Source organism: Pristiophorus japonicus, unplaced genomic scaffold (genome assembly GCF_044704955.1).
Source record: "Pristiophorus japonicus isolate sPriJap1 unplaced genomic scaffold, sPriJap1.hap1 HAP1_SCAFFOLD_332, whole genome shotgun sequence".
NCBI lineage: Eukaryota > Metazoa > Chordata > Chondrichthyes > Pristiophoridae > Pristiophorus > Pristiophorus japonicus.
The window spans coordinates 287,892-359,980 of record NW_027253128.1 but is presented as its reverse complement, the minus strand read 5'-3'; the positions used below and the strand labels follow the sequence as shown (position 1 = coordinate 359,980).

The 72,089-nt window shown below is 45.6% G+C and overlaps 4 non-coding genes across 4 annotated transcripts; 3 read left to right on the top strand and 1 right to left on the bottom strand.

Moving 5' to 3' along the window:
- Positions 1-7,948: 7,948 nt before the first annotated feature.
- Positions 7,949-8,020, bottom strand: trnaw-cca (transfer RNA tryptophan (anticodon CCA)). The gene has a single exon. It is a non-coding gene; the product is annotated as a tRNA-Trp (tRNA).
- A 6,256-nt stretch (positions 8,021-14,276) lies between these two features.
- Positions 14,277-14,349, top strand: trnav-uac (transfer RNA valine (anticodon UAC)). The gene has a single exon. It is a non-coding gene; the product is annotated as a tRNA-Val (tRNA).
- A 7,581-nt stretch (positions 14,350-21,930) lies between these two features.
- Positions 21,931-22,004, top strand: trnan-guu (transfer RNA asparagine (anticodon GUU)). The gene has a single exon. It is a non-coding gene; the product is annotated as a tRNA-Asn (tRNA).
- A 15,331-nt stretch (positions 22,005-37,335) lies between these two features.
- Positions 37,336-37,408, top strand: trnav-cac (transfer RNA valine (anticodon CAC)). Its single transcript has one exon. It is a non-coding gene; the product is annotated as a tRNA-Val (tRNA).
- The last annotated feature ends 34,681 nt before the right edge of the window (positions 37,409-72,089 follow it).

Below are 72,089 nucleotides of genomic sequence, written 5' to 3'. Positions count from 1 at the left end.
TTTGTTCTAAATTAGAGTCAGCAATGAGTAAGGATCCATTTTTCCACAGCACCTCAAACAAATACAGCATGTCAAATCAATTAATGAAACACCTCGAACTAATAAAATAACGTGCAATTTTCCCTCATATTATAAATCTTAAATGTACGGTTTCATTCTGGGTAATCTGCGATATACGCCTTCAAAGGCAATGGGAAAACATCGCCAGGGTGCAAAATAATTTGTTCTGGGCTCTGCATGTTTGTAATGTAGACAAATTTGCAGCTGATTCAAAGATATGGTGGGAAAGCAAGTTGTGAGGAGGACGCAAACAATCTGCAAAGCGATATAGATAGTGTCAGTGAGTGAGCAAAAAATTGGCAGCTGCATTATAATGTGGGAAATATGAGGTTATCCACTTTGGTCGGTAAAAAAAAAAATGGCTAATAATTACTTAAATGGGGAGAGATTACAAAATGCTGTCGAGCAGAGGGATCTGGGAGTCCTTTTACAGAAGAACATAAGAAATAGGAGCAGGAGTAGGCCATACGGCCCCTCGAGCCTGCTCCGTCATTCAATAAGATCATGGCTTATCCGATCATGGACTCAGCTCCACTTCACTGCCAGCTCCCCATAACCCCTTATCCCCTTATCATTTAAAAAGCTGTCAATTTCTCTCTTAAATTTATTCAATGTCCCAGCTTCCACAGCTCACTGAGGCAGGGAATTCCACAGTTTTACAACCCTCTGAGAGAAGAAATTTCTCCTCATCTCAGTTTTAAATGGGTGGCCCCTTATTCTAAGATCATGCTCTCTAGTTCTAGTCTCCCCATCAGTGGAAACATCCTCTCTGCATCCACCTTCTCAAGCCCCCTCATAATCTTACACGTTTCGATAAGATCACCTCTCATTCTTCTGAATTCCAATGAGTAGAGGCCCAACCTACTCAACCTTTCCTCATAAGTCAACCCCCTCATCTCCAGAATCAAACTAGTGAACCTTCTCTGAACTGCCTCCAAAGCAAGTATAGCCTTTCGTAAATATGGAAAACAAAACTGCATGCAGTATTCCAGGTGTGGCTTCACCAATACGTTATACAGCTGTCGCAGGACTTCCCTGCTTTTATACTCCATCCCCTTTGCAATAAAGGCCAAGATACCATTGGCCTTCCTGATCACAAAAAGTTAGCATGCAGATACAGCAAGTAATTAGGAAGGCAAATGGTTGAACAGGTTGGGATCTACCTATTGAAGATTAGCAGAGTGAGAGATGATATCTTTGAAAGGTGTAAGATTCTGAGGGGGCTAGACAGGGTAGATGCAGAGAGGATGTTTCCTCTCGTGGGGGAATCTAGAACTAGGGGACATAGTTTCAGAATAAGGGGTTGCCCATTTAAAATGGGGATGAGGAGGAATTTCTTCCCTCAGAGGGGCGTGAATCTTTGTATTTCTACCCCTGAGAGCTGTGAAGGCTCGGTCATTGAATATATTTAAGGTGGAGTTAGACAGATTTTTGAACGATATGGGAGTCAAGGGTTCGGAGGAGATGGTAGGGAAGTGGAGCTGAGGCCAAGATCAGATTAGCCATGATCTCACGGAATGGTGGAACAGGCTCGAGGGGCTAAATGGCCTCCTCCTGTTCCTCTGTCCCTCTGGGTAAGGTCTGGGAAACACACGGTGGTGATCTGTGGAAACTTCAACTAAATGGTGTTGTTTTAAAGGGGATGCAGAAACAGAGTGACCGAGAGATTTACACACAGCAATATTTGAAGGTGGGTAGACAAGTTGATATGGTTACTAAAAAAGAATACAGGGCCCTTGGCTTTATAACGTGAAATAGATTACACCGGTGAGGAACTTGCACCAAAGCTTTATAAATCCCTGCTTAGGCCTCAGTTGGATCCTGTTTATAGTTCTGGGCACCACAATTTAGGAAGGAAATCGAGGATTTGGAGAGAACATAAGAAATATATAAGAAACATTTTCTGTTGTTATTGAAAACACAAACACAGGTATTCATTGAAATCCAATCTGTAGGTGGCCACACACAGATTGAAGAGAGCCAGGGAGACCGACAGGATCAGGAAACATCGGGAAATGGACAAGAGATATTGACAAGGACTAAAACCGCTTTGAGACCAGACAATTGCAGGAACCCATGTGGTTAATGAAAGGGCTTTGGGTGGTTGATTTCCTGACACACTTGTAATGTGAGGAAAGATGTGCCCAAATCACCCCCACATGGACCTCAACTCTTTCAGAAGCAAGAGAGTGTGTAACCTGGGTCTATAACATAAAGTAATGGGGTCCTTAACGATTAAAGCCCATTATTAATTCTCTCACACACTTCAATTATGTTTATGAAATGAATTGATGGAAACTTCAAGAACTGAGCTTTAATGAGTTAAGGAACTTTAATCATTGATGAAGTTTTATCCCCTATCTGATTTTACACACACTGTATTTTAGGAGAGTGAGTTAAAATGCCCATCGCTCATGATACAAGGAACCTGGGGCTACTTTTAAAAAATGTATTCCACAGAAAAATATTCTCCAAAACAATGTTTCTGTCCGTGCTCAAACCGAGGATATTTCACATGTGTGGCGAACGTGATAACCGTTACACGACGGAAACCTCTGCTTACACCTCGAAAAAAAGCATCCTGCAGCGCTGCCTCACTTCCCAGCAGCAGATCAAAGCCGCAAACAAACCAATCGATTATTCCCACTTCCCCACCTCCACAGATACTGCCCGACCTGCTGAGTGTTTCCAGCATTTTCTGGGGTTGATGTGCGTCGCTTTCAATCTTTGAAATTTCACCAAGCAAAGAAACGGTCAATCGAACTGACCCTGTAAGCACTTTGTTCCCGTTTATTCACAGGAATATCTGCAGTCGGGAGCAGAAAAGGAATTAAAACCGAATACCGTCTTCGGGACAATCAGAATACTTCGTCACAGACAAGGCACCGGAAGGCTGGAAGGTAGATCACACCGGTTGTGGGAGAGCTGGTTGGCGGTGACATGGAAGTGTCTGCAGTGTGCGGGACCAGACTGCTTCCATACATCCACACTGAATGTCCACCCTTTATTTGGGAAAAGTACAACTGAGAGTGGACAAGTTCCATCCCGGTAGGAGCAATCTGAAGGTTTAACTGACTGACACCCTGGTTTTGAATGTCGTGCAGTGTGCACTTGCGTCAGTCTCTGTGACGCAATGGTTTAGCGCGTAGGGCTATTAACCTAAAAGTTGGTGGTTCGAGCCCACCCAGAAGCGAAGTTTTTAACTGTGTTTTCCCTGAGGATTCGGTGCTGTACGGTTCCAGTTTGTCATTGCGCGTTTTGACTGCACAAACATATTCCGCAAACATTACCAGCTGTGCTGTTATCCAGTGAGTTCCCACTCCAATATTTTTATGAGCATTCAGTTCAAGTGTAGAGTTTGAGTGTATACAGAACTGTACAGTGATATCAGAAAATTTTACAAGGTTGTGGGAAATTGTGTTTTGTTAATATTGAACCACGAATATGAATCAATCCATTTTTTCCAATATTTAATTGAGCAAGTTTTCAAAATGTTTCCACCCAATTTTGAACCAGGAACTTTTCGCGTGTGAGGCAAATGTGACAACCACTACACTACGGAAACACTGCATTTGAAGTAATGTTAGGAACATAACCAGAGCTTTAACCTACACAGCTGGACTATACTTCAGGAGCTGGTTTTACGAGAATAGAATGACGGTGCTATATTTAGGAAGGCTGTGAGTGTGGTAGGAATTGATCCAGTGTTTCCCAGACTTTACACATAGGAACAGGAGCTGGCTATTTAGCAGCGAGTGGTTAGGATCTGGAATGTACTGAAGGCAGACTCAATCTTATCTTTCAAACAGGAATGTTTGTGAAAGGAATTTTTTGCACAGAGGAATGCAGCATTTAATCTTCTGCCTTAACACTTCTTTCTGGGTGTCGGGGTCACATTTCCTTTCGATGTTATTCTTCCAGAATGTATATTTCATTTGCTGTTTCACAATAACCAGACCCTTGCTCTAAAGTCAGTCGCACTGTTTCCCCAGTCTCCTGTTGATGTTACCAGCAATGAACATTTTGAATCAGATCCCTAAAGCACAGTGTGTAAAATGGGACATGTTTTAACAATTAACGTGGGGCTCACATCCCTGAATCCAAGATTAAGATTCTCATGCTCGACCGATTGACCTCGCCGGGCTTCTGCCAAATGCACCTTTTTGTCGCTGATTGCAGCCAGGCGCCTGTTGGCTCCGCCCCTGATGTTTAAACTTGCTGTCGAGGAACTGACAGGATCCTCTTGAATGGTGGACCAGGCTCGAGGGGCCGAAAGGCCTACTCCGGCTCCGAGTCCTTACATGTTTATGATCTTATAACCTTTCACAGGAGAACAAACTCGCCCCTGAGCATGCATGAGGAGAAAGCTCCAGAAAATATTCCCACCCGGTGAGCTTTCGCTTGTAAGTGTAAAGTCCTGACCCTGCAGTACAGACTCAGACGAGGCACATGCTGAAGTCAAGGTCACTCTGGACCTGCACCTTTATTTCACAGCTCTCAAGTGCCACACTTGCCTGAGACCTGCCTTTAAATACCTGTGTGGAACAGGTATGCAGTGTCTCCTGCAAGTGCACCCCTGGTGGTAACGTATGCTTGTGGTTACAGGTCATATCTAGTTACAGTCATGTATAGCATGGTAAGATACAGTTATATACAGTAGTGTGAGATACATGACATTACCCTCCCCCTAGGTCTTATTGTCTTTATAGATTCAGACTCTCAAGTGGTCTACGCTCTCGCGTGGAGCGTCTTAGTTGTGGTTCAGTTGTTTGCCTTGGTGCCTGTTTTTCTTTCAGTGTGATTGCTGGTATCTCGCCTGGGCTGTCTGTTGAGACTGCCCTTTCCTCAGGTTGTTCCCTCTGTCTGTCCACCAGGTGTGGCGTGAGTTCCATACTGCAGTCTGCCTCTCGTCCTGCAGTATTGTTGGTGAATCTACTTTTTACTTGGTCTACATGCCTCCGACAGGTTTGGCGATTGTCCATTTGTACAACCAGTAGCCTGTTTCATTCCTTGCCTGTTACTGTCCCTGTACGTCATTTGGGACCCCTGCCATAGTTTAGCACAAGCACTTTGTCCCCTATCTCATTCCACCTACCCCTCAAATTTAGGTCATGGTACTCAGTTCGCTTCCGGCGATAGCCTCAACAATTCCATGCATGTCTCGGAGGATTAACGAGAGCCTGGTCTTTAAGGTTCATTTCATCAATAATTGCGCGGGGGGAACCCCAGTCAACGAATGTGGACGAGATCTGTATGCCTGCAGCAGTCGCGACAGGCGGCTCTGCAGAGTGGGACCTTGGATTCTGAGCATGCCTTGTTTAATGATCTGCACTGCTTGCTCCGCCTGGCCATTGGAGGCCGGCTTTAACGGTGCCGTCTTAACGTGATTTATGCCGTGGTCAACTATAAATTCTTGAAATTCTGCGCAAGTGAAGCACGGACCCTTATCACTGACCAATATGTCAGGAATTCCGTGCATTGCAAACATGGTTCTCAGGCTCTCCACAGTGGTGGAGATAGTGCTCGAGTTTAAAATGGTGAACTCTATCCATTTTGAAAATGCATTAACGTCTACGAGGAACATTTTGCCCATGAATGGGCCCGCATAGTCTACATGCACCCGCGACCACGGTTTTTGTGAGCCAGGGCCAGGGGCTTAGGGGGGCCTCCCTGGGGGCATTACTGAGTTGGGCACAAATGGTCCACCGACGGATGCAGAGCTCCAAGTCTGCGTCAATGCTCGGCCACCAGACGTGGGATCTGGCTATGGCCTTCATTAGGACGATCCCAGGGTGCTCGCGGTGGAGCTCCCGGACAAACGCCTCTCAGCCTCGCAAGGGCATAACTACTCGGCTCCCCACATCAGGCAGTCTGCCTGTAGTGATAGTTCATGCCTGCGCCTATGGAAAGGTTTGATCTCCTCGAGGCAGGCTTCGCGGGTCTCTGCCCTGTCACCAGTTAAAACGCATCTTTCGTCCAGGCTCTGATTTGGTGCGACATCATGGGCGAACCTGTGCATTCAAAGGCACTGATTGCCATTACCACCTCACAGTCCTGTTCGTCCGAACCTTCTGTGGTCGCCAGGGGTAGCCTGCTAAGCGCATCGACACAGTTGTCTGTGCCTGGTCTGTGCCTTATTTAGTAGTCGTAAGACAGTAGCATGAGTGCCCACTGCTGAATGCGTGCCGAGGCTTTGGCGTTTATTGCCTTGCACTCAGATAGCATGGACGTGAGGGGTTTGTGGTTGGTTTCTAACCCGAACTTGGCCACGAAAAGGTATTGGTGCATCTTTTTGACATCGTACACGCACGCGAGCTCCTCATTCTCAACCATACCGTACCCGCACGCCGCCCGCGAAAGTGACCTGGAGGCATAAGCAATAGGTTGCAATTTACCCGCATCATTGACATGCTGTAAAACGCACCCGACCCCGTACGCTGACGCATCACATGTAAGAACTAACTTTTTACCTGGGTCAAAAAAGGCTAAAACACTGTTGGAACATAGAAGATTGAGTTCTTTATTGAAGGCGCGTTCTTGGGCGTCCCCCCAAAACCAATCGCACCCCTTTCTGAGTAGCATGTGGAGAGGCTCCAGCAGCGTGCTCAAGTTCTGCATAAAGTTCCCAAAGTAATTGAATAGCCCGAGAAAGGCAGGCAGTTCCGAGATATTCCAGGGCCTGGGTGCCAGACGAATTGCTTCGGTTTTTGATTCTGTTGGGCCGATTCCATCAGCGGCAATCCTTCTGCCCAAAAATTCAACCTCAGGCGCGAGAAACAGACACTTGGATTTCTTAACTCTTAGGCCTACTCGATCCAATCGACTTAGTACTTCCTGCAAATTGCGGAGATGGGAGTCGGTGTCCCTGCCCGTGATGAGTATGTCATCTTGAAACACAACCGTCCCCAGGATGGACTTGAGCAGACTCTCCATGTTGCGCTGGAATATAGCAGCTGCCGACCTGATGCCGAATGGGCATCGATTGTACATAAAAAGGCCTCGATGTGTGTTGATGGTGGTGAGTAGCTGAGACTTTTCGGTCAGTTCTTGCGTCATATACGCAGATGTAAGATCTAGTTTCGAGAAAAGTTTTCCTCCAGCCAACGTGGCAAATAGGTCCTCTGCTCTGGGAAGCGGATATTGGTCCTGTAGGGAGACTCTGTTTATGGTAGACTTGTAATCCCCACAGATTTGTACGGATCCATCAGGCTTTATGACGGGGATGATGGGACTTGACCAGTCGCTAAATTCCACGGATGAGATAATGCCTTCCCGCAGGTCCAGTTCGTGTTCAATCTTTTCCCTCATCACATAAGGCACAGCTCTAGCCTTGTGATGGACCTGTCTGGCATCCTGTGTGATGTCGATTTTAACTTTAGCCCCTTTGAATGTACCCACACCTGGCTGAAAGAGATGTTCAAAACGACTTAGAATTGCAGAGTAGTGTGAGATACATGACAGTAAGGTGAACGTGTGAACGGCCACACTGCGGAAACATCTCCACCTTCAGCACCAGGTCAGACGGAGATGCTGAGCGAGCAGGTGAACTGCAGGATCCCACTTTTTAGGAGCTGATCGTTGTGCCAAGCAAATGAGTTTTGCTTAATGACTAAAAATAAAAGGTGCTAGAAGTGGCATTCAAACCACACTTTCAGATCAGACTGAACACAACAGCTTAGACCGCTCGGCTGTCCTGACTATCCAGTGTGGTGTATGGCCACCTGCAGGTTGATTTTGAACTTTTGTGTCTTGTCACAAGAAATAAAAGAGGGCAACAGGCGTTTCTATGCCAGACACCGGGGAAACAGTGAGACAGACCTTGGAGCAAGGGTCTGGTTATTGCCAAACAGCAAAGAAAATATTAATTCCGGATTACCAAAACGAGCAGTGACCTCAACGTGATTTGAACACACAACCTTCTGATCTGGACTCAGACGCGCTACCGTTGCGCCACAAGGTCTACACAGGGAGTTTGAGATGTTCGTCTATATGAAGATTCCGCAATACAAGGGGCTTTAAAATCCCTGCCCATTCCCACCAGGTATCAGAAGAAGCGCTCACCTGCCAGTCACCGTATGTTTTTTGTCTAACTTTTGTGTTGTTTTCACGGGAAAGCATCATTAATTAACCCGTCATCTTCTTTTGTACAATGAAAGAAATGCTGACTGAGGGACAGTCGATACTTCAATCATTTGTTCTGTGCTTTGCATGTTAAGTGTTCAACCATATCCCATTTTACACACTGTGTTTTAGGAGTCTGGTTCAAAATCCTCATCACTGGCGACACCAGGAATCTGGTGCAACTTTTGTCAAATTTAACAGCACCGGTTATTCCGACACGCCAAAGTTCCCTGGTGGATCCATTTTCTCTCGCTAAAAGTTATCTATTTATTGGTGAAATAAAGAGCAATTAAGGAATAAGGGAGCCCTTTTGCGAGGAGAATAAATAGCAAATAAAAACAGCAATTGCTGGAAATCTCAGCAGATCAGTTAGCATTTGCCAGGAGACAAGACTCGCCTCCGATTGTTCCCCGATAGGAAATTTCAACACAATGTTCTCGCCCGGTGTCAAACCGGTGACCTTGCATGTGTAAAGCAAACGTGATAACCGCGACACGAGGGAAACCTCTGGCACAGTGACCTCAACAGACGGGAGCTAACCAGTGAGCTCCCTCTGTGCTGATCACCACTGATTTTTAATGTGGAAGCAAGTCATCCTCGACTCCGGGATTACCTAAGAAGAGAGGAGGATCAGGAATGTGTTGGCTCAACTGAAACAACTTCTGTCCCACACTGAAAGTTCCAATCCTTCTCCTCTGCTGCCCTTTACAGAAATATCACGTGTTCACTTCCACATCCTCACAGTGGGGCCACAGAGGCTCCTACCATCTCCCAGCGATCAGCGAGCTCGCCCAGTTTGTAAAATTAAACTCGGGACATGTGTCCAGCAAAGGGCAGGAGAAGCGGGAGAGTGTGTAAGCTCATTCTGTAACAGATAGTAGTGGGGTTATTAACGGCGATTACAACAATCATTAATCCTCTCACACACCTCAATTATGTTTCTGCGATGAACTGATTGTGAATGGAAAGGGTTAATGCTCGGGATCTTAACCACTCAACCAGGGAACAGCTTTGATAATTTGTATCAATATAAAAATATATATTTCGATATGAACCTGTATGTCAACGGCAAGCTGTCTAGACCTCATGGCACAACGGTCGTGAATCTAACTTTGAGTGAGAGAAATTGTTCCACAGTGACACCCATTTCATCTTTTATTCCCTTTTAAACACTAGAAACTGAGACAGGGGGAAAAATAGAGAAATAAAAGCACAGTGATACAGACAAGAGGAAGAGAGAAGGGGAAATACTGTCCCCACCCAGAACTAATGCAGAAACCCCTCTGCTGGACTCGGGGTGGCCACCCACAGTCTGGATACACTAACGTCCCAACAGCTCATTGACTGTCGGAGTGGGATCGTGTGGCGCTTCAGAAGACAGGTCGAAAAAGCAAAGTCACTGATTCAGTCTCACGTGCTTCTCTAATCAAGACGAGCCACACACAAAAACTTGCTTTTATAATGGCTATACATTACCGTTATGATTGTCAAGCAGTTGGTTGATTGATCTAAAGGTGTGACTTTAGATGAGTGGAAGTTAAATGAAATTTGTGAGAAGTCCTGGGTTCCAATCCTGGACGAGTCCATTATTTTGCCGGCGAGTTTTGAAATTGCAAATAAATTTTGCAAAGGAAGACTTGCATTTCTGCAGTGCCTTTCAGGAACTCATGACGCCCCAAAGCGCTTTACAGCCGTTGAGTTATGTTTGAAGTGTTGTAGTGTGGGGAAAGATGTGCCAAAATCACCCCACACGAACCTCAACTCTTTACAAAGGAGTTTGGTGCAAATAATCAGGTGCCTCAGGGACTTGGACATTCTTTGAATGAGTTCTGCTTGTACCTGCATTGAAGCTTGAAACAGCAACTGGGCTTCCATCTCACGTGAGCAGCGTGTAGCGGTTAGCGAGTAGGTGACGAGGTTTGGGGTTGATGTGCGTCACTTTCAATCTTTGAAATTTCACCAAGCAAAGAAATGGTGAATCCAACTGTCCCTGCAAGCATTTAGTTCCCGTTTAATCACAGGAATATCCGCAGTCAGGAGCTGAAAAGGAATTAAAACCTAATACCGGCTTCGGGACAATCAGAATACTTTGTCACAGACAAGGCACCGGAAGGCTGGAAGGTAGATCACACCGGTTGTGGGAGAGCTGGTTGGCGGTGACATGGAAGTGTCTGCAGTGTGTGGGACCAGACTGCTTCCACGCATCCACAATGAATGTCCCACCCTTTATTTGGGAAAAGTGCAACTGAGAGTGGACAAGTTCCATCCCGGTTGGAGCAATCTGAAGCTTTAACTGACGGACGCCCTGGTTTGGGATGTCTTGCAGTATACACTTGTGTCAGTCTCTGTGGCGCAATGGGTTAGCGTGTTCGGTTATTAACCAAAAAGTTGGTGGTTTAAGCCCTCTCAGGGACTTCAACTGTTTTCCCCGAGAATACTGTGCCGCACAGTTCCAGGTTGTCATTGTGTGCTTCGGTGTCACGAATATATTCTGCAAACATTGCCAGCTGTGCTGTTATCCAGTGAGTTCCCACTCCAATACTTACATGAGCATTCAGTTCAAGTGTCGAGTTTGAGTGTATACAGAACTGAACATAGATATCAGAAAATTTAACAAGGCTGTGGGACATTGTGTTTTGTTAATATTGAAACATTAATATGAATAAATCCATTTTTTCTAATATTTAATTAAACGGGTTTTCAAAATGTTTCCGCCCAGTTTCGAACCAAAGATCATTCGCGGGTGAAGAAAATGTGACAACCACTACACCACGGAAACACTGCAATTGAAGTGATGTTAGGAACATAACCAGAGCTTTCACCGACACAGCTGGCCGACACTTCAGGAGCTAGTTTTACGAGAATAGAGTGATGGTGCTATATTTAGGAAGTCTGTGAGTGTGGCAGGAATTGATCTCGTGTTTCCCAGACTTTACACATAGGAACAGGAGATGACCATTTAGCAGCAAGTTGTTAGGATCTGGAATGCACGGCTTGAAAGGGTGGTTGAGGCAGACTCAATCTTATCTTTCAAACGGGAGTTGGATAAGTGTCTGAAGGAAAAACAATTGCAAGGCTACGTTAAAAGGGCGGGGGAGTGGGACTCGCTGAGAGTCGGCACTGGCTCGATGGGCCGAATGGCCTTCCGTGCTGTAACCATTCCATGATTCTATAAGTTAGCGGCACATTTCATAGTGTGGGTGGAAGCAGAACATTGCAAAGGGACATGGACTGAGTCGGCAAAACTAGAGGCATCTGATTCAGGAGATTCTGGTGAAGCAGAAATTCGGGAGTTTAATGACTTTGAAACGAAGATTTTTGTTTTGTGCAGCTTCGGTCAGAGAAATGTTTGTGAAAGTAATTTTTTGCAGAAAGGGATGCAGCATTTCATCTTCTGTCTTAACACTTCTTTCTGGGTGTCGGGTCTCATTTCCTTTCGATGTTATTCTTCCAGAATGTATATTTTCTTTGGTGTTTCACAATAACCAGACCCTTGCTCTAAAGTCAGTCTCACTGTTTCCCCAGTCTCCTGTTGATGTTACCAGCAATGAACATTTTGAACCAGACCCCAAAAGCAGTGTGTAAAATGGTTTATGGTTTAAGAGTTAACTTGCAGAGCATGGGTAAATTATCCAATTATGGAATCTCCTTCAGTTAGAATTTCTTTATTTGTGCAAAAGAAGATAATCGGTTAATTAACGATGTATTCCCGTGAAAGCAACATAAATTGTAGTTAAAAAGTAATCAACAAACTTGGTGTTCGAACCCGAGAATCTGCGATTAGAAATCTCACGCTGTATCAACTGAGCTCGCTGTGCTTCTGCTAAAGCAAACGTTTTTGTCGCTGATTGCAGCCAGGCGCCTGTTGGCTCCGCCCCAGATGTTTAAACTTAATGTCGAAGAACTGCCAGGATCTTCTTGAATGGTGGACCAGGCTCGAGGGGCCGAATGGCCTACTCCAGCTCCTAATCCTGACATGTTTATGATCATATGACCTTTCACAGGAGAACAATCTCGCCCTGAGCATGCATGAGGAGAAAGTTCCAGAAAATATTCCCACCCGATGAGCTTTCACGTGTGAGGCGAACGTGTTAACCGCTGCAATGCGGAAACATCTCCACTTTCAGCACCCGGTCAGACGGAAATATTAAGCGAGCAGGTGAACTGCAGAATGCCACTTTTAAGGAGCTGGTCGTGGTGCCAATCAAATCAGTTTTGCTTAATGACTAAAAATAAGAAAAGGGATTTGAAACCGCGCTTTAAGAGCAGACTGCTAACTGAACGCAGCAACTTCGACGGCTCGGCCATCCAGACTGTAAGTTCATTTAAATTTTGAACTTTTGTGTCTTGTTACATGAAGTAAATGAAGGCATCTGTCATATCTGTGCCTGACAGCGGGGAAACAGTGAGAAAAACATTGGAGCAAGTGTCAGGTTATAGCCAAACAGCAAAGAAGTTCGCAACTTTTGAAGAACAATGATCCCGACATGATTTGAATACACAGCCTTCTGATCGGGAGTCAGACACACTACCGTTGCACCACAAGGTCTACAGTGCAAATTTTCCATGTTTGGAAACAAGAAGGTTCCTGAAACACAGTTTCATTTACCCTGCATTGGTGCAATGAAAGGGCTTTAAAATCCCCGGCCACTCCCAGCGTGGGTCAGACAGCATCAGAAGCAGTGCCCACCTGTCACTCACCCTCTCACGCCCGCTTTCATCACCTGCTGCGCGCAGACTGCAGCAAATCCAGTTCATCATCATCATAGGCAGTCCCTCAAAGAGAGGATGACTTGCTTCCTCGCCAAAAAAGGATGAGTTCACAGGTGTTTCAATATTCCAGGTCCTGAAATGTATGTTGAAGGGTGGAAGATGCCTGTGCGTGGATTTTTTTAACGTGTGATGGCCGTTGCACCCCAGCCATCACACGGGCTTGACAGAGCGAGGTATTCGTCCAGTGGCAAGGGTTAAACAAGACGACTGGAGAACAGCTCTGCTGCACGGACCCAGTGTGCACACATATCGCAGTGTGGGCTGGCCCGTGCTGCCCCTGGGCCCCTGGCCCTGAACTCATGCCTCCCCTGGGCCCCGATCACATCCCTCCACAGTCTCTCGCCGCTCCTTCGCCCCGATCTCGCCGCTCCTGCTGTATCTGCCCACGCTCCAATCACTGACCTGGACCTTGATGACATCACACTTCGCTGCCGCCGCCCTCCTGCACCAGCTCGCGCTGCTCCCTGGAGTCGTCTCCCGGGAACTCCAAGCTGCTCCCAGGGCCGCTCACTGTTCCTTTTATGTCCCCGACCTGCCGCTGGTGTTCTCCCGTTAGTGTATCCAGGCTGCGGGTGGCCACTCCGAGCGCAGCAGAGGGGTTTCTGCATTAGTTCTGGGTGGGGACAGTATCTTTCCCCTTCTCTCTTCCTCTTGTCTCGATCCCTGTGCTTTTATTTCTCTATTTATTCCCCCTGTCTCAGTTTCTAGCGTTTAAAAGGGAACAAAAGATGAAATGGGTTTCATTGTGCAACAACTTACTTCACTCAAAGTTAGATGCACTGCTGTTCGCCATGAGGTCAAAGTAGCTAGCCGTTGATATTCAGGTTCTTATATAAATATATATAAATATATCAACATCTATCATAACTGTTCCCTGGTGGTCGAGGGGTTAAGATCTGCCGCACTGACGTGGTAACGATACTCGATCAATTCATCGCATAAAAATAATTGAGGTCTGTGAGACGATTAATAATTGCTGTAAGCACCATGAATACCAATACTTTCTGCGATAGCCCGAGCTTACAGACGATCTGGCTTCTCCTGCCCTTTGCCGGGCACGTGTTCCGGGTTTAATTTTACAAAATGGGTGAGTTCACTGATCGCGGGGAGACGGTAGGCGCCTCTGTGGCCCCACTGTGAGGATGTGGAAGTGAACACGGTGGCTGGGTGATCCGTGACATTTCTGTAAAGGGCAGTGGAGGAGAAGGATTGAGAACTTGCAGTGTGGAACTGAAGTTGTTTCAGGTGAGCCTCCTCATTCCCGATCAGCACAGAGGGAGCTCACTGGTCAGCTCCCCTCTGTTGGGGCTGTTGTACCAGTGGTTTCTGTAGTGTAGTGGTTATCATGTTTGCTTTACACGCAAAAAGTCCCTGGTTCGATCCCAGGCAGAAACATTTTGTTTAAACTTGCCAAATGGGAACAATCGGAGGCGAGTTTCGTCTCCTGGCAAATGCTGCCTGATTTGCTGAGATTTGCAGAATTTGCTGTTTTTATTTGCTATTTATTCTCCTGGCAAAAGGGCTCCCTTATTCCTGAATTGCTCTTTATTTAACCAATAAATAGATAACTTTCAGTGAGAGAAAATGGATCCACCGGGACCTTTTGCGTGTGAGGCCAACATGATATCCGCTACACTGCAGCCCATCAAAGGGCGAGAAACCACTGGATATAAAGGATGAGCTCACAAATATCAGGGGCAGTGCAGTCTGGTCAACGTCAAACCCTCCCTTCTTATTCAGCAGAGGCATGAACGGGAGTCAGACGCCACAAAGTCGCCATTAAAGACAAAAATTCAAATAACACTTCCAAATCTTTTCACTGTAAAATTCTTTCACGTTATTTGAAATCCTACGATGTTGAATCTGAAAATGAGCACCGTGGGATTTTATCTTCACAACTGATTCTATTATCTGTGCATGGTCGGATTAACCGGTGCTGTTAAATTTGACAAAAGTTGCCCCAGATTCCCGGTGTCATCAGCAATGAAGATTTTGAAACAATCCCCGACAAAAATTGTGTAAAATGGGATCTGGTTTAACAGTTAACATGCAAAACACAGAAGAAATGATTGAAGTATCGACTGTCCCTCAGTCAGCATTTCTTTCATTGTGCAAAAGATGACATTGGGTTAAGTAATGATGCTTTCCCGTGAAATAAAAACAAAAGCTCTACAAAAAAACGGACGGTGACTGGCAAGTGAGCGCTGCTTCTGACTCCGAGTGGGAATGGGCGGGGATTTTAAAGCCCTTATCTTGAGGAACGTTCATATCGATAAACATCTCATATTCGTTGTGTAGAGCTCGTGGTGCAATGGTAACGCATCTCACTCGAGATGAGGACACTGCTATCGAAATCATGTCAGGGTTCCTGACCTTTGGGATAATTCCGGAATCAATATTTTCTTCACTGTGTCTTAATAACCAGACCCTTGCTCCAAGGTCTGTCTCACTGATTCCCCGGTGTCAGGCAGAGATACGCCTGCTGCCCTCATTTATTTCATGTGACAGGACACAAAAGTTCAAAATCAACCTGCAAGGGGCCAAACACAGCCGCACTTAGTCAGGATGGCTGAGCAGTCGAAGGTGCTGTGTTTGGATTGCAATTGCATATGGAGGAGTGGGTTCAAATCCAATGTCTGACACTTTCTGCTTTTAATCATTGAGCGAAACTCATTGTTTGGCACCTCGACCAACTCTTTAAAAGTGGCATTCAGCAATTCACCTGCTCGCTTAACATTTCCGTCTGACTTGGTGCTGAAAGTGGAGATGTTTCCGCAGTGTAGCGGTTAACACGTTCGCCTCACAAGCGAAAGCTCACCGGGCGGGAATATTTTCTGGAGCTTTCTCCTCATGCATGCTCAGGGGCGAGTTTGTTCTCCTGTGAAAAGTCATGAGATGATAAACATGTAAGGATTAGGGGCCGGAGTAGGCCATTCGGACCCTCGAGCCTGGTCCACCATTCAAGAAGATTCTGGCAGTTCCTCGACAGCAAGTTTAAACATCTGGGGCGGAGCCAACAGGCGCCTGGCTACAATCAACGACAAAAACCCGCATGTGGCAGAAGCCCCGCTCGATCAATTGGGAGAGCATGAAACTCTTAATCTTAGGGTCGCGGGTTCGAGCCCCGCGTTGGGGCTTTTTGTTAAATGTTATCCTGCATTCACCGGAAAACATCATTAATTAACCGATGATCTTCATTTGCATAATTAAAGAAATGCTTACTGAATGAGAGTCAATAATTTAATAATTTGGGACAAACAAGTGAAAGACACCTGGTGCTGGTGGGCAGTTTTGTTGCCTTTGTCATTGATGCTTGATCTGCAAGTCTCGTTATCAAATCGTGTGCTCAACCGTCAGTTACCTGTTACAAATCAGCGGAGGAGAAACTAGTTTGTTGCTGCCTTTGCCTGCACAATGAGTGCTGAGATTATCTGTGCAATATGCAGTCTGCAGGATGAATAAAAGCAACGCTTTTTGAAATGCAGGCACTGCATGTTTTGCAATCAATAAAAAGTTGCATTTTCTTTTCATTCCAAGCATTTTACATTAATGCATTGCAATGCCAACACACTTTTTACCTGGCAGGACTGAAGTACAAGCTGTGATGAACAGTATGAAACAGAAACAGCTACTTGAGAACCCATAGCCTCGACAGTATCTGTGTGAATTGCTCTGCATCGATAATTAGCAGAGCGTAAAGTGGGGAAACTGACGGTGTGGATGAGAAAAGGCCGAGCCAAAGAGTAATATTGGAGATGATCTTGTTTTTGAAAAATGTTTCAAAGAATTTGGCATCGTTGGTTCCATGGTGTAATGGTGAGCATTCTGGACATGAATCCAGCGATCTGAGTTTAAATCTCGGTGGAAACTGAATGCTTGCTAAAAATCTGGGACAAACAAGTGAGAAACACCTGGTGCTGGTGGGCAGTTTTGTTGCTTTGTCATTGATGCTTGATCTACAAGTCTCGTTGTCAAATCCTGTGCTCTGTGTTAGCACAGTCCCGCATTGCTGAACTCTTTGCTTCAGCATGCAGTCTGAAGTTTGGATTAAATAACAGGAAGATTGAAGTTTGGATGGTAAAGAGACTGTTAGACAATGTGGTGCCTTCAGCCAGTGAGATGAGTAACTGGTCATTGTCTGGATGTTAAATATTTGAGTACCTTGTTACGGTGGGAATAATGGAAACTCAGGACTAAACGATTTGATGATGTCTGTATGTTCAGTATTTGAGTGTCACCTTGTTACTATTTAATGACATCTGCAGGTTAAACAAGCAACATTAAGTCTGTCTGTTAAAAGATTCAGAAAGCAGTTAGTCAGGATTGATTAAATGGAAAGAATAAGAGTTCAAAGGCTTTTTCAGTATAAAGATGAGACTTTTATGGACTGTAGAGACACAGACAGCAGAGACACTGGACATTCGGAAGGTGTGTGTCTCAGGCAGCCACGGAAATCGAAGCAAGCTGCCTTTGTGAAGTGTTCTTAGTAACTTTCGCACTTGGTTTGTTTAGTATGAATGTTTAAATAAAAGTCCCGATCCTGCCTTTACTACAACGGAGTGTGTGCGGGTAATTCGACGTTAAAAGCAACGAAGCGAAAAGAGCAAGACAGCCGTTTACAACATTTTGGTGATCACGACGTGATTTTCAAAATTTCGTTGGCTTATTTGAAGCCCCCGACATGAAGTAGAAAGTTGGCTGAGTTGTTGGAAGAAGGGTTTCCCACACATCAGTTCGAGGGGTAAGCATTCTCTTAGTTGTCGTGATTAAAGGGATCTTCAGTTAGTAATGGGAGGCTCAGGGGATATTTCAGTTGAGCTCCAGCCATTTCTTAATGAGTGGATTGAGTCGAAAGGGCGAACTTATGGGATAAGACAGGAAACAATGACAGGAGGAGTGAGAGAGACACGGCAGTCCTTAGTGAAGAGTGTCCAGTTAAAAAAGATTAAAGTGTTTGGGTTAAAAAGTGATAAAAAGAGAAAAGCGTTAGTGTTGCAGTGTCTCATGCTGGGGATTCAAACGTTAGGAGAAGAGGCTGAGGCTCGAGATAGGGAAGTCTCAGAACTCAGAGAGCAGCTAACAGCAGTGAGTAAAGAAGTAGAGAATTGGTGATTTCAGGCACTCGGGGCAGCCAGGACTGTTGTGACACTGGATCATCATCTTGCTGATGAACAGAAGCGTAATCAAGATCTAGAGAAAGGAATATCTAAGCTGCAGCAGATGGTGGTATTCGGTTGCCCACGGAGACAGCAATCGATAAAGCTGGGTGGTATTCGGAGGATTTCCTGGGTCTGAGAGTTGAAAATGGGATTAAAGGACAGGGAGAATGGCTACGGTTCCCTTCCACAGCTCCTTTGTCTTCTCTGACTTCGGAGCCTCGAACCCTTGTGGTTCACGTGGCAAAGTTAGGATCGGAGGCGGAGTACTTAAATGCCTCTTCGGTTACTCAGGCGCTTAACACCCCACAACATTACACACGACCTTCCGGTAATGTGGAGAGTGGGGGAAACACGCTCGAGCGGACAAGGCGAGAGCAGGATCATGATTCCTCTACTCCCTGTGGAGCTCGTGAAGGGAACACGACCTTAAGTGGTTTTGGGGATACCTGGTATGAGCGAGGAGGGGTCAAGTTACAGGACATGAGAGCTATCCTTCGTGAAGTGGGACCCGCACATCTTTAGGATCTTAATAAGTTTGCCCAGTGGTGGTGTAATATTCTGGGATGGTGGCAGTCAGGGAACATATCAGAGAAACCGAGGGTTCACATGGTTCTGTGAGGTTTAGGGAATCACCGGGGAAAGGTAGTAGGTTTTGAAACAACTTCCAGGTCTCATGCTTGGTAGAATAATAGCTGCAATCTTTGTTACTCACTCAGGGCCACAGTTAATAAAGCGGCTTGCATTATTACCAGGGGAAGGACCCAGGGAAGCTGGGGAACGTATATTCCAGTTGTGTAAAAGTTTGGGAAGTAATTGGATTGATATCAGTCATTACGGGGATGGTACACATAGAGAGATCATTTTGACTCTCCTATCCCCGTCAGTAGTTCTGGAAGTAGATGCCTGGGGTGGGAATGATCGTTTTGATAAATGGTTGGCAAGGGTAGAAAGCTTGTATCAGGGAGCTGCAGGAATTTCAGTCATGGAAGTGAGACAGGGGTTACAGCGATGGAAGGCAGAAGGGCCTGAGAGGATGAATCCCGCGAGGAGTCACATAAAAGGAGCAGGACAAGGTGGTGGCCGTCAGTTGATAGAGGACAGGGATAGACTGGCTAAAGAATTAGAAAAGTGAAAAGAAAAGTTGAAGAATCAGGAAAGAGAAGCTGGAGACACAGACAGGAATGATACCTCGGTTTAGTTGCTGAGGTCGGGGGTAGATTCCGCAGGTGAGGGAGGATCCCTATAGGGATGCCGAGCCTCAACCACACATGTCGTTCCTTTAGGACCCTTACTTCAGGATAGGGGTGGCCATACCCTTATCGAGGCTTGTGTGGAAGGGCAGCGGGAAATGGACACAGGGTCAGCCGGACAAATGAAGGTGCTCCTGGAGGAAGGGGATTCCCCTCTTCAGAGACAGTTCCCCAACACCCCAGATACACGAGGAGCAGTTACCGAACAGTCAGAGATGAAAGCAGTGGGAGAAGCTTGTTCAGAAACACTTAAAGTTTCTGCAGGAATGGGCTGTCTCAGAACTGATGAGATGTTCAGTGAAAAGCTCAAATTTGGGAGTTACAAACATGATCTTTAAGGATGCGAAATAGAAGTTGGATTGTTGCAAATGTCGAGAGAGTGAATTACAGCAGTTCCGAAGGGTGAACTGAGAGAAGGACTGGGTCTCACGACTGACTATTCAGCATTTCCGTCATCCTTCTCCCACAAAGCAGAGGAAATTGTTAAAACCTGGGCAGAGGGTAATAGACTTAGTCGAAGACACCGATTGTAAGTTTACATTTCTGAATGTAAACAGCATGGAATTCAGTTGGAAACATCAAAAATTGAAAATTGACTTTTAAGTAAAAATGGCTATGGTGATCACAGACCAACGGACTTTAAAATGGCATCCTGAGAATCTGAATCTACAACAACCCTACTTTGACCCTAAGCGTGCTGCTATTTGGAAGAAGGAAATACGGAAATTGAATACAACATTTCAACAGCTACAGATTTGAATCAAGCAATCGTTGTGGACATTAACCATCAAACTGCGGAAATCGAGAATGTACACACAACTTTGGACCAGTTTGGACATGTAAGCTGGTGGGAGTCATTGTTGGGATGGAGCCCGACGGCAACAGGCGTGATGAACACAATGATACACCCTGTCCTTATGCTGGTGCTGGTTCAGCTGGTCGTGCTGGTCATTTTGATTTACTGCGGATGGCGTGATGGAAAACAAGGACTACAACTGGACAATGCTGTTGAACGAGCTCGAGCCACCATGCAAATGTATGTTACCCAGATAAGACCTGCAGAGAGGCGAGGAGAAGAAGTGGGGGAATGTGGGAGCATTGCTGAACTCTTTGCTTCAGCACGCAGTCTGAAGTTTGGATTAAAAAACAGGAAGATTGAAGTTTGGATGGAAAGAGACTGTTAGACAATGTGGTGCCTTCAGCCAGTGAGATGAGTAACTGGTCATTGTCTGTATGTTAAATATTTGATTGTACCTTTGTTACTATTTAATGACATCTGCAGGTTAAACAAGCAATATTAAGTCTGTGTGTTAAACAATTCACAAAGCCGTTTGCTGTGATTGTCTAAATGTAAAGAAATAAGAGTATAAAGATGAGACTCACACACGCAGACACCAGAGACACTGGACATTCGGAAGGTGTGTGTCTCAAGCAGCCACGGAAATCGAAGCAAGCTGCCTTTGTGAAGTGTTCTCAGTAACTTTCATACTTGGTTTGTTTGGTATGAATGTTTAAATAAAAGACCCGATCCTGCCTTTACTACAACGGAATGTGTGCGGGTAATTCGAGTTTAAAAGCAACGAAGCAAAAAGAGCAAGACAGCCGTTTACAACATTTTGTAACAGGTAACTGATGGTTGAGCACACGATTTGATAACTAGACTTGTAGATCAAGCATCAATGACAAAGGCAACAAAACTGCCCACCAGCACCAGGTGTCTTTCACTTGTTTGTCCCAAATTTTCAGCAGCTGGGACAACAAGGAATCAGGTTCCACCGAGATTTGAACTCAGATCACAGAGTGTTCACCATTACACTATAGAACCAACCATGGTAAAATATTTGAAACAATTCTCAAAAACAACAAAATCATCTCCAACAGTACACTTTGGCTCGGCCTTTTCTCATCCACACCATCAGTTTCCTCTCTTTGCTCTCTGCTAATTATCGATGCAGAACAATTCACACAGATGCATCGAGGCTATGGTTTTACAAGTAGCTGTTTCTGTTTCACACTGTTCATCACAGCTTGTACTTCAGTCTTGCCAGGTAAAAAGTGCGTTGGCATTGCAATGTATTGATATAAAATGCTTGGCATGGAAAGAAAATGCAAAGTTTTGTCCAGTTAGCGAGTAGGTGACGAGGTTTGGGGTTGATGTGCGTCGCTTTCAATCTTTGAAATTTCACCAAGCAAAGAAACGGAGAATTGAACTGTCCCTGTTAGCATTGTGTTTGCGTTTAATCACAGCAATATCCGCAGTCAGGACCTGAAAAGGAATTAATACCTAATACCGGCTTCGGGACTATCAGAATACTTCGTCACAGACAAGGCACCGGAAGGCTGGAAGGTAGATCACACCGGTTGTGGGAGAGCTGGTTGGTGGTGACATGGAAGTGTCTGCAGTGTGTGGGACCACACTGCTTCCACACATCCACAATGAATGTCTCACCCTTTACTTGGGAAAAGTACAACTGACAGTGGACAAGTTCCATCCCGGTCAGAGCAATCTGAAGCTTTAACTGACTGACACCCTGGTTTGGGATGTCTTGCAGTGTGCAATTGCGTCAGTCTCTGTGGCGCAATGGGTTAGCGTGTTCGGCTGTTAATCGAAAGGTTGGTGGTTCGAGCCCACCCAGGGACGAAGCATTTAAATGTTTTTCCCCGTGGATTCGGTGCTGCACGATTCCAGGTTGTCATTGTGCGTTTTGGCTGCGCGAATATATTCCACAAACATTGCCAGCTGTGCTGTTATCCAGTGAGTTCCCACTCCAATACTTTTATGAGCATTCAGTTTGAGTGTATACAGAACTGAACAGAGATATCAGAAAATTTAACAAGGTTGTGGGACATTGTTTTTTGTTAATATTGAACCACTATTATGAATAAATCCATTTCTTAAAATATTTGATTGAACATGTTTTCAAAATGTTTCCACGCAGTTTTGAACCAGGGACATTTCGCGTGTGAGGTGAATCTAATAACCACTACATTACGACAACACTATAGCAATGTTCGGAACATAACCAGAGCTTTAACCGACACAGCTGGCCTCTACTTCAGGACCTGGTTTTATGAGAATAGAGTGATGGTGCTATATTTAGGAAGGCTGTGAGTGTGGCAGGAATTGATCTAGTGTTTCCCAGACTTTACACATAGGAACAGGAGGTGGCCATTTAGCAGCGAGTGGTTAGGATCTGGAATGCACGGCTTGAAAGGATGGTGCAGGCAGACTCAATCTTATCTTTCAAACGGGAGCTGGATCAGTGTCTGAAGGAAAAACAATTGCAGGGCTACGGGGAAAGGGCGGGGGAGTGGGACTCGCTGAGAGTCGGCACGGGCTCAACGGGCCGAATGGCCTTCCGTGCTGTAACCATTCCATGATACTATAAGTTAGTGGCACATTTCATAGTGTGGGTGGAAGCAGAACACTGCAAAGGGACATGGATTGAGTCGGCAAAACTAGAGGCATCTGATTCAGGAGATTCGGGGGGCGCGGAAATTCGGAAGTTTAATGACTTTGAAAGGAACATTTTTGTTTTGTGCAGTTACGGTCAGAGAAATGTTTGTGAAAGGAATTTTTTGAACAGAGGAATGCAGCATTTAATCTTCTGCCTTAACACTTCTTCCTGGGTGTCGGGGTAACATTTCTTTTCGAGGTTATTCTTCTCAAAAATGAGTGAGATGTAGTCCTTCAGACTAGGGGGATCAAGGGCTATGGCGAGAAAGCAGGAATGGGGTATTGAAGTTGCATGTTCAGCCATGAACTCATTGAATGGTGGTGCAGGCTCAAAGGGCCGAATGGCCGAACCCTGCACCTATTTTCTATGTTTTCTATGTTTCTTGAATTTATATTTTCTTTGGTGTTTCACAATAACCAGACCTTTGCTCTAAAGTCTTTCTCACTGTTTGCCCAGTCTCCTGTTGATGTTACCAGCAATGAACATTTTGAACATAGAAACATAGAAACATAGAAAATAGGTGCAGGAGTAGGCCATTCGGCCCTTCTAGCCTGCACCGCCTTTCAATGAGTTCATGGCTGAACATTCAACTTCAGTACCCCATTCCTGCTTTCTCGCCATACCCCTTGATCCCCCTAGCAGTAAGGACCTCATCTAACTCCTTTTTGAATATATTTAGTGAATTGGCCTCAACAACTTTCTGTGGTAGAGAATTCCACAGGTTCACCACTCTCTGGGTGAAGAAGTTCCTCCGCATCTCGGTCCTAAATGGCTTACCCCTTATCCTTAGACTGTGACCCCTGGTTCTGGACTTCCCCAACATTGGGAACATTCTTACTGCATCTAACCTGTCTAACCCCGTCAGAATTTTATATGTTTCTATGAGGTCCCCTCTCATTCTTCTGAACTCCAGTGAATACAAGCCCAGTTGATCCAGTCTTTCTTGATAGGTCAGTCCCGCCATCCCGGGAATCAGTCTGGTGAACCTTCGCTGCACTCCCTCAATAGCAAGAATGTCCTTCCTCAGGTTAGGAGACCAAAACTGTACACAATACTCCAGGTGTGGCCTCACCAATGCCCTGTACAACTGTAGCAACACCTCCCTGCCCCTGTACTCAAATCCCCTTGCTATGAAGGCCAACATGCCATTTGCTTTCTTAACCGCCTGCTGCACCTGCATGCCAACCTTCAATGACTGATGTACCATGACACCCAGGTCTCTTTGCACCTCCCCTTTTCCTAATCTGTCACCATTCAGATAATAGTCTGTCTCTCTGTTTTTACCACCAAAGTGGATAACCTCACATTTATCCACATTATACTTCATCTGCCATGCATTTGCCCACTCACCTAACCTATCCAAGTCGCTCTGCAGCCTCACAGCATCCTCCTCGCAGCTCACCCTGCCACCCAACTTAGTGTCATCCGCAAATTTGGAGATACTACATTTAATCCCCTCATCTAAATCATTAATGTACAGTGTAAACAGCTGGGGCCCCAGCACAGAACCTTGCGGTACCCCACTAGTCACTGCCTGCCATTCTGAAAAGTACCCATTTACTCCTACTCTTTGCTTCCTGTCTGACAACCAGTTCTCAATCCATGTCAGTACACTACCCCCAATCCCATGTGCTCTAACTTTGCACATCAATCTCTTGTGTGGGACCTTGTCGAACGCCTTCTGAAAGTCCAAATATACCACATCAACTGGTTCTCCCTTATCCACTCTACTGGAAACATCCTCAAAAAATTCCAGAAGATTTGTCAAGCATGATTTCCCTTTCACAAATCCATGCTGACTTCGTCCTATCATGTCACCTCTTTCCAAATGCACTGCTATGACATCCTTAATAATTGATTCCATCATTTTACCCACTACCGATGTCAGGCTGACCGGTCTATAATTCCCTGTTTTCTCTCTCCCTACTTTTTTAAAAAGTGGGGTTACATTGGCTACCCTCCACTCCATAGGAACTGATCCAGATTCAATGGAATGTTGGAAAATGACTGTCAACGCATCCACTATTTCCAAGGCCACCTCCTTAAGTACTCTGGGATGCAGTCCATCAGGCCCTGGGGATTTATCGGTCTTCAATCCCATCAATTTCCCCAACACAATTTCCCGGCTAATAAGGATTTCCCTCAGTTCCTCCTCCTTACTAGACCCCCCGACCCCTTTTATAACCGGAAGGTTGTTTGTGTCCTCCTTCGTGAATACCGAACCAACACTGAGCAAATTGGGACATGCTTTAACAGTTAACGTGGGGCTCGAACCCCCAAAAGCGAGATTAAGATTCTCATGTTGGACCGATTGATCTCACGGGGCTTCTACCAAATAGACGTTTTTGTCACTGATTGCAGCCAGGCGCCTGTTGGCTCCACCCCAGATGTTTAAACTTGCTGTCGAGGAACTGTCAGGATCTTCTTGAATGGTGGACCAGGCTCGAGGGGCCGAATGGCCTACTCCGTCCCCTAATCCTTACATGTTTATGACCTTATGACCTTTCACAGGAGAACAAACTCGCCCCTGAGCATGCATGAGGAGAAAGCTCCAGAAAATATTCCCACCCGGTGAGCTTTCGCATGTGAGGCGAATGTGTTAACCGCTACACTGCGGAAACATCTCCACTTTCAGCACCCGGTCAGACGGAAATGTTAAGCGAGCAAGTGAACTGCTGAATCTCACTTTGAAGGAGTTGATCATGGTGTCAAACAATGAGTTTAACTTAATGATTAAAAATAAGAAATGTCAGATTAAAACACAGACCTCGAGAGAAGACTGCAACCTGAACACAGCACCTGAGACCGCTCGGCCATCCTGACTATTTAATGCTGTATGTGGCCATCTGCAGGTTGATTTTGAACTTTTGTATCCTGAAACATGTAATAAATGAGGGCAGCAGGCGTATCTCTGTCTGACACCGGGGAAACAGTGAGACAAACCTTGGAGCAAGGGTCTGGTTATTGCCAAACAGCAAAGAATATATTAATTCTGGAAGAACAATATCTAAAAGTACAGTAACCCTGATGTGATTTAAACACGCTACCTTCGGAACTGAAATCAGTCACGCTACAATTGCGCCACGAGGTCTACATCATAAGACTCAGATGTTCGTCTATATGAAGGTGTCACAATAAAAGGAGCTTTAAAATCTCCGCCCATTCCCACAGGTGTCAGAAGCAGCGCTCACCTCCCAGTCACTGTATGGTTTTTTCTAAAACTTTTGTGTTGCTTTCACGGGAAAGCATCATTAATTAAACCCTCACCTTCTTTTGCACAATGAAAGAAATGCTAACTGAGGGACAGTCGATATTTCAATCATTTGTCCTGTGCTTTGGGGAGCGGGCAGGGAAGTGGACCTGAGTCCATAATCGGATCAGCCATGATCGTATTAAATGGCGGAGCAGGCTCGAGGGGCGTATGGCCGACTCCTGCTCCTACTTCTTATGTTTTTTTTTTATTCTGCATGTTGACCCATTTTACACACTGTTTTCTAGGATCTGGTTCAAAATCTTCATTGCCGATGACATCAGGAATCTGGGGCAACTTTTGTCAAATTTAACAGCACCGGTTATTCTGACCATGCACAGAAAATAGAATCAGAAGTGAAGATAAAAGCCCATGGTGCTCATTTTCAGATTCAACGCAGTAGGATTTCAAATAAAGTTTAAGAATTTTACAGTGAAAAGATTTGGAAGAGTTATTGCATTTGTGTCTTTAATTAAACTTTGTGGCGTCTGACTCCCGTTCATGCCTCTGCTGAATAAGAAAGGAGGGTTTGACGTTGACCAGACTGCACTGCCCCTGATATTTGTGAGCTCATCCTTTATATTCAGTGGTTTCTCGCCCTTTGATGGGCTGCAGTGTGGCGGATATCACGTTGGTCTCACACGCGAAATGTCCCCGGTGGATCCGTTTTCTCTCACTGAAAGTTATCTATGTATTGAAGTGAAATAAAGAGCACTTGAGGAATAAGGGAACACTTTTGCCAGGAGAATAAATAGCAAATAAAAACAGCAAATGCTGGAAATCTCAGCAGGTCAGGCACTATTTGACAGGAGACGAAACTCGCCTCTGATTGTTCCTTTATAGCAAGTTTAAACATAATGCTCCTTCCCGGCATCGAACCTCATACCTTTAATGTGTAATCCAAACGTGATAAGCACACGTGATAACCACTACACTACAGAAATCTCTGGCACAGCTGGCACAACAGAGGGGAGCTGACCAGTGAGCTCCCTCTGTGCTGATCGGGAATGTGTTGGCTCACCTGAAACAACTTCTGTCCCACACTGAAAGTTCTCAATCCTTCTCCTCCGCTGCCCTTTACAGAAATGTCACGGATCACCCAGCCACCGTGTTCACTTCCACATCCTCACAGTGGGGCCACAGAGGCTCCTACCGTCTCCCCGCGATCAGCGAACTCGCCCAGATTACAAAATTAAACCCGGAACACGTGCCTGGCAAAGGGCAGGAGAAGCCAGATCGTCTGTAAGATCGGTCTATCACAGAAAGAATTGGTATTCATGGTGATTACAGCAATTATTGATCGTCTCACAGAACTCAATTATTTTTATGCGATGAATTGATCGACAATTGAAACCAGGTTAGTGCGCCGGATCTTAACACCTCAACCACCAGGGAACAGTTATGATACATGTAGATATATTTATATATATTTATATATGAACCTGAATATCAACGGCTAGCTACCTAGACCTCATGGTGCAACGGTAGTGCGTCTAACTTTGAGTGAGAGAAATTGCTCCACAGTGACACTCATTTCATCTTTTGTTCCCTTTTAAACACTAGAAACTGAGACAGGGGGAATAAATAGAGAAATAAAAGCACAGGGATAAAGACAAGAGGAAGAGAGAAGGGGAAAGATACTGTCCCCACCCAGAACTAATGCAGAAACCCTTCTGCTGCAGTCGGGGTGGCCACCCGCAGCCTGGATACACTAACGGGAGAACACCAGCGGCAGGTCGGGGCCATAAAAGGAACGGCGAGCGGCCCTGGGAGCAGCTTGGAGGTCCCGGGAGACGACTCCAGGGAGCAGCGCGAGCTGGTGCAGGAGGGCGGCGGCAGCGAAGAGTGACGTCATCAAGGTGCAGGTCTGTGATTGGAGCGTGGGCAGATACAGCAGGAGCAGTGAGACCGGGGCGAAGGAGCGGCGAGAGACTGTGGAGGGATGTGATCAGGGCCCAGGGGAGGCATGAGTTCGGAGCCAGTGGCCCAGGGGCAGCACGGGCCAGCCCACACTGCGATATGTGTGTGCACTAGGTCCGTGCAGCAGAACTGGTCTCCAATCGACCTGCTTAACCCTTGCCACTGGACCAAGACCTCGCTCTGTCAAGCCCGTTTGATGGCTGGGGTGCAACGGCCATCACAACTAAAAACAATCCACGCACAGGCATCTTGCACCCTTCGGGTTGTAGTTCGGATCTTTCATTGAAACACCTGTGAACACATCCTTTTTCGGCGTGGAAGCAAGTCATCCTCGTTTCAAGGGACCAACTATGATGATGATGATGATGGATACATTAACGTCCCAACAGCTCATTGACTGCAGGAGTGGACCGTGCGGCGCTTCAGAAAACATGTCGAAAAGGCAAAGTCACTGATTCCATCTCATGTGCTCCTCCGATCAAGAATAACAACACACACTAAAAATGTTTCAATAATGGTTACATTTTATCTCCGTGCAGCCTCTACAGTAAAAAGACACCACAATGGTAGTGCGAATACATTCTTCCCATCAAAGTTCTATTTGTGCTACTTTGTTGTGGCAAATCTTGATTGCAGTCACCAAGATATCCCTTGAGATATAGGGTAAAACTCATGCTTTTCCTTTGGCAATGCTTTTAATAATCTGAGAAGATTTGACTGGAGGTTTATTAACAAATAGCACTTCGTAAGGCCTTTATCTCCATATTTGCTAAGCAGTTGGCTCGTTGGTCTAGTTGTATGATTCTCACTTTGGGGTTGTTATTTGAAATTTGCGAGAGATCCCGGGCGAGCCCTTTTTTTGCCGTGAATTTTGAATTTGCATCGAACTATTGCAAAGAAGCACTTGCATTTCTGCAGCGTCTGTCAGGAGCTCATAACGCCCCAAAGCGCTTTACAGCCGTTGAGTTACCTTTGAAATGTTGTCACGTGAGTAAAGATGTGCCCAAATCACCCCACACGCACCTCAACTCTTTGTGAAGGAGTTCATAGAATCATAGAAGTTTACAGCACGGGAGGAGGAAAATTCGCCCCATCGTGTCCACGCCGGCCAACAAGAGGCTATCCAGCCTAATCCCACTTTCCAGCTCTAGGTCCATAACACTGCAGTTTACAGCACTTCAGGTCACATCCAAGCACTTGTTAAATGTGGTGAGCGTTTCTGCCTCTACCACCCTTTCAGGCAGTGAGTTCCAGATCCCCACAACACTCTGCGTGCAGAAATAAATAGGTGCAGGCAAAGGCCATTCGGCCCTTCGAGCCGCACCACCACGGAGAATGAAACAGTTAATTCAGAGACCATGGTCCAGAACTTAAAGAAGGGTAACTTTGAAGGTATGAGGCATGAATTGGCTAGGATAGATTGGCGAATGATACTTAAGGGGTTGACAGTGGATGGGCTATGGCAGACATTTAAAGACCGCATGGATGAACTGCAACAATTGTACATCCCTGTCTGGTGTAAAAATAATAAAAAGGGAAGGTGGCTCAACCGTGGCTATCAACGGAAATCAGGGATAGTATTAAAGCCAAGGAAGTGGCATACAAATTGGCCAGAAATAGCAGCGAACCCGGAGACTGGGAGACATTTGGAACTTAGCAAAGGAGGACAAAGGGTTTGATTAGGGCAGGGAAAATAGAGTATGAGAGGAAGCTTGCAGGGAACATTAAAATGGACTGCAAAAGCTTCTATAGATATGTAAAGAAAAAAAGGTTAGTAAAGACAAACGTAGGTCCCCTGCAGTCAGAATCAGGGGAAGTCATAACTGGGAACATAGAAATGGCAGACCAATTGAACAAGTACTTTGGTTCGGTATTCACTCAGGAGGACACAAACAATCTTCCGGATATAAAAGCAGTCAGAGGTTCTAGTAAGAAGGAGGAACTGAGGGAAATCCTTATTAGTCGGGAAATTGTGTTGGGGAAACTGATGGGATTGAAGGCCGATATATCCCCAGGCCTGATGGTCTGCATCCCAGAGTACTTAAGGAGGTGGCCTTGGAAATAGCGGATGCATTGACAGTCATTTTCCAACACTCCATAGATTCTGGATCAGTTCCTATGGAGTGGAGGATAGCCAACGTAACCCCACTTTTTAAAAAAGAAGGGAGAGAGAAAGCAGGGAATTATAGACCGGTCAGCCCGACATCAGTAGTGGTGAAATTGATGGAATGAATTATTAAGGATGTCATAGCAGCGCATTTGGAAAGAGGTGACATGATAGGTCCAAGTCAGCATGGATTTGTGAAAGGGAAATCATGCTTGACAAATCTTCTGGAATTTGTTGAGGATGTTTCCATTAGAGTGGACAAGGGAGAACCAGTTGATGTGGTGTATTTGGACTTTCAGAAGGCTTTCGACAAGGTCCTACACAAGAGATTAGTGTGCAAAGTTAATGCACATGGGATTGGGGGTAGTGTGCTGACGTAGATTGAAAATTAGTTGGCAGACAGGGAGCAAAGAGTAGGAGTAAATGGGCACTTTTCAGAATGGCAGGCAGTGACTAGTGGGGTACCGCAAGGGCCCTAGCTGTTTACATTGTACATTAATGATTTAGACGAGGGGACTAAATGGGGTACTGTCTCCAAATTTGCAGATGACACTAAGTTAGGTGGCAGTGTGAGCTGCGAAGAGGATGCTATGAGGCTGCAGAGTGACTTGGATAGGTTAGGTGAGTGGGAAAATGCATGGCAGATGAAGTATAATGTGGATAGATGTGATGTTATCCACTTCGGTTGAAAAACCGAGAGACAGACTATTATCTGAATGGTGACAGATTAGGAAAAGGGGAGGTGAACGAGACCTGGGTGTCATGGTACATCAGTCATTGAAGGTTGGCATGCAGGTACAGCAGGCGGTTAAGAAAGCAAATGGCATGTTGGCCATCATAGCGAGGGGATTTGAGTATAGGGGCAGGGAGGTGTTACTACAGTTGTCCAGGGCCTTGGTGAGGCCACACCTGGAGAATTGTGTACAGTTTTGGTCTCCTAACTTGAGGAAGGACGTTCTTGCTATTGAGGGAGTGCAGCGAAGGTTCACCAGACTGATTCCCGGGATGGTGGGACTGACATATCAAGAAAGACTGGATTCACTGGAGTTTAGACAAATGAGAGGGGCTCTCATAGAAATGTTTAAAATTCTGGCGGGTTTGGACAGGTTAGATGCAGGAAGAATGTTCCCAATGTTGGGGAAGTCCAGAACCAGGAGTTACAGTATAAGGATAAGGGGTAAGCCATTTAGGACCGTGATGAGGAGAAACTTCTTCACCCAGAGAGTGGTGAACCTGTGGAATTCTCTACCACAGGAAGTTGTTGAGACCAATTCACTCAATATAGTCAAAAAGGAGTTAGACGTAGCCCTTACTACTCGGGGGATAAAGGGGTATGGCGAGAAAGCAGGAATGGGGTACTGAAGTTGCATGTTCAACCATAAACTCATTGAATGGTGTGCAGGCTCGAAGGGCCGAATGGCCTACTCTTGCACCTATTTTCTATGTTTCTACATTCCAATCAGATCGTGGCTGATCATTCACCTCAGTACCCCTTTCCTACTTTCTCTTCATACCCCTTGAGCACTTTAGTCATAAAGGCCACAGCTAATTCCATCTGGAATATATCAAATGAACTGGCATCAACAACTCTCTGCGGCAGAGAATTCCACAGGTTAACAACTCTCTGAGTGAAGAAGTTTCTCCTCATCTCGGTCCTAAATGGCTTACCCCTTATCCCTTATACTCTGACCCCTGGTTCTGGACTTCCCCAACATCGGGCACATTCTTCCTCCCTCTAACCTGTCCAGTCCCATCAGAATTTTATATGTTACTTTGAGATCCCCTCTCATTCTTCTAAACTCCGGTGAATACAGGCCCAGTCAATCCAGTCTCTCCTCATATGTCAATCCTGCCATCCAGAAAATCAGTCTCGTGAACCTTCGCTGCACTCTCTCAGTAGCAAGAACATCCTTCCTCAGATTAGGAGACCAAAACTGAACACAATATTCCAGGTGAGGCCTCACCAAGGCCCTGTACAACTGCAGTCAGACCTTCCTGCTCCAATACTCAAATCCCCCAGCTATGAAGGCCAACATGCCATTTGCCTTCTTCACCGCCTGCTGTACCTGCATGCCAAATTTCAATGACTGATGCACCATGACACCCAGGTCTCGTTGCACCTTCCCTTTTCCTAATCTGCCGCCATTCAGATAATAATCTGCCTTCACGTTTTTGCCACCAAAGTGGATAACATCACATTTATCCAAATTATAGTGCATCTGCCATGTATTTGCCCACTCACCTAACCTTTCTAAGTCACTCTTCAGCAGCTTAGCATCCTCTTCACAGCTCATACTGTCACGCAGCTTAGAGTCACCTGCAAACTTGGAGATATAACACTCAATTCCTTCATCAAAATCATTGATGTATATTGTAAATAGCTGAGATCCCAGCACTGAGCCCTGCAGCACCCTACTAGTCACTTCCTGTCATTCTGAGAAGGACCCATTTATCCCGACTCTCTGCTACCTGTCTGCCAACCAGTTCTCTATCCATGTCAATACATTACCCCCAATACCATGTGCTTTAATTTTGCACACTAATCTCTTGTGGGACCTTGTCAAAGGCCTTTTGAAAGTCCAAATACATTACATCCACTGGTTTTCCCTTTTCCACTCTCCGAGTTCCATCCTCAAAAAATTCTAGAAGATTGTCAAGCATGATTTCCCTTTCCTAAATCCATGCTCACTTGGACTGATTTTGTCACTGCTTTCCAAATGCTTTGCTATTTCATCCATAATAATTGATTCCAGAATTTTCCCCACTTCTAATATCAGCTAACCGGTCGATAATTACCCGTTTTCTCTCTTCCTTCTTTTTAAAAAAGTGGTGTTATATTAGCTACCCTCCAGTCCATAGGAACTGATCCAGAGTCGATAGACTGTTCGAAAATGATCACCAATGCATCCACTATTTCGAGGGTTACTTCCTTAACTACTCTGGGATGCAGACTATCTGGCACTGGGATTTATCAGCCTTCAATCCCAACAATTTCCTGAACACAATTTCCTGACGAATAAAGATTTCCTTCAGTTCCTCCTTCTCGCTGGACCCTCGGTCTCTGAGTACATTAGGAAGGTTATTTGTGTCTTCCTTCGTGAAGACAGAACCAAAGTATCTGTTTAACTGGTCCGCCATTTCTTTGTTCCCCATTATAAATTCACCTGATTCTGACTGCAAGTGACCGACGTTTGTCTTCACTAATCTTTTTCTCTTCACATATCGACAGAAGCTTTCGCAGTCAGTTTTTATGTTCCCAGCAAGCTTCCTCTCATACTCCATTTTCCCACTCCTTATTAAACCCTTTGTTCTCCTCTACTGAATTCTAAATTTCTTCCAGTCCTCAGGTTTGCTGCTTTTTCTGGCAAATTTATAGGTCTCTTCCTTGCATTTAACACTATCCCTAATTTCCCTTATTAGCCACGGTTGAGCCACCTTCCCCGTTTTATTTTTTCTCCAGACAGTGATGTACAATTGTTGAAGTTCATCCATGTGATCTTTAAATGTTTGCCATTGCCTATCCAGCGTCAACCTTTTAAGTCTCATTTGCCAGTCTATTCTAGCCAATTCACATCTCATGCAATCGAAGTTACCTTTCCTTAAATTCAGGTCCCGAGTCTCTGAATTAAATGTTTCAATCTCCATCTTAATAAAGAATTCTACCATATTATGGTCACTCTTCTACAAGGGGCCTTGCACAACAAGATTGCTAATTAGTCCTTTTTCATTATACATCACCGAGTCTAGGATCGCCAGCCCTCAAGTTGGTTCCTCGACATATTGGTCTAGAAAACCATCCCTGATACACTCCAGGAAATCCTCCTCCACCGTATTTCTATCAGTTTGGTTAGCCCAATCTATATGTAGATTAAAGTCGCCCATGATAACTGCTGTATCTTTATTGCACGCAGCCATAATTTCTTGTTTGATACTGTCCCCAAACTCACGACTACTGTTTGGTGGTCTGTGCACAACTCCCACTCGTGTTTTCTGCCCTTTTGTATTCTGCAGCTCTATCCATACAGAGTCCACACCATCCAAGCTAATGTCCTTCCTTAATATTGCGTTAATTTCCTCTTTAACCAGCATCGTTCCCCGACCTCCTTTTCCTTTCTGTCTATCCTTCTTGAATGTTGAATTCCTCAGGATGTTAAGTTCCCAGCCTTGGTCACCCTGGAGCCATGTCTCTGGAATCCCAATTATAACATATTCGTGAATTGCTGCCTCTGAGTGAATTCATCCACCTTATTACGAATAATCCTCGCATTGAGGCACAGATACTTCAGGCTTGTCTTTTTAATACACTTTGTCCCTTTCGAATTTTGCTGTGATGTGGCCCTTTTTGATTTTTGCCTTGTGTTTCTCTGTCCTCCACTTTTACTTTTCTTCTTTCTATCTTTTGTTTCTGCCCCCATTTTACTTCTTCCTATCTCCCTGCATAGGTTCCCATCCCCCTGCCATATTAATTTAACCCCTCCCCAACAGCACGAGCAAACATTCCCCTAGACATTGGTTCCGGTCCTGACCAAGTGCAGACCGTCCGATTTGTACTGGTCCCACCTCCCCCAGAACCGGTTCCAATGTCCCAGGAATTTGAATCTCACACTCCTGCACTACTCATCAAACCATATATTCATCTGAGCTATCCTGCATTTCCTATTCTGACTAGCTCGTGGCACTGGTAGCAGTTCTGAGATTACTACCTTTTAATTTAATTCCTAGCTCCCTAAACTCAGCTTGGAGGACCTCATCCAGTTTTCCCCGATATCATTGGTACCCATATATACCACGACAGCTGGCTATTCACCCACCCCCTCCAGAATGCGCTGCAGCCACTCCGAGACATCCTTGACCTTTGCACCAGGGAGGCAACATACCATTCTGGAGTCTCGATTGCAGCCGCAGAAACATCTATCTATTCCCCTTACAATAGAATCCCCTTTCACTATAGTTCTCCCACTCTTTTTCCTGCCCTCCTGTGCAGCAGAGCCACCCATGGTGCCATGGACTTGGCTGCTGCTGCCTTCCCCTGATGAGTCATCTCCCCCAACAGTACACAAGGTGGTGTATCTGTTTTGCAGGGGGATGACCGCAGGGGACTCCTGCACTGTCTTCCTTCCACTGCTCTTCCTGATGTTTATCCATTCCCTCTCTGCCTGAGTAACCTTTACTTACGTGTGATCAACTCACTAACCGTGCCATTCACGACATCCTCAGCATTGCGGATGCTCCAGAGTGAATCCGTGCGCAGCTCCAGTGCCACATTGTGGCCTGTCAGGAGCTGCAGATGGATACACTTGCTGCACATGTAGTCATCCGGGACACTGGAAGCGTCCCTGACTTCCCACATAGCACAGGGGGAGCATGACATGTGTTCGAGCTCTCCTGCTATGACTTAACCATTAGACTTACTGAATTTGGCAACAATTCCAAAGTTTCCTTGCTGCTAAGAACAAGAAGAAATCAAAGAAACAGAAAACTACTCACCACTCAACCAGCCAATCACTTACCCTCTTGGCTGTGACTTCACCCTTTGATTACTTGTGACTTATTTTTTACTTTTGCCCCTGCACCAGCTGTAGCTCGCTGCTCGCTGCTCCTCCAGCCGCTGCTCCTCCGACTGCCGCCGATCCCCGGACTCCCGCTGGGCCTTTACAGGCCGCTGCTCACACCTCCTCCGGACACTGCTCCTCCCACTTTTGGAAACAAATAATTCAGTCAGGCAGAGTCTGCATAGATTTATGAAAGGGAAGTCATGTTTGACAAATTTGCTGGAATTCTTTGAGGGTGTAATGAACAGGGTGGATAAAGGGGAACCAGTGGATGTGGTGTATTTGGACTTCCAGAAGGCATTTTGACAAGATTACTGCACAAGATAAAAGTTCCCGGGGTTGGGGGTAATATATTAGCATGGAGAGAGGATTGGCTAACTAACAGAAAACAGAGAGTCGGGATAAATGGTTCATTCTCTGGTTGGCAATCAGTAACTAGTGGGGTGCTGCAGGGCTCAGTGCTGGGACCTCAATCTTTACAATCTATATTAACAACTTGGATGAAGGGACCGAATGTAATGTAGCCAAGTTTGCTGATGATACAAAGATGGGAGGAAAAGCAATGTGTGAGGAGGACACAAAAAATCTGCAAAAAGACATAGCCAGGTTAAGTGAGTGGTCAAAAATTTGGCAGATGGTGTATAATGTTGGAAAGTGCAAGGTTATGCATTTTGGCAGAACAAATTAAAGAACAAGTTATTAGTTAAAAGGAGAAAAATTGCACAGTGCTGCAGTACAGCGGGAGCTGCGCGTACTTGTGCATGAAACACAAAAGGTTAGGATGCAGGTACAGCAAGTGATCAGGAAGGCCAATGGAAACTTGGCCTTTATTGCAAAGGGGATGGAGTATAAAACAAAGAAGTCTTGCTGCAGTTATACAGGGTATTGGTGAGGCCAGACCTGGAACACTGCGTGCAGTTTTGGTTTCCATATTTAAGAAAGGATATAGATGCTTTGGAGGCACTTCAGAGAAGTTTCACTAGGTTGATTCCGGAGATGAGGGGGCTAACTTATTAGAAGAGGTTGAGTAGGTTGTGCCTCTACTCATTGGAATTCAGAAGATTGACAGGTGATCTTATGGAAACGTGTAAGATTAAGAGGGGGCTTGACAAGGTGAATGCAGAGAGAATGTTTCAGCATACTAACCTTTTGTGTTTCATGTACAAGGGCCCCCAGGTCCCTCTGCACCGCAGCATTTCGTAATCTCTCCCCATTTAAATAATTATTTGCTTTTTTATTATTGCTGCCACAGTGGATAACCTCATATTTCCCACATTATAATCCATCTGACAAATTTCTGCCCACTCACTGAGCCTATCAATATCGCTTTGCAGATTGTTTGCGTCCTCCTCACAACTTGCTTTCCCACCATATCTTTGTATCATCAGCAAACTTGGCGACATTACAAACATGCAGAGCACAGAACAAATTATTGACGTATTGACTCTCCCTCAGTTAGTATTTCTTTCATTGTGCAAAAGAAAATTATCGAATCATTAATTATGTTATCCCATGAAAGCAAAATAAAAGTTTAATGAAAATAATTGGCACATTTGAAAGGAACATTTATGTTTTGTGCCGTTTCGGTCAGAGAAATGTTTGTGAAAGGAATTTTTTCAGAAAAAGGGATTCAGCATTTCAGCTTGTTGCTGAACACTTCTCTCTGGGCACTGCACTAAGCAGCAGTTTCCGTAGTGTAGCGGTTATCACGTTCGCCTCACACACGAAAGGTCCCCGGTTCAATCCCGGGCGGAAACATTATTTTTGAAACAAAAACTGGTTTTTAATGTTCATTGCTCATGCAACAATGGCCTCCTTCTGTGCTGTAAACTTCTCTGATTCCATGAAGAACATTTAAAACAAGTCTCCAAAAATACAGACTGTGTAAAATCAGAAAGGGAATAAAACTTCCTCAATGATTAAAGTTTCACAAATTATTAAAATTAAGTTGTTGAAGTTTCGACTGACCCTCAGTGATCATGTTAGCATTTCTTTCATTCTGCTCAACAATGCTATCGGTTAATACCAGCAGATCAAAGCTGCATTTCAAACCCGGAAACAATTGATTCATTATTCACCCTTCCCAGTTCCAGTGCACAGAGGATTATTTATACTCCATCCCAGAAACTTAAGTCCAACTTCTGACATTCCTGATTTCTAATTACCAACTCATTTGTTTTGACACCACTCTGAAGTGCTTTGGGTCATCTATGTAATTTAGTTAAATTACTTCATTTTAATTAAAAACGGTGGTAGCAAAATTACTTCCCTAACTGGGAATTGAACCCTGGAAGCTGAAGGGATCGGAATGGTTTTGTGAAGCATTTGAAAATACTCTGTCAATATCTCACACTGCTAATTTAAAAACACGGTTACGATTTGTTTCAGTGTGAAAGAAGGGGATTGCAATGACAACATAAACACCAGGCAGTGACTGCATTAAGACCAATTCAAACTTTTCACAAAGTTGGTTTCAGGAAGTAACAGCTTAGCGAAAGTTGGCACTGACCAATGGGTACAAACATCGCATTATAACCGATGAGCTCACAAATATCAGGAGCAGTGCAGTCTGGTCAATGTCAAACCCCTCCTTCCTTATTCAACAGAGACATGAACGGCAGACAGACGCCACAAAGTTTAATTAAAGACCGAAGTACAAGTCACATTTAATTTCCAAATCCTTTCACCATAAAATTCCTTCACTTTATTTCAAATCTTACTGCGTTGATTCTGAAAATGAGCACCATGTGATTTGACCTTCAATACTGATTCTATTATTTGTGCACGGTAGAATTACCGCTCCAGTTGTAAGCCCAATTTGACAAAAGTTTCCCCAGATTCCTGGTGTCGTCAGCAATTAATATTTTGAACCAGACTCCTAAAATAGTGTTTTTTTACATGAGTTCACAGGATCAAGGTGTCACTGGCAAGGCCAGAATTTATTGCCCAACCTTAATTGCCCTTGAGAAGCTGGTGGTTGTTGTGTATCTGTAAAGCATGCACTCCCATGTTCCGCCACCAGGGAGCTCATCCCTTGAAGTCCCAAGGGATCCCAGCATCCCTTTGGAGCACTGTATATAAGCCGGCCCCCAAGGCCTGTTCCTCACTCTAGAGTGTCTTATTAAAGACTGAGGTCACTGTTACTTTAACCTCCCTGTGTGCAGCCTCATCTGTTTTAGGAACACATTAACTGACGACGAGAATACGAATCCAACGCAAGGATGCAGCAAACTGCGGGCATCCTGTTGAAGTTCTCGGAGGGTGAGGACTGGGAAGCCGATGTCGAACGGCTAGACCAGTACCTTGTAGCCAACGAGCTGGATGGAGAAGGAAGCGCTGCAAAAAGGAGAGCGGTCCTCCTCACAGTCTGTGGGGCACCGACCTGCAGCCTCATGAAGAATCTTCTGGCTCCGGTGAAATCCACAGAAAAGTCATATGAGGAGCTGTGTACCGTGGTTCGGGAGGATCTTAACCTGAGGGAGAGCGTGCTGATGGAGAGGTATCGGTTCTCCACGTGCCAGCGATCTGACGGTCAGGAAGTGGCGAGCTACGTCGCCGAGCTAAGGCAACTTGCAGGACAATGTGAGTTTGATGGCTGCCCGGAGAAAATGCTCAGAGACTTTTTTGTACTGGGCATTGGCCAAGAGAGCATCCTTCGAAAAATTTTGACTGTAGAGACACCGACCCTCAGTAAGGCCATTGCGACAGTACAGGTGTTTATGTCCACCAGTGATAACACCCAACAAATCTCTCAGCACACAAGTGCTAGCAATGTTCATAAATTAACTGGAACTGTTTTTGCGAGCAGAAATGTACAGGGCAGAACCCACGAGTTTGTAACTGCCAGCAGGCCTCAGGTGATCCAGATAACTCAGAGTCCCCAACAAAGAATAAATGCAAGGCAATTCACAGCTTGTTGGCGTTGTGGAGGCTTCCATTCAGCATATTCATGATGCTTCAAAGGGTATGTTTGCAAGTGCTGTGGAACAATGGAGCACCTCCAATGAGCTTGCAAACAAGCTGCAAGCTCTGCAAAACCTGCTAACCACCATGTGGCGGAGGAAGATCGGTCCATGGTGGATCAAAGCAATTTAGAGCCTTCGAGAGAGGAGGCAGATGCTGAAGTACACGTGGTGCACACATTTTCGACGAAATGTCCACCTATTATGCTGCACGTAAAATTGAATGGCTTAGCCGTAGCCATGGAACTGGACACTGGCGTCAGCCAATCCATCATGAGTAAAAAGATGTTTGAGAGACTGTGATGCAACAAGGCATTCAGTTCAGCCCTGAATCCCATCCACACGAAACTGAGAACATACACCAAAGAGCTTATCACTGTCCTGGGCAGCGCCATGGTCAAGGTCACCTACGAGGGCATGGTGCATGTACTGCCACTCTGGATTGTCCCGGGCGATGACCCCCACAGTGCTTGGAAGGAGCTGGCTGGGAAAAATCCGCTGGAACTGGGATGACATCTGAGCGATATCACATGTCGATGAGGCCTCATGTATCCAGGTTCTTAAAAAATTTCCTTCCCTTTTTGAGCCAGGATTTGGAAACTTTTCCGGGGCGAAGTTGCGGATCCACTTGGTCCCAGAGGCACGACCCATTCACCACAAGGCGCGAACAGTACCTCACATGATGAGGAAGAGAGTGGAAATTGAGCTGGACAGGCTGCAACTCGAGGGCATCATCTCCCCAGTGGAATTCAGCGAGTGGGCTAGCCCAATTTTTCCAGTACTCAAAAGTGATGGCACAGTCAGGATTTGCGGCGATTATAAAGTAACTATTAATCGTTTCTCGCTACAGGACCAATACCCGCTACCTAAGGCAGGCGACCTAATTGCGACGCTGGCAGGAGGCAAGACGTTCACCAAGCTCGACCTGACTTCGATTTACATGACTCAGGAGCTGGAGGAGTCTTCGAAGAGCCTCACCTGCATCAACACGCACAAGGTACTGTTCGTCTACAACAGATGCCCGTTTGGAATTCAGTCGGCTGCAGCGATCTTCCAGAGAAACATGGAGAGCCTACTCAAGTCCGTACCATGCACAGTGATCTTTCAGGACAACATATTGGTCATGGGTCGGAACACCGCTGAGCACCTACAAAACCTGGAGGAGGTCCTCCAGCGACTGGATCGCAAAGGGCTGTGGCTGAAGAGGTTGAAATGTGTCTTCATGGCAACAGAAGTGGAGTATTTGGGGAGATAGATCGCAGCAGATGGCATTCGGCCCACAGACGCCAAGGCAGAGGCTATCAGGAACGCGTCCAGGCCACAGAACGTCATGGAGCTGCGGCCGTTTCTGGGCCTCCTCAACTATTTTGGTCACGTCCTACCAGGGTTAAGCACCCTTTTTGAGCCCCTACATGTGTTATTGCGCAAAGTTGAGAACTGGGTCTGGGGAAAAAGACAAGTAATTGCTTTTGAGAAAGCCAGAAACATTTTATGCTCCAACAAGCTGCTTGTATTGTATAACCGGTGTTAAAGACTTGTGCGAGCAAGTGAAGCGTCGTCGTACGCATTCGGGTGTGTATTACAACAAGCTAACGTTGCGGGGAAGTTGCAACCTGTCGCCTATTATTCCAGGAGCTTGTCTAAGGCCGAGAGGGCCTACAATATGATTGAGAAAGAGGCATTAGTGTGTGTGTTGGTGGTAAAGAAAATGCATCCGTATCTGTTTGGCCTCCAATTTGAGCTGGAAACCGATCACAAGCCCCTCACATCCCTGTTCACTGAAAACAAGGGGATAAATACTAATGCCTCAGCCCGCATACAAAGGTGGGCACTCGTGCTATCAACCTCTAACTATACCATCGGCCACAGGCCAGGCACCAAGATCTGTGTGAACGCTGTCAGTCGGCTACTATTGCCCATTACAGGGGTGGAAATGGTGCTGCCTGCAAACTTATTGATGGTGGTGTAGCCCGCAGACGTGTTGATGGTCATGGAAGCATTTGGAAATTATAAATCACCTGTCACAGCCCGCCAAGATTCTCTGCTGTCCCTAATAAAAAACCGTGTACCGCATGGGAGCAGGGCCAGAATCCCCGTTGAAATGCAAGAGCTAATCAAGCCGTTCCAGCGGCGAAAGGACGAGCTGTCCATTCAGGCAGATTGCCTGTTGTTGGGTAATCGTGTAGTGCTACCAAAAAAGGGCAGGGAGACGTTCATCTCGGATCTCCACAGCACACACCCGGGTATAGTAATGATGAAAGCGATAGTCAGATCCCACGTGTGGTGGCCCGGTATCGACTCTGACTTAGAGTCCTGTGTATGGCAATGCAGCATATGTGCTCTGTTGAACAATGCGCCCAGAGAGGCACCACTAAGTTTGTGGTCCTGGCCCTCGAGACCATGGTCGAGGATCCATGTCGCCTATGCGGGCCCGTTTCTCGGTAAAATGTTCCTGGTGGTGGTGGATGCTTTTTCAAAATGGATTAAATGTGAAATAATGTCGGGAAGCACCGCCACCGCCACCATTGAAAGCCTGAGGGCCATGTTTGCCACCCACGGACTGCCTGGCCTACTGGTCATTGACAACGGTCCATGTTTCACCAGTGTCGAATTTAAATAATTCATGACCCGCAACGGGATCAAACATATCACCTCGGCCCCGTTTAAACCAGCCTCCAATGCGCAGGCAGAGCGGGCAGTATAAACCATCAAACAGAGCCTTAAACGAGTCACAGAAGGCTTACTCCAAACCCGCCTGTCGCGAGTACTGCTCAGCTACCGCACGAGACCCCACTCGTTCACAGGGGTGACCCCGGCTGAGCTACTCATGAAAAGGACACTTAAAACCAGACTCTCGCTGGTTCACCCCAACCTGCATGATCAGGTAGAGAGCAGGTGGCAGCAGCAAAATGTAAACGATGGTCGCGCCACTGTGTCACGGGAAATTGATCTGAATGACCCTGTGTATTTGCTAAACTATGGACATGGTCCCAAGTGGATCGCAGGCACGGTGATAGCTAAAGAAGGGAATCGGGTTTTGTCGTCAAACTGGACAATGGACAAATTTGCAGAAATCTGGAACAAACGAGGCTGCGGTTCACAGACTGCCCTGAACAACCCACAGCAGACACCACCTTCTTCGAGTCCACAACACACACCCAAAGGATCAACGACACCACGCCGGACCAGGAAATCGAACCCATCACGCCCAACAGCCCAGCAAGGCCAGGCTCACCCAGCAGCCCTGCAGGGCTAACAACACGCCAGCCCAGCGAGGGCACAGACAGCACACCAGAACAGACATTTGTACTGAGGCGGTCCACCAGCGAAAGAAAGGCTCCCGACCGCCTCACCTTGTAAATAGTTTGCACTTTGACTTTGCGGGGAGTGATGTTGTATATCTGTAAAGCATGCACTCCCATGTTCCGCCACTAGGGAGCTTATCCCCTGAAGTCCCAAGGGATCCCAGCATCCCTTGGGAGCACTATATATAAGCCGGTCCCTGAGGCCTGTTCCTCACACTGGAATGTCTTATTAAAAACTGAGGTCACTGTTACTTTAATCTCTCTGTGTGCAGCCTCATCTGTGTGAGGAACACAATAGTGGTGAGCACCATCTTGAACCGCTGCAGCCCGTGTGGTGAAGATGCTCCCACAGAGCTGTTAGGGAGGGAGTTCTAGGCTTTTAACCCAGTGACGATTAAGGAACGACCGATATATTTCCAAGTCAGGATGGTGTGTGACTAAATCTAACAATGGCTGGTGTCACAGGCACCAAACATTTTAAAGCAATGTCCTAAAATGCTGTGTGTAAAATGGGAAGGGATAATAATTCATGACATGCAAAGCCTGTTTAAAATGGGACTGTATAAAATTAATGTGAATATTTTTCTGCCTGACCGGGTTTTGGAAGCAGAATTAATATTAACTTTCCAAAGGGAAATATCGTTGAAAAAGAAACATTTGCAGGGTGCTGGGGAATGGGACTAATTGGAAATTTCTTTCACAGAGACAGCACAGAAAACAACATAAGAAATCGGAGCAGTAGTAGGCCATACGGCCCCTCAAGCCTGCTCCACCATTCAATAAGATCATGACTGATCTTTGATCTCAACTCCACTTTCCCGCTCGATCTCCCGATCAATTGATTCCCCGAGACTCCAAAAATCTATCTAACGCAGACTTGAATATATTCAGAGACTCAGCATCCACAGGGGCAGAGAATTCCACAGATTCATAACCCTCTGAGTGAAGAAATTCCTCCTCATCTCTGTCTTAAATGGCCGACCCCTTAACCTGAGACTGTGCCCCCTGGTTCTAGACACTCCAGCCCGGGGGAAACAAACTCTCAGCATCTACCCTGTCAATCCCCTTCAGAATATTGTGTGTTTCAATGAGATCACCTCTCATTCTTCTAAACTCCGGAGAGTATCGGCCCATTCTACACAATCTATCAACTTAAGACAGTCCTCTCATCCCAGGAATCAATCTGGTGAACCTCTGTTGTACCACCTCCCAGGCAATTATTTCCTTCCTCAAATAAGGAGACCAAAACTGTGCGCAGTACTCCAGGTGTGGTCTCACCAGGGCCCTGTACAATTGTAGCAAGACTTCCTTACTCTTGTACTGTGGGCTATATATTAGGTACTATGGGGCGAGTGTCCTGTTTTTTTGCTGATTCGACGGTTGTATAAAAAGTTATTAAAATTTGACAGTTGCTCGGCAAACATATTTGTATTTCCTTCAGTGTACTCCTTACTCTTCAAGGGCTAGATTTTCCCCAAGCAGTTTAGTCGGCGCACTGACCTCAAGCGCACCGACTTTGCTCGCTGGAAACGGCGCAGGGAAAAACTCGCCCCATCCTGGCCGCTGTGTACAGTCCCCGGAGTCCTGGTGTGGTGTCGATGATGAAGTGGGGGGCGGAGCCAAATGCCTGCGCCGAAAACACTGCCGACACCTTCGCACATGGGCAGTAGGGAGAGAAAACTTGGCACTCTGCCATTTTTAAACAGTGTCAAACCCGATGAAAAGCACAGCAGCTTCTCAGCTTCTCCGGTCGCTCGGCGGGCTCTCCCTCCGTCCCTCCCCGATAAAACTCACAGCTCCAGCAGCTGCAACTTCTCCGGTCCACAAGCTCACACTTCTCCGGTGTCTCTTCCCTCCCCTATCCCAGGGATACAGGGACCGAGTGTAATGGAGCCAAGTTTGCTGATGGTACAAAGATGGGTGGGAAAGCAAATTGTGATCCAGCAAAGAAAATCTCAATTTCGGAAGAACAATATGGAAAAGTACAGTGACCCCGACGTGATATAAACACGCAGCCTTCTGATCTGGAGTCAGACACACTACCGTTGCACCACGAGGTCTACAGTGCAGAGTGCCCATGTTTGTATACATGAAGGTTCCTGAAACACAGTTTCATTTACCCTGCATTGGTGCAATGAAAGGGCTTTAAAATCCCCGGCCACTCCCACCGTGGGTCAGACAGCATCAGAAGCAGTGCCCACCTGTCACTCACCCTCTCACGCCCGCTTTCATCACCTGCTGCCCGCGGACTGCAGCAAATCCAGTTCATCATCATCATCGGCAGTCCCTCGAAGCGAGGATGACTTGCTTCCACGCCAAAAAAGGATGAGTTCACAGGTGTTTCAATGATGGACCTAATATTCCAGGTCCCGAACTGCATGTTGAAGGGTGGAAGATACATGTGCGTGGATTTTTTTAACGTGTGGTGGCCGTTGCACCCCAGCCATCACACGGGCTTGACAGAGCGAGGTCTTGCTCCAGTGGTAAGGGTTATCCAAGACGACTGGAGACCAGCTCTGCTGCACGGACCCAGTGCCCCCACATATCGCAGTGTGGGCTGGCCCGTGCTGCCCCTGGGCCCCTGGCCCTGAACTCACGCCGCCCCTGGGCCCCGATCACATCCCTCCACCGTCTCTCGCTGCTCCTGCTGCACCTGCCCACGCTCCAATCACCGACCTGGACTTTGATGACATCACTCTTCGCTGCCGTCGCCCTCCTGCACCAGCTCGCGCGGTACCTTGCCGTGGTACACCACCACGCTGCTCCCAGGCCGCCGCTCACCGCTCCTTTTATGGCCCCGACCTGCCGCTGGTGTTCTCACGCAGGTCGGGGCCTCCACACTGCTCCCAGCAAATCCAGTTACACCCCGTGTCACCGCACAATTCTCAGCTGTGATTGTAAGCTGACTATATTTAAAGCTATCGCAGAGGCTGCAAGCAGTGTTCCCTGGTAGTCTAGTGGTTAGGATTTGGTGCTCTCAGTGCCGCGCTCTGGGTTTGTTTCCTGGTCAGAGAAAGCATTTTTACAGAGCAAATTGACAAAAATAATTCAAGTCTGTGAGAGACTGAATAATTGTTTGAATCATCATTAATCCAGCCACATGCGTTGTACACTGAAGGAAATACAAATATATTTGCTGAGCGACTGTCGAATTTTAATAACTTTTCATACAACCGGAGAATCAGAGGAAAAACAGGATATTCGGCCCATAGTACCAAATATATAGCCCATAGTACAAGAGTAAGGAAGTCTTGCTTCAATTGAACAGTGCCCTGGTGAGACCACACCTGGAATACTGCGCACAATTTTGGTCTCCTTCTTTGAGGAAGGAAATAATTGCCTGGGAGGTGGTGCAACAGAGGTTCACCAGATTGATTCCTGGGATGAGAGGACTGTCTTATGGTGAGAAATTGTGTAGAATGGGCCGATACTCTCCAGAGTTTAGAAGAATGAGAGGCGATCCCATTGAAACACACAATATTCTGCAAGGGATTGACAGGGTAAATGTTACGAAGCCTGGCTTGCCCAGTCGGTAGAGCATGAGACTGTTACTTGCAGGGTCGTGGGATAGAGCCCCAACATTGGGCGATGATTTTCCTTCAACTTTTATGTTGCTTTCAGAGGAAAACATCATTAATGAACCCATGATCTTCTTTTGCACAATGATAAAAATGCGAACTGAGGGAGAGTTGATAATTTAATCAAATAATGAAAGCAGCGCCTCAGACCGCTCGGCCGTCCTTACTGTTAGATGCTCCAGTTACAAGTTATTACTCTGGAAAGTTTCAGACCGGGCACTTGTTCAGGGCTGCTGGAAGGCCCAGTGACCGGGATAACCTCTCCCCCGGGATTTTCCTGAGACTTTGCTCGGTGCACAGGGAGGTTTGGTCCAGGTCTGAGGTAGCTTGCATCTCAGGGATGGATAATAACTCTCTGAGCTCTGGAACTGGGGAAAAGCGAATAATTAATGAGTTGTTTGTGGTTTCAAATGCAGCTTTGATCTGCTGGTGTTAACCGATTGTGTTGTTTCAGAGAATGAATGAAATGCTGACAGGGACAGTCAAAACTTCAATAACTGAACTTTAATAATTCATGAAACTTTAATCTTTGATGAAGTTTTATCCCCTATCTGATTTTACACAATCTGTATTTGAGGAGACTGGTTTTAAATGTTCATTGCTCATGCAACAAGGTATCCAAAACAGCTTTTATTCAATTATATTGCAGACAAGTTTTTGCTTGAGAAATAATGTTTCTGCCCAGGCTTGAACCAGGAATTTTTCACATGTGAGGCAAATGTGATTACCACGACACGACAGAAACTGCTGCTTAGCTCAGCGCCCAGAGAGGAGTGTTCAGCAACAAGCTGAAATGCTCAATCCCTCTCTCTGCAAAAAGTTCCTTTCACAAACATTTCTCTGACCAGAACTGCACCAAACAACAATGTTCTCCTTTCAAAGTCATTAAACTCCCCAATTTCCGCGTCTGCAATTTTAAGGACAAGGACTGAAATCGCTTTGCGATCAGAAAATTGCAGGAAACTCCTGTGGTTAATGACAGGGCTTTTGATAGTTGATTTCCATACACACCTTGTGTTATGTATTTAACCATTGGCCACCTGTATCACACCACCACCAGAGGGCCATCCTGTTGGAGTCCCAAGGGATCCCAGTATCCCTTGGGAGCACGGTATATAAGTGGCCACCCATGAGGTAACTATACACTGGAGTCTTACTACAGGAGCTAAGGTCACACTTACTCATTGTTCACAGTATTCAGTTTCATCCTTTATTATCAGCGTATCAATTGGCGACGAGACAATGAACAAGCACGCAAAAATGCAAAGAACAGTTGGTATCCTGGAGAAGTTCTCAGAAGTGGATGATTGCGAAGCCTTCGTGGAGAGACTGGACCAATACTTCGTGGCCAACGAGCTGGAAGGGGACGAGAATGCTGCCAAATGAAGGGCGATCCTCCTTACCGTCTGTGGGGCAACAACCTATGGCCTCATGAAGAATCTTCTAGCTCTGGTGACACCAACAACTAAATCCTATGAAAAATTGTGTACGCTGGTCTGCGAGCATCTAAATTCTAAAGAAAGCGTTCTGATGACGAGGTATCGGTTCGACACGTGCCAACGGTCGGAGGGCCAGGAAGTGGCGAGCTATGTCGTCGAATTAAGGCAACTCGCAGGACATTGCGAATTTGACGGATTCCAAAACGAATGTTGAGAGACTTTTTGTGCTTGGCATTGGCCATGAGGTAATCCTTCGCAAGCTATTGACTGTTGAAACTCAGAATCTGAGCAAAGCCATAACGATAGGTCAGACAATTTCCACCAGTTCCTTTAAACCCAATAACATAATTTATTTCTAGTGGACTGGATGGATGAACATGATCCATGTAAAAAATTGTTATTACATGAAATGAATGTTTCTAAAAGTATTGGAGTGGGAACTCACTGAATAGCAGCACAGCTGGCAATGTTTGCGGAATATATTCGTGCAGCCAAAACACACAATGCCAACCTGGAACTGTGCGGCACCGAATCCTCGGGGAAAAAACAGTTAAATGCATCGTCTCTTGGTGGGATCTAAACACCAACCTTTCGATTAATAGCCAAACGCACTAACCCATTGCGCCACAGAGACTAACTTAAATGTAAATTCCAACACATCCCAAACCAGGGAGTCAGACAGTTAAAGCTGCAGATTGCTCCGACCGGTATGCAACTTGTCCACTCTCAGTTGTACTTTTTACCCAAATAAATGGAGGGACATTCATTGTGGATGCGTGGAAGCAGTCTGGTCCCGCACACTGCAGACACTTCCATGTCACCGCCAACCAGATCTCCCACAACCGGTGTGATCTACCTTCCAGCCTTCCGGTGCCTTGTCTGTGACGAAGTATTCCGATTGTCCCGAAGCCGGTCTTATGTTTTAATTCCTTTTCAACTCCTGACTGCAGATATTCCTGTGATTAAACCCGAGCAAAATGCTGACAGGGACAGTTGGATTCATCATATCTTCGCTTGGTGAAATTTCAAATATTGAAAGTGATGCACATCAACCCCAAACCTCGTCACCTACTCGCTAACTGCTACACGCTGCTCCCGTGTGATGGAAGCCCAGTTGCTGTTTCAAGCTTGAATGCAGGTACAAGCAGAACTCATTCAAAGAAAGTCCAAGTCCCTGAGGCACCTGATTATTTGCACCGAACTCCTTCGCAAAGAGTTGAGGTTCATGTGGGGTGATTCGGGCACATCTTTCCCCACACTACATCACTTCAAACATAACTCAACGGTTGTAAAGCGTTTTGGGGCGTCATGAGTTCCTGAAAGGCACTGCAGAAATGTAAGTCCTTCTTTGCAAACGTTCGATGCAATTTCAAAATTCGCGACAGAATAATGGGCTCGGCCGGGATCTCTCGCAAATTTCAATTAACAAGCCAGAAACGAGAGTCATACCCCTCGACCAACGAGCTAACTTTTTGACAAATCTGGAGATCAGGTGTAACTTTTATAAAAGCATTTTTGCGTGTTGCTATTCTTGATTGGAGAAGCACATGGGACCGAATCAGTGACTTTGCTTTTTCGACCTGTCTTCTGAAGCGCCACACGCTCCCACTCCAACAGTCAATGAGCTGTTGGGACGTTACTGTATCCAGACTGTTTTTGGCCACCCCGAGCGCAGCAGAGGGGTTTCTGCATTAGTTCTGGGTGGGGACATTATTTCCCCTTCTCTCTTCCTCTTGTCTCTATCCCTCTGTTTTGTTTTCTGTATTTATTCCCCCGGCCTCATTTTATGTGTTTTAAAGGGAACAAAAGATGAAGTGGGCGACACTCTGGAACAATTTCTCTCACTAAAATGTATCTATTTAGTGAAGTGAAATAAAGAGCAATTAAAGAATAAGGGAGAAGCCACTGTCACCCTTTTGACAGGAGAATAAACTCGCCCATGGCTGTTCATCCACAGCAAGTTTAAACATAATCTTCCTGCACGGGATCCTTCCGCGTGGAAAGCAAACGTGATAACGGCTCCACTGCGGAAACCGCTCTGACCAGAAGTACAGCAGAGGGCAGCTGACCAGTGAATGCCTTCTGTGCTGATCGGGAATGTGCTGGCTCACCTTAAACAACTTCTGTCCCTCACTGACAGCTGTCAATCCTTCTCCTCCGCTGCCTTTTACACAAACATGTCACTGATCCCCACCCACCACCCCACATCCCCATCGTGTTATCTTCCATGTTAGCACAGTGGGGCCACGGAGGCACCTACTCTCTACCCGCGGTTAGTGAACTCAGTCAGTCTGTAAAATTAAAGGGGAACAAGTGTCCCGCAAAGGGAAGGGGAAGGAAGAGAGTCTGTAACCTGGGTTTAATTTGTTGTCAAAGGCTACCTGTCCTGTTGTGTATTTCCAGCAGTTTCCTACTTTCACAGGTGGAGATACCGGGGCTGGACCATGCTCCTCAAATACAATGAGGTCGGGATAAAATTTCCTCACGTATTCAGGGCAAAATAAATGGTTGAAGTTCTGCAATGGGTTAATTAATGATGTTTAAATAAATTAAACTTTTTTTTCCACATGAGTTGCATGTGACTCTTTCTTATAAGGTTTTAATTTTGATGCAAGTGCAATTTCCCTGGCCCTAAATCGACCCAGGGCCGCGGTGGTGAGAGCGCCGAATTCTAATCACTGGACCAGCAGGGAACGCTGCATTGCTGCATCACTGCATCGTAATGCTTGGTGTCATTATTGTCCTTTTCAATCCACTTGTTTCACACCGAAACACATCGTAACCTTGATCTGAATTTAACGCCACGTGATTCTTTGAAATCATCTTTAAATGATTGGGTAAAACCACTCCTTATACCACCGAAAAACAGCTTCGGTTCCAGGTCAGGGCAGTAACTTTTGTAACACCGTTTTTAATTTCAAACCTTATAAAATTGACGACATGCAGCAAATGTGAAAAAATAAGAATTCATTTAATCACCATTAATTAACCGATAGCATTTTTCAGAATGAAAGAAATAATAATATAGTTACTGAGGGACAGTGGTATCTTCAATCATTCATTTTCTCTTTGCATGTGATGAACTTTCATCTCTATCTCATTTACACGCTGTATTTTATGAGAATAGTTTAAAATTATAAGTGTTTATGACCCAGTTGTAAAACCATTGATTGTGTGTTTGTCTATTCTTGAGAGGAGGAGCACTTGAGACCGAAGTTCCAGTTCTATATTTTTACCAACAGAATCAATTTCCACCAGTTTCTTGAAACCCAATAACTTCATTTATTTCTAGTGGACTGGATGGAGGAACATGATCCATGTAAAAAATTGTTATCGTTTTACATGAACTTAAAACTCAGAAATGTATTGGAGTGGGAACTCATTGGATAACAGCACAGCTGTCAATGTTTGCGGAATATATTCGTGCAGCCAAAACACACAATGCCAACCTGGAACCTTAGGGAAAAACAGTTCAAGGCTTTGTTTCTGGGTGGGCTCAAACCACCAACCTTTCGATCAACAGCCAAACGCGCAACAGAGACTGACACATACGTTTTCTGCAAGACATCCAAAACCAGGGTGTCAGTCAGTTAAAGCTTCAGATTGCTCCGACCGGGATGGAACTTGTCCACTCTCAGTTGTACTTTTCCGAAATAAAGGGTGGGATATTCATTGTGGATGTGTGGAAGCAGTCTGGTCCCGCACACTGCAGACACTTCCATGTCACCGCCAACCAGCTCTCCCACAACCGGTGTGATCTACCTTCCAGCCTTCCGGTGCCTTGTCTGTGATTAAGTATTCTGATTGTCCCTAAGCCGGTATTAGGTTTTAATTCCTTTTCAGCTCCTGACTGCAGATATTCCTGTGATTAAACATGAACAAAATGCTTATAGAGATCTTCATATAGACGAACAACTCACATTGCATTTTTCGAGGAGGTAACCAGGAGGGTTGATGAGGGCAGTGGTATGATGCACTTTAGCAAAGTTTTTGATAAGGTCGCACTTGGCAGACTGGTTACGAATGTAAAAGACCATGGGATTCAAGGGCAAAGTGCAAGTTGGGTCCAAAATTTGTTCAGAGGCAGGAATCAAAGCATAATGGTTGATGGGTGATTTTGTGATCCAGTGGGGTTCCGCACAGGGGTTCAGTGCTGGGTCCCTTGCTTTTTGTGGTATACATCAATGACTTGGACTGAAATGTTGAGGGTATGAGTAAGAAGTTTGCAGATGACACTAAAATAGGCTGAGTGGTAGATAATGAAGAAGAAAGTGGCGGACTGCAGGAAGATATCAATGGATGTCTCAAGGCGCTTTGCAGCCAATGAAGTACTTTTTGAAGTGCGGTCACTCTTGTAGTGTGGGAGACACAGCCGCCAATTTGCACACGGCAGGCTCCTATAGGCAGCAGTGTGATGATGACCAGATCATCTGTCTCTGTGATGTTGATTGAGGGATAAATATTGACCAGGACACGAATCCTGGCCACATTTATCCTCCCACCACTTCACACTGTTCTCCGAGGGACCAGCGCGATGATACTGAAACAACAAGCGAAGTTGGTAAGCTAACAATGCAGTCCATCGGAATCCAGCCACACCACCTTATACCACGGGTAACATCTCTCCATGGATTCTGGAATCTGGATCAACAAACCATAATCCCATCTTAGAAGGAATTCCGGGAGGTGCTTCAAGCTTTATTCCATATATGTTAACAGTTTTCAGGTATTTAAACAAATACCGACATTTTTCAAAAGGGCGTCTGGGTGACGTCATCAAAACCCTGGTCGTCATTTTGGAGCGTGAGCAGGAACATCGGCAGGGCCCAGGGACAGAGGAGTGGGAAGGTCGGGGCGGATGAGCGGCGAGTGTTTGTGGCGAGATGCGGTGAATGTTTATGGTGGAGGAGCGGCGACAGATCGTGGAGGAGGTGTGACGGATGGGGGTACGGGGCCCAGAAGAGCCGAGGGCCCAGGGGCAGCACGGGCCAGCCCACACTACGATATGTGTGGGCACTGGGTCCATGCAGCAGAGCTGGTCTCCTGTGGTCTTGGTTAACCCTTGCCACTGGACCAAGACCCAGCTCTGTCAAGCCCGTGTGGTGACTGGTGTGCAACGGTCACCCCATGTTAAATAAATCCACACAAAGGCATCTTCCACCCCCTCAATTGGATTCAGGACTGGAACATCGGGTCCTTCATCGAAACACCTGTGAACTCATGGAAGCAAATCATCCTCGATCGAGGGATCACCTATGATGATGATGATCAATGTACTGGTCAGATGGGAAGAACTGTGGCAAATGGAATTCAATCCGGATATGTGTGAGGTAATGCATTTGGGGAGGTTTAACAAGGCAAGGGAATACACATTAAATGGTACGACACTGAAAAGTGTAGAGGAATAAAGGGACCTTGGAGTGCAGGTCCGCAGATCCCTGAAGGTAGCAGGCCAGGTAGTTAATGTGGTTAAGAAGGCATATGGAATACTTGTCTTTATTATTCAAGGCATGGAATACAAGAGCAAGGAGGTTATGCTTGAACTGTACAAAACACTGGCTACACCACAGATGGAGTACTGCGTGCAGTTCTGGTCACCACATTACAGGAAAGATGTGATTTCACTGGAAAGGGTGCAGAGGAGATTTACTGGAATGTTGCCTGGTCTGGAGAATTTTGGCTATGAGGAGATGCTGAGTCTGTTTTCTTTGTAACAGAGGCATCTGAGCGGTGACCTGATTGTGGTGCATAAAATTGAGGGGCCTGGATAGCATGGATCGGAAGGTCCTGTTTCCCTTGGCAGAGGGGTCAACAACCAAGGGGTGCAGAATGAAAGTAATTGGGGGAGGTTTAGAGGAGATATGAGGGGACATTTCATCACCCAGAGGGTGGTGAGGGTCTGAAACTCAATGCCTGAAAGGGTGGTAGAGGGAGGGACCCTCACCACATTTAAAAGATACGTGGATGTGCACTTAAAGTGCCGCAACATACAGAGCTCTGGACCGAGAGCTGGAAAGTGGGATTAGGCTGGATAGCTCTTGGTCGGCCGGCATGGACACGATGGGCTGAAATGGCCTCACTCTGTGCTGAAACTTTCTGATTCTATGATTCTATTAATATAGATATATATATATAATATATACCATTATCGTAATTTTTCCTTGGTGGTCGGGTGGTTAAGATCCCGAGCACTAACCCTCTTTCTATTCTAAATCAGTTTATCGCATGAAAATAATTGAGGTTTGTGAGAGGATGAATAATTGCATACCTCGGCAGCCTATTATCAGCGAGGGCAGGCATCGACGACGAGGTTCAACACTGCCTCCAGTGCGCCAGTGCAGCCTTCGGCCGCCTGAGGAAGAGAGTGTTCGAAGATCAGGCCCTCAAATCTGCCACTAAGCTCATGGTCTACAGGGCTGTAGTGATACCCGTCCTCCTGTGTGGCTCAGAGACATGGACCTTATACAGTGGGCACCTCAAGTCGCTGAAGAAATACCATCAATGCTGTTTCTGCAAAATCTTGCAAATCCCCTCGGAGGACAGACGCACCAACGTTAGCGTCCTCAATCAGGCCAACATCCCCAGCATCGAAGCACTGACCACACTCGACCAGCTCCGTTGGACGGGCCACATTGTTCGCATGCCTGACACAAGACTCCAAAAGCAAGCGCTCTACTCGGAAATCCTACACGGCAAGCGATCCCCAGGTGAGCAGAGGAAACGTTTCAAGGACCCTCAAAGCCACTTCATAAAATGCAACATCCCCAACAACAGCTGGGAGTCCCTGGATAAAGACCACCCTCAGTGGAGGAAGAGCATCTGGAGAGCGCTGAGAACCTCGAATCTCATCGTCGAGAGCTTGCAGAACACATGCACAGGCAGCGGAAGGAGCGTGTGGCAAACCAGTCCCACCCACCATTTCCTTCAACCACTGTCTGTCCCACCTGTGACAGAGACTGTAATTCCCGTATTGGACGGTTCAGTCACCTGAGAACTCACTTTTAGAGTGGAAGCAAGTCTTCCTCGATTTCGAGGGACTGCCTATGATGATGATGAATTGCTGTAATCACCGTTAATAACCCCGTTACTTCCTGTTACACACTGAGTTTACAGACTCTCTGGCTTCTCCTGCCCTTTGCGGGACACTTGTTCCGGGTGCAACTTTACAAACTGGGTGAGTTCGCTGATCGCGGGGAGACAGCAGGAGTCTCTGTGGCCCACTGTGAGGATGTGGAAGTGGACATGGTGGGTGGTAATTACGTGACATTTCTGTAAAGGGCAGCGGAGGAGAAGGATTGAGAGCTTTCAGTGTGAGCCAGAAGTTGTTTAAGGTGAGCCAACACATTCCTGATCCTTCTCTTTTCTTCTGAGGCAATCCCCTGGAGTCGAGGATGACTTGCTTCCACATCAGCATCGGTCCCGATCAGCACCGAGGGAGCTCACTGTTCAGCTCCCCTCTGTTGTGCTTCCTGTAACAGAGGTTTCTGTAGTGTAGCGGTTATCATGTTTGCTTTACATGTGAAAAGTTCCTGGTTCTATCCCAGGCGGGAACATTATGTTTAAACTTGCTGTGGATGAACAATCGGAGGCGAGTTTCGTCTCCTGGCAAAAAAGCTGATGCTGCCTGTGCGGTACCAGAACTGAACACAGTCCCCCAAGTGAGGTCGAACCAGGGCTTTGTATAGCTGCACACAACATCTGTCCCCTTGTGTTCCAGTTATACGAACATTAGAAGTAGGAGCAGGAGTTGGCCACACGGCCCCTCGAGCCAGCTCCACCATTTAATAAGATTATGGCTGATCTGATCATTGACTCAGCTCCACTCCCCAAAACCCCTTATCCCCTTATCCGTTTAAGAAATTATCGATTTCTGTCTAAAATATATTCAATGTCCCAGCTTCCACAGCTCTCTGAGGCAGCGAATTCCGTAGATTTACAACCCTCTAAAAGAAGAAATTTCTCCTCATCTCAGTTTTAAATGGGTGGTCCCTTATTCTAAGATGATGCCCACAAGTTGTCGTCTCCCCGACCAGTGGAAACATCCTCTCTGCATCCACCTTGTCAAGCCACCTCATAATCCTATACATTTCGATAAGATCACCACCCATTCTTCTGAATTCCAATGAATAGAGGCCCAATCTAAACAACCTTTCCTCATAAGTCAACCACCTCATCTCCAGAATCAACCGAGTGAACCTTCTCTGAACTGCCTCCAGAGCAAGTGTATCCTTTCGTAACTATGGAAAACAAAACTGCATGCAGTATTCCAGGTGCTGCCTCACCAATACTCTGAAAAACAGTAACAAGATTTCCCTGCTTTTATACTCAATCCCCTTTGCAATAAAGGCCAAGATTCCATTGACCTTCCTGATCACTTGCTGGTGATCGAGTTCGCTGGATATAAAGGCCAGCTTAACATTAGTCTTATTTGATTATTTTGTGTACCTGCCCATGACATTTACATAAAACCATGTTGATTCTGTCGAATCATATTATAATTTTCGAAGTGCCCTGACACCACTTCTTAACAATGGATTATAGCATTTTCCCGATGACTGATGTCAGACTAACTGTCCTGTAGTTCCAGGTTTTCTCTCTCCCTCCTTTCTTGAATAGCGATGTTACATTTTCTACCTTCCGATCCGCTGGGACTGTTGTAGAATCTGGATATCGTGGTGCAACGGTTACGGGTCTAACTCCCGATCAGGAGGCTGCGTGTTCAAATCAGTTAATTTAGCAATTGTTCTTCCGGAATTGATATTGTGTTTGCTGTTTCACAATAACCAGACCCTTGCTCTAAATCCAGTCTCACTGTTACCCCAGGCTCACGTTCAGGTTACAATGAACATTCTGAATCAGATGCCTGAAGTGCAGTGTGTAAAATGGGATATGGTTTAACAGTTAACATGCAAAACACAGAACCAATTATTCAATTATTGACTCTCCCTCAGTTAACATTACTTTCACTGTGCAAAAGAAGCTGATCGGTTAATTAATGAAGTTTGCCCGAGAAAGCGACATACAATTTAACAATAATGATTCACCCAACATGGGGCTCAAACCCACAATAGTAAGATTAAGAGCCTCATGCTGTATCTACTGAGCTAGCCAGGATTATGTAAATCCCTTGTCCCTGTCGGTGATTGCAGCCAGGCGCCTGTTGGTTTCGCCCCATTTCCGGGTGTTTCCCGATCCTGTCTGTCTCTCTGTCTCTGTTCAATCTGTGTGTGGCCACCTCCAGTTTGATTTTGAACGAATACCCGTGTTTGTGTACTCAGTAAAAACAGAAAATGCTGGAAACACTCAGCAGGTCGGGTAGTATCTGTGGAGGTGAGGAAGTGGGAATAATCGATGGGTTTGTTTGTGGCTTTGATCTGCTGCTGGGAAGTGAGGCAGCGCTGCAGGATGCTTTTTTTCGAGGTGTAAGCAGAGGTTTCCGTCGTGTAACGGTTATCACCTTCGCTGCACATGTGAAATATCCCCGGTTTGAGCACGGACAGAAACATTATTTTGGAGAATATCTTTCTGTGTAATACATTTTTAAAAAGTAGCCCCAGGTTCCTGGTATCATGAGCGATGGGCATTTTAACTCACTCTCCTAAAATACAGTGTGTGTAAAATCAGACAGGGGATAAAACTTCATCAGTGATTAAAGTTCCTGAACTCAGTAAAGTTCAGTTATTGAAGTTTCCATCGATGCATTGCATAAACATAATTGAGGTGTGTGAGAGGATTAATAATGGGCTTTAATCGTTAATGAGCCCATTACTTTATGTTATAGACCCAGGTTACACACTCTCTTGCTTCTGAAAGAGTTGAGATGCATGTGGGTGATTGGGGCCCATCTTTCCCCACATTACAATGCTCCATCGGTACTTCATTGACTTTAAATCACTTGGGGATATTCTGAGTTGTTGAAAGGCCACGTAAAAATGCAAGTCATTCTTTGCAAAAGTTCTAACCGCAAGTTCAAACTTCGCCGGCAAATGGAGGCTCACCCAGAATTTGTTCTGACACCACGACAAAGTCCTTAAAAGTGGGATTCAGCAGTTCAGCTGCTCGCTAAATATTTCCGTCTGACCTGGTGCTGCAAGTGGAGACGTGTCCGCAGTGTAGCGTTTAACACGTTCGCCTCACACACGGGAAAGCTCACCGGGTGGAAATATTTTGTTGGAACTTTCTCCTCATGCATGTTCAGGGGAGAGATTGTTCTCCAGTGAAAGGACATAAGATCATAAGAACGTAAGAATTAGGAACAGGAGTCGGCCATTCGGCCCATTTTAATGTTTTCAAAATGGTTCCACCCGGGGACCTTTGGTGTGTTTGGGGAAGATGATAACCACTACACTACAGACACACAGTGGTAGATGTTGTCCAAGGAAAATAACCAGAGCTCGAACCAACACAGCTGGGCGATACTTCAGGAGCTGGTTTTACGAGAATAGAATGACGGTGCTATATTTAGGAAGGCTGTGAGAGTGGCAGGAATTGATCTCGTATTTCCCAGACTTTATACACAGGAACATAGGAACAGGAGGAGGCCATTTGCAGCGAGTGGTTAGGATCCGGAATGTGTTGCCTGAAAGGGTGGCAGAGGCAGAATTAATCTTATCTTTCAAAATGGATTTGGAAAAGTATCTGAAGGAAAAATATCTCAGGGGTACGGGTAAAGGCCGGAGGAGTGGGACTAGCTGAGAGTCGGCACGGGCTCGACAGGCCGAACGGCCTACTTCCGTGCTGTAACCGTTCCATGATTCTATATTATGTTTAAACTTGCTGTGGATGAACAATCGGAGGCGAGCTTAGTCTTCTGGTAAAAACGCTGATGCTGTCTGACCAGCTGAGATTTCCAGCAATTCTGTTTTTATTTGTTATTTATGGATTGAGTCGGTACATCTAGAGCTTTCTAATTCAGAAGATTCGGGGGGCACGGAAATTTGGGAGTTTAACGACTTTGAAAGGAACATTTTTGACTTGTGCAGCTTCGGTCAGAGAAATGTTTGTGTCATGATTTTTTCACAGAAAGGGATTCAGAATTACACCTTCTGGCTTCACACTTCTCTCTGGGCAGGCAGTTAAACAGGGGTTTCCGTAGTGTAGCAGTTATCATCTTAGTTTCTCACACACAAAAAGTCCCCAGTTCAAGCCCGGGCGGAAACATCATTTTAGAATATATTTGCTGTGAAATAAGTTGAACATAAGTGCCCCAGGTTCCTTGTCTTATGAGCAATGACCATTTTAAACCAATCTGATAAAATACAGAGTGTGTTAAGTCAGATAGGGTGTAAAATGTCATCGATGATTAAAGCTCCTGAAATTATTACAGTTCAGTTTTTGAAATATCGACTGTAAGTCTGCAAAACAATCCGGGTGGGAATATTGGCCCAAAAATTCCGGTTGGAGGCTTCCCACGGACAATTCCCTTCCGACCGGAGATGTTTTACGAACCTACCTGGTGGTCTAGGAGGCACCGTGGATTCCATTGGGGAGGCCTTCTCTTCCCGCGCTGCGAAGCACACTCCCGTCCGGAGGGATCCCACGTGTGACTGCTCAGCCAATCAGGTACGTATTCCACAGCTTTCCCATTAATAGCAATGGGACTCGCGTACCTCCGGGTTGTCAGTGCTATTCATGAGAACAAAAAACACACACACACTGAGAAATAATAAAAAACAGACCTCACATAATTAAAATTAATTGAAATTAAAGTTAATAAACGCATTAGAAAAAAACAAGGTAGTTCCAATTTTTTTTAAGCTTTGTAATTCGGGATAAAAATAAACTTACCTTAGTTGGCAGAGTTTTTCACAATACATTGTGTTCATTTTATTTTATTTTATTGTGGTTATGAGTGTTTTTAAACACTTGTGCCTGTAAAATTGCGCTATGCGCTTGCTTTTTCAGCTGCAAGGATTTTGAGGATATTTGGTGGGCAAGATATGCGTAAATCCCGCAATCTGTAGAAACTTTGTACAGGCCAAGGACGTTGGAATTTCCCTAAACTTACTGTGGATGAAGAATCGGAGGCAAGATTAGTCTCCTGGCAAATGATGCCTGACCTGATGAGATTTTCAGCATTTCCTGTTTTTATTTGCTATTTATTCTCCTGGCAAAAGGGCTCCCTTATTCCTTAATTGCTCTGTATTTCACTTCAATAAATAGATAACTTTCAGTGAGAGAAAACGGATCCACCGGGGACCTTTCGCGTGTGAGGCCAACGTGATATCCGCCACACTGCAGCCCATCAAAGGGCAAGAAACCACTGAATATAAAGGATGAGCTCACAAATATCAGGGGCAGTGCAGTCTGGTCAACATCAAACCCTCCTTTCTTATTCAGCAGTGGCATGAACGGGAGTCAGACGCCACAAAGTTTAATTAAAGACACAAATACAAGTAACACTTCCAAATCTTTTCACTGTAAAATTCTTTCACTTTATTTCAAATCGTACTGTGTTGAATCTGAAAATGAGCACCATGGGATTTTATCTTCACCACTGATTTCCTGCATTGTTTCACATTGCAACATTAATTTGTGAAAATACTGGCAAAACTGAGCCCCGGATTATTTTACGTCGGGGTCACATTGCTTTTGGATAATTCCAGAATTTATATTTTCTTTGCTGTTTAGCAACAACCAGACCCTTGCTCCAATGTCTGTCTCACTGTTTCCCCGGTGTCAGGCAGAGATACGCCTGCTGCCCTCATTTATTTCATGTGACAGGAAACAAAAGTTCAAAATCAACCTGCAGGTGGCCACATACCGCATGAAATAGTCACGATGGCCGAGCGGTCTCAGGTGCTGTGTTCAGTTTGCAGTTTTTTCTGGAAGTGTGGGTTCGAGTCCCACTTCTTTATTATCATCATTAAGCAAAACCCATTTGTTCGGCACCACGACCAACTCCTTAAAAGTGGGATTCAGCAGTTCACCTGCTCGCTTAACATTTCCGTCTGACCGGGTGCTGAAAGTGGAGATGTTTCCGCAGTGTAGCGGTTAACACGTTCGCCTCACACGCGAAAGCTCACCGGGTGGGAATATTGAATATTTTCTGGAGCTTTCTCCTCATACATGCTCAGGGGCGAGATTGTTCTCCTGTGGAAGGTCATTAGATCATAAACATGTAAGGATCAGGAGCAGGTAAAAATACATCTCCTCACCCTACATCCCCCACTCCGGATTTTTCCTTTTACCAATTATCTTATGTCTTTGTCCTCTGGTTACCGACACTCCTGCCCGTGGAAGCAGTTTCCCCATAATTCTGAAAACCTCTATTAAATATCCCCTTAACTGTGATTACTGGGGTTCAATGTGGGGAAGGGTCAGTTTATCCACTTTGCACCGAAGAATGATCGACCAGTGCATGATCTAAAAAAAAGATGTCAGAGAAGATTTTTTCTGTGAAATAGCCGGTCCTGTTCATTTTAACAAAAGTTGCACCGGTTCCTGAAGTCATAAGTGATACGCCCTTACTGTACAGTATAAATGCACACGAGGCCCATGCTTGAGAGAAGTTCAGTCTGTGACCTGTCCTTTATTCCTTTGCATTCAAGTGATGAAAGTGGGTGGAGCTTCCCCTTTTATACCTGAAGGTCCAGGTTAGCAGTGCCCCCCACAAGTTCACCACCGAGTGGTCATTGTTCTCACAATGTACAACTTGTCAGTTTATACATGGGTTACAATGCTGGTTGAATACATGACATCACCTCCTACCCCAAAGTCTTTTTGGGATCACAAGTTGAGTCTTTCTGGTGGTTTACGCTCTCTTGTAGAGCGCCTAAGTTGGGGCACCGGTTGTTGGGCGCTGGCCTGTGTGTCTGCTGTTTGCAGTGCCTCAGGCCTATCCGGACTGCCCACAGTGACTGGGCTCTCCTCCCTTCGGTTCCGGTGTTCGGTCACCTGTGCTGGAGTGAACTCTATATCGTGTTCTTCCTCTGCTTCTTCTATGGGGTTGCTGAATCTCCTTTTTGTTTGATCCACGTGTTTGCGGCAGATTTGTCCATTGGTAAGTTTAACTACCAGAATCCTATTGCCCTCTTTGGCAATCACAGTGCCTGCGACCCATTAAGGCCCTGCAGTGTGGTTGTGGACAACAACAGGGTCGTTTACACCAATATATCGTGCCCTCGCATTCCTGTCATGGTAGTTATATTGTGATTGGCGCCTGCTCTCAACAATTTCTTTCATGGTGGGGTGTATAAGGGATAACGGGTTTTGAGCATCCTTATCATTAGCAGCCCAACGGGTGGAACCCCTGTGAGCGAGTGTGGTCGGGATCTATTGGCCAACAGGAGGCGTGATAATTGGCTTTGTAGGGAACCCCCTTGGATTCTGAGCATGCCCTGTTTGATTATCTGCACTTTTCGTTCTGCCTGGCCGTTTGAGGCTGGCTTGAACGGTGCCTTTCTGACATGGTTAATTCCATTGCCTGCCATGAAGTCCTGGACCATTGTCGCTGACCAAGATGTCTGGTAGACCGTGGGCGGCGAACATTGCCCGTAGACTGTCTACCGTGGCAGAGGATGTGCTTGAATTTAAAATGTCACACTCGATCCATTTGGAGTGGGCGTCTACTACAACCAAAAACATTTTTCCAATGAAAGGACTTGCGTAGTCATCATGGATGCGTGACCAAGGCTTGGCGGGCCATGGCCAGGCGCTAAGGGGGGCTTCCCTGGGCGCATTGCCCAGCTGGGCACACGTGTTGTACCTGCGAAAACAAAGTTCCAGATCTGCATCTATCCCTGGCCACCAAACGTGTGACCTGGCAATTGCCTTCATCATGACAATGCCCGGATGCTCATTGTGGAGTTCTATGATGAACATCCCTCTGCCCATCTGGGGCATGACTACGTGGTTTCCCCACAGTAGGCAATCAGGCTGAATCGGTAGTTCACCCCTGCCCCTGAGAAATGGTTTAAATTCCTCAGGGCATGCCCTGTACGTGGCTGCCCAGTCTCCATTCAGGACACATTTCTTGACTAGAGACAATAGCGGGTCTCTATTTGTCCAGACTTTAATCTGACGGGCTGTCACAGGTGAGCCTTCGCTTCCGAAAGCTTCAACAGCCATGACCATCTCAGCAGCATGCTCGGTAGCCCCCTCAGTGGTGGCTAGTGGGAGCCTGCTGAGTGCATCGGCGCAGTTTTCAGTGCCCGGTCTGTGCCGAATTGTATAGTCATAGCTGGCTAATGTGAGTGCCCACCTCTGTATGCGGACCGATGCTTTTGCATTTATGGCCTTGTTGTCGGCCAAAAGTGACATTAGGGGTTTGTGATCTGTCTCCAGCTCAAAGTTCCTGCCAAACAGGTACTGGTGCATTATCTTTACCACATATACACACGCGAGCGCCTCCTTTTCTATCATCCCGTAGCCCCTTTCTGCCTGGGACAGACTTCTGGAGGCATAAGCTACCGGCTGTAACTGACCCTTGGCATTGACATGCTGCAACACACACCCGGCACCATTGGACGACGCATCGCACGTTAACACAAGTTTCTTACATGGGTCACATCGCGTTAACAGATTGTTGGAACATAACAAATTGTGTGATCAATTAAAAGCCCTTTCCTGGCTGTCCCCCAAGACCCATTCGCGACCTTTGCTTAGGAGCACGTGTAGCGGCTCGAGCAGCGTGCTCAATTTGGGAAGAAAGTTACCAAATAGTTCGGGAGCCCCAGGAACAAACGCAGCTCCGTCGTGTTACGGGGTCTGGGTGCTCTCTGGATCGCTTCCGTCTTGGACGCAGTAGGGCTCATCCCGTCTACTCCTACCCTCATCCCCAGGAATTCTACCTCTGGAGCTAGGAAGATGCACTTCGCCTTTTTCAGTCGCAGCCCTACCCGGTCCAGTCTGCGTAGCACCTCCTCCAGGTTGTGGAGGTGTTCTTCAGTATCGTAACCCGTGATGAGGGTGTCGTCCTGAAAAACCATCGTCCCTGGAATCGACTAGAGGAGGCTTTCCATATTTCGTTGGATGATCGCTGCGGCCGAGCGAATCCCAAACGGACATCTGTTGTACTCAAATCACCCCTTGTGTGTCGTGATGATGGTCAGCTTCTTCAACTCTCTCGCCAGCTCCTGGGTCATGTAAGCTGAGGTCACGTCCAATTTTGAAAAAAGTTTGCCACCGGATAGCATCGCAAAGAGGTCCTCCACTCTCAGTAGCGGGTACTGGTCTTGGAGTGACACCCGATTGATGGTGGCCTTGTAATCACCATATATCCTGACCGACCCATCCGCCTTGAACACCGGTACAATCGGGCTCGCCCAGTCACTGAATTCGACTGGCAAAATGATACCTTCCCTCAGCAGGCGGTTCAATTCACCTTCTATCTTTTCACGCATCACGTATGGCACCGCTCTGGCCTTGTGGTGTCCTGGCCTGTCCGGGTTTATGTGAATCACTATCATGGCCCCCATGAAAGTGCCAGTGCCGGGTTGAAATAATGAGTCAAATTTGTGCAGGATCTGTGAGCATGATACTCGCTCCACAGAGGAAATATCATTGACATTGCCCCATTTCCAGTTCTCGACAGCAAGCCAACTCCTCCCCAGTAGTGCGGGACCGTCCCCCGGGACAACACAGAGTGGCAACCTGTTCTCCGAATCTTTGTGGGTCACGATTACCGTGGTGCTGCCAAGCACCGGAATGATCTCCTTGGTGTATGTCCATAGTTTGCGTCAGTCGGTGATAATTTTGGCCCTACTGGCCTTGGACGCCCACAACTTTTCAAACTATTTGATACCCATCAGGGACTGGCTAGCCCCCGTGTCTTGCTCCATTGATACTGGGATGCCACTGAGGAGCACTTTCATCATTATCGGTGGCGTCCTGGTGTATGAACTGTATACGTGCTCCACATGAACTCACTGAACTTCAGCTTCCAGCGATTTCCCCCAGCGTTCATTTCTGCAATTCCTGTAGGCATTTTGCTCATCTCTGCAAACTCCTGCTGAGTTTGTGCCTCCATGCCTCCAACATGAGCTGTTGTTGGAAACAAAAGATCCCTTGCTAGTCGATCGTCCCTGACAAGCCCTGTGACTGTCCTTGAGTGTGCCATTAACAGGTGTTGATGGCCCCATTACTGGCCACATTGTCCCTTGCATTGGTGTGAATCGCCGTTCAGCTTGCCATTATCTCTGTCGAACTCCCCCTCTGGGTTCGACTACATGTTGGGGCATGCCCGATTGCCCTTGTCTGCCTGGAGAACTGTGTTCTGCTTCAACAATGTTGATTCTCTGTCCCAACCATTCCTTAACACAGTATCTCTCGTATATTCTGCTAGCGGCCATGCTCACGTGGTTAAAATCCCAATTTCTTGTCGCCATTGATACATCTGTACTGTACAGTATAAATGCACAAGAGGCCCATGCTTGATAGAAGGTCAGTCTGTGGCCTGTCCTTTGTTCCTTTGCACTCAAGTGATGAAAGTGGGTGGAGCTTCCCCTTTTATACCTGAAGGTCCAGGTTAGGAGTATCTCCCACAAGTTCACCTACTCGTGGTCATTTTTCTCACAGTGTACAACTGAGGTCAGATTACATATGGGTTACAATGTTGGTTGAATACATGACAATAAGCACTTAAAATTTTAAACCATTCTCCGAAAATACATTGTGTAAATAAGATAGGGATAAAAGTTAACCACATGGAAAGAGAAAATGAATGATTGAAGCTCGTAAAACATCCTCTCGGAATGAGTGATCACAATATGCTTGAATTTGTAATACAGATTGAGGGTGAGGAAGTAGTGTCTCAAACGAGCATACTATGCTTAAACAAAGGGGACTACAGTGGGATGAGGGCAGAGTTGGCTGAAGTTGACTGGAAACACAGACTAAACGGTGGCACAATTGAGGAACAGTGGAGGACTTTTAAGGAGCTCTTTCACATTGCTCAACAAAAATATATTCAAGTGAAAAAGAAGGGCGGAATGAGAAGGGATAACCAGCCGTGGATAACCAAGGAAATAAAGGAGAGTATCAAATTAAAAACCAATGCGTATAAAGTGGCCAAGGTTAGTGGGAGAATAGAAGAATGGGAAAATTTTAAACGACAGCAAAGAATGACAAAGCAAGCAATAAAGAAAGGAAAGATAGATTACAAAGGTAAACTTGTGCAAAGCATAAAAAGCAATAGTTAAAGCTATTATTGATATATAAAACGGAAAAGAGTGACTAAAGTAAATGTTGGTCCCTTAGAAGATGAGAAGGGGGATTTAATAATGGGAAATGTGGAAATGGCTGAGACCTTCAACAATTATTTTGCTTCGGTCTTCACAATGGAAGACACAGAAACCATGCCAGAAATTGCTGGTCACAGGAATGTGGGAAGAAAGGACCTTGAAACAATTACTATCACGAGGGGGGTAGTGCTGGACAGGCTAATGGGACTCAAGGTAGACAAGTCCCCTGGTCCTGATGAAATGCCAGGGTAGTAAAAGAGATGGCGGAAGTTATAGCAGATGCATTCGTTATAATCTACCAAAATTCTCTGGACTCTGGGGAGGTACCAGCGGATTGGAAAGCAGCTAATGTAACGCCTCTGTTTAAAAAAGGCGGCAGACAAAAGGCAGGTAACTATAGGCTGGTTAGTTTAACATCTGTAGTAGGGAAAATGCTTGAAACTATCATGAAGGAAGAAATAGCGGGACATCAAGATAGGAATAGTGCAATCAAGCAGACGCAGCATGGATGCATGAAGGGGAAATCCTGTTTAACTAATTTACTGGAATTCTTTGAGGATATAATGAGCATGTTGGATAGAGGTGTACCGATGGATGTGGTGTATTTAGATTTTCAAAAGGCATTCGATAAGGTACCACACAAAAGGTTACTGCAGAAGATAAAGGTACGCGGAGTCAGTGGAAATATATTAGCATAGATAGAGAATTGGCTGGCTAACAGAAAGCAGAGAGATGGGATAAATGGGCCCTTTTCACGTTGGAAATCGGTGGTTAGTGGTGTGCCACAGGGATCGGTGCTGGGACCACAACTGTTTACAATATACATAGATGACCTGGAAGAGGGGACAGAGTGCAGTGCAACAAAATTTGCAGATGACACAAAGATTACTGGGAAAGCAGGTTGTGTAGAGGACACAGAGAGGCTGCAAAGAGATTTAGATAGGTTAAATGAATGGGCTAAGATTTGGCAGATGGAATACAATGTCGGAAAGTGTGAGGTCATCCACCTTGGGAAAAAAAACAGTAAAAGGGAATATTATTTGAATGGGGAGAAATTGCAACATGCTGCGGTGCAGAGGGACCTGGTGGTCCTTGTGCATGAATCCCAAAAAGTTAGTTTGTAGGTGCAACAGGTAATCAGGAAGGCGAATGGAATGTTGCCCTTCATTGCAAGAGGCATGGAGTACAAAAGCAGGGAGGTCCTGCTGCAACCGTATAGGGTATTGGTGAGGCCGCACCTAGAGTACTGCATGCAGTTTTGGTCACCTTACTTAAGGAAGGATATACTAGCTTTGGAGGGGGTACCGAGACGATTCACTCGGCTGATTCCGGAGATGAGGGGGTTACCTTATGATGATGGATTGAGTAGACTGGGTCTTTACTCGTTGGAGTTCAGAAGTATCTTGTAGAAACATTTAAAATATTGAAAGGGATAACAAGATAGATGCAGAGAGATTGTTTCCACTGTCGGGGAGACTAGAACTAGGGGGCACAGACTCAAATTACGGGGGAGCCAATTTAAAACCGAGTTGAGAAAGAATTCGTTCTCCCAGAGGGTTGCGAATCTGTGGAATTCTCTGCCCAAGGAAGCAGTTGAGGCTAGCGCATTGAATATATTCAAGTCACAGATAGATAGATTTTTAACCAATAAGGGAATTAAGGGTTATGAGGAGCGGGCGGATAAGTGGAGCTGAGCCCACGGCCAGATCAGCCATGATCTTGTTGAATGGCGGAGCAGGCTCGAGGGGCTACATGGCCTACTCCTGTTCCTAATTCTTCTGTTCTTATGTTCTTATGTACCACTATCCCTCAGTAACCATATTATCATTTCTTTAATTCTGCAAAAGAAAGTTATCGGTTAATTGAACATGATTAAATGAATTCATTTTTTCACATTTGCTGCATGTTGACATTTATATAGGGCTATTAGTTTGAAAACTGTGTAGTAAATATTATCTCCCTTACCAAGAATCGAACCTGTATTGCGGTGGTACAAGGGGTGGATTCAGTGAATCATTTGAATGTGATCTCAAGTGGCGTGAATTTCAGATCACGTTTACTGTCGGCACCTTTAATAATGACTCCACCAGGCAGGGTATGATACTTAAACTGTGTAGACGTGTAGTCCTTTATTTGAAGCTCCTCGAGTGAGGACACCAAGCTGTGAGCTCCTTTATATACTGGGTTGCAGTGTAACCTTTCGGTCTCAAGCAGCAGCATCCTCTGGTGTTGTTCAGGTGTGTACAGTGTAAGAGTACATTCAGTGTTGCATAGCAGTGTTACAGACATCACACAGTAAACAGGCATGCATACACAACAGTTACAATCTGTTTCGGTGTGAATCAAGTGAACTGAAAATGACAATAATGTCATTAACTATAAAGATGCAGCAATAAAATGGTATATCGGTCCCTGGTTGTCGAGTGGTCAGGAGTCCATGCTCTCAACGTTGTGTCCTGGGTTCAATTCCCACCTTCGGAAGTTGTACTTTTAGTTCAAAACCTTATAAAAAAAAAAGAGATCATTTATTTTACAGATCTATATGCAAATCATGTATAAAAAATAAGAATCATTGACTTCAACATCATTAATTAATACATAAATTATTTTGTAAATCTTTTACCATTTATTTTGCCATGAGCATGTGAGGAACTTTTATCCCGATCTCATTGGGTTTAATTGTGGTACAAATGACGAAACGGGGGCTGGGTTCAGGAAAGGTTTACGTAGTGTAGCCGTTATCATGTTCACCTCCCACATGAAATGTCCCTGGTTTGAGCCTGGGCGCATGCTTTATTTTAGAATATATTTGCTGTGAAATACATTGAACAAAAGTAGCCCCAGGTTCCGTGTCTTATGAGCAATGAACATTTTAAACCAATCTCCTAAAATACAGGGTGAGTAAAGTCAGATTTATGGATTGAGTCAGCACAACTAGAGCTTTCTGATCCAGAAGATTCGGGGGGTGCGTTAATTTGGGAGTTTGACGACTTTGAAAAGAAAATTTTTTACTTGTGCAGCTTCGGTCAGAGAAATGTTTGTGAAAAGATTTTTTCACAGAAAGGGACTCAGAATTACACCTTCTGGCTTAACACTTCTCTCTGGGCACTAAGTTTAGCAGTGGTTTCTGTACTGTAGCGGTCATTGCGTTTGTCTCAGACACGAAAGGTCCCAGGTCCGAGCCGGGGCAAAAACATTATTTTAGAATATAATTGCTGTGAAATAAATTGAAAAAAGTACCCCAGGTTCCTTGTCTTCTGAGCAATGAACATTTTAAACCAATTTCAAAAATTCAGAGTGTGTTAAGTCAGATAGGGTGTAAAATATCATCTATGATGAAAGCTCCTGAAATTATTACAGTTGAGTTATTGAAGTATTGACTGTAAGTCTGCAAAACAATTCGGCTGGGAATATTAGCCCAAAAATTCCAGTGGGAGGCTTCCCGCGGACAATTCCTTTCCGATCGGTGATGTTTTAATCACCCCGCCTCCCACAGAGTTTAATTAATTGCATGTAATTATTTGAAAAAAGTTTGAATTAAAAAGTTACTTTCCGAACTCGGGCTCCATCTGTGAATGCCTAACCACTAAACGAGCAGGATACGCATTAAATAATTTAATTCCAGACGTAATATTTTCTTTGCTGTTTCACAATAACCATACCTATGCTCCAAAATCTGTCTCACCGTTTCCCCGGTGTCAGTCAGAGAAGCACATGGGACTGAATCAGTGACTTTGCTTTTTCGTCCTGTCTTCTGAAGCGCCGCACAGTCCCACTCCGACATCAATGAGCTGTTGGAACGTTAGTGTATCCAGGTTGCGGGTGGCCACCCCGAGCGCAGCAGAGGGGTTTCTGCATTAGTTCTGGGTGGGGACAGTATTTCCCCTTCTCTCTTCCTCTTGTCTATATCCCTCTGCCTTGTTTTCTGTATTTATTCCCCGGCCTCATTTTACGTGTTTAATGGGGAAGAAAGGATGAAGTGTGCGACACTCTGGAACAATTTCTCTCACTCAAATATATCTATTTAGTGAAGTGAAATAAAGAGCAATTAAAGAATAAGGGAAAAGCCACTGTCGCCCTTTTGACAGGAGAATAAACTCGCCCATGGCTGTTCATCCACAGCAAGTTTAAACATTATCGTCCTGCACGGGATCATTTTGCGTGGAAAGCAAATGTGATAACGGCTCCACTGCGGAAACCGCTCTGACCAGAAGTACAGCAGAGGGCAGCTGACCAGTGAATGCCTTCTGTGCTGATCGGGAATGTGTTGGCTCACCTTAAACAACTTATGTCCCTCACTGACAGCTGTCAATCTTTCTCCTCCACTGCCCTTTACACAAACATGTCACTGATCCCCACCCACTATCCTACATCCCCATCGTGTTATCTTCCATGTTAGCACAGTGGGTCCGCGGAGGCACCTACTCTCTCCCCACGGTTAGTGAACTCAGTCAGTCTGTAAAATAAAAGGGGAACAAGTGTCCCGCAAAGGGCAGGGGAAGGAAGAGAGTCTGTAACCTGGGTTTAATTGTTTGTCAAAGGCTACCCGTCCTGTTGTTTATTTCCAGCAGTTTCCTACTTTCACAGGTGGAGATACCGGGGCTGGACCATGCTCCTAAAATACAATGAGGTCGGGATAAAAGTTCCTCACGTACTCAGGGCAAAATAAATGATTGAAGTTCTACAATGGATTAATTAATGATGTTTAAATCAATGAATCTTTTTTACCACATTAGATGCACGCAACTCTTTCTTATAAGGTTTAAATTTTGATGGAAGTGCAATTTCCCTGGCCGGAAATCGAACCAGGGCCGCGGTGGTGAGAGTGCCGAATACTAATCACTGGACCACCAGGGAACGCTGCATTGCTGTATCGCTGCATCGTAATGCTTGGTATCATTATTGTCCTTTTCAATCCACTTGTTTCACACCGAAATACATTGTAACCGTGATCTGAATTTAACGCCACGTGATTCTTTGAAATCACCATTAAATGATTGGGTATAACCACTCCTTATACCACGGAAAAACAACTTCGATTCCAGGTTAGGGCGGTAACTTCTGTCTCTGCTTTTTTCAATTCAAAAAATAAGAATTCATTTAATCACCGTTAAATAACCGATACCTTTTTCAGGATGAAATAATTAATAATATAGTTACTGAGGGACAGTAGTATCTTTAATCATTCATTTTCTCTTTACATGTGATGAATTTTTATCCCTATCTCATTTACATGCTGTATGAGAAATTGTAAGTGTTTATGACTCAGTTGTAAAACCATTGATTGTGTGTGTGTCTATTCTTGATAGGAGGAGCAATTGAGACCGAAGTTCCAGTTCGATATATGTATCAATAGAATCAATTTTCACCAGTTCCTTTAAACTCAATAACATAATTTATTTTGATTGGACTGGATGGAGGAACATGATCCATGTAAAAAATTGTTATCATTTTACTTGTGCTGAATGCTCATAAAAGTATTGGAGTGTGAACTCACTGGATAACAGCAAAGCTTGCAATGTTTGCGGAATATATTCGTGCAGCCAAAATGCACAATGACAACCCGGAACTGTGCGGCACCGAATCCTCGGGGAAAAACATTAAAAGGCTTCGCCCGGAGATGGGTTTGGATTACCAACCTTTCAGTTACCAGCCGAATGCGCTAAACCATTGCGCCACAGATACACACTGCAAGACATGCAAAACCAGGGTGTCAGTCAGTTAAATCTTCAGATTGCTCCGACCGGGATGGAACTTATCCACTCTCAGTTGTACTTTTCCCAAGTAAAGGGTGGGACATTCATTGTGGATGTGTGGAAGCAGTCTGGTCCCGCACACTGCAAACACTTCCATGTCACCACCAACCAGCTATTCCACAACCGGTGTGATCTACCTTCCAGCCTTCCGGTGCCTTGTCTGTGATGAAGTATGTTTCAAAAGTTTTGGTATAGTTGGTTCCATGGTGTAATGGTG